The sequence below is a fragment of the Argopecten irradians genome, chromosome 16 (assembly GCF_041381155.1).
Source record: "Argopecten irradians isolate NY chromosome 16, Ai_NY, whole genome shotgun sequence".
Lineage (NCBI taxonomy): Eukaryota > Metazoa > Mollusca > Bivalvia > Pectinida > Pectinidae > Argopecten > Argopecten irradians.
In genome coordinates, this window is record NC_091149.1 from 24350281 (window position 1) to 24422369 (window position 72089).

Sequence of the window (72089 nt, forward strand, 5' to 3'; positions counted from 1 at the left end):
CAAAACCTTTACAAGAACATGACCATTTTTGGTAGCAAACGTAGATGTAGAATTCCTGGGGAAAAATCAATCATCAACAGATACATCTAACTCAGAAATCAAATGGGCTTCCCTAGCATCAAATGGGGACAATCCTTATTACAAATCTCTTTAGGGTACACACGTTCTACTAAAGCTGTATTTTCCTAAAGTGCCAAGAGAGATGCTGTATTTTCCTAAGTGCCAAGAGAGATAATCCATTATGATGAACCTCAAGAGATACAAAATGCTCCCCAAGAACCAAGGGAGATAATCCTTATTACGAATCTCTCATGGGTACAAACGTTCTACCAAAGCTATACTGAATAGTCCCTGTATCGGTGCTGTATTTTCCCCAATTGCCAAGGGAGATAATCCTTATTACGAATCTCTCATGGGTACAAACGTTCTACCAAAGCTATATTGAATAGTCCCTGTATCAGTGCTGTATTTTCCACAATTGCCAAGGGAGATAATCCTTATTACGAATCTCTCAGGGGTACAAATGTTCTACCAAAGCTATATTGAATAGTCCCTGTATCGGTGCTGTATTTTCCCCAATTGCCAAGAGAGATAATCCTTATTACGAATCTCTCAGGGGTACAAATGTTCTACCAAAGCTATATTGAATAGTCCCTGTATCGGTGCTGTATTTTCCCCAAGAACCAAGGGAGATAATCCTTATTACGAATCTCTCAGGGGTACAAATGTTCTACCAAAGCTATATCGTATAGTCCCTGTATCGGTGCTGTATTTTCCCCAAGCGCCAAGGGGGATAATCACACATGTGGTATTGTCCTCTGACCCGAACTGTAGAGCCTGGTCAGTAACACGATTGGCCGCCTCCTGGGGGTCAGTACAGCTACAGGTGATGTCCACCACTTCCTGGTCACTGAGGACAAAACTGACCCCGTCACTGACCAGGGCTAAAAAGGCATCTCGGCCGTGGTCAAGCTGGAAAGAAGTAAAAAACTCTTTTAAAAATGTCTTGCAAAATATCTGATTTCAAAGTGTTCTGATAAGAAAGATAATGACGACAATAAATGCAATAAAAGTAATATCCAGGCTTAAAATTTAACACAAATATACAATAGCAAGTAAAAGGCCTTAAATTAAAAACCTGCGATTGTTTATTTTTTTATGTCAATGAAAAAAATCAAATCAAATCAAAACATTGTCTTAGCATTTACAGTGTAGTTGCTAAAAGACAATCAATTCTTATTCATATTCAACAACAACTACAATGTGAAAAGTGATATTCCTACACATTTCTTTATCTTTAAATTAAACAAAAACACTATTTTAGAGTAAGAAATTCCTCAAACCTTTTTCCTGTGTATTTCTGGATGTTCTGTTACACCATATTTCTTCAAGGGGAGATTACCAATACAACGGGTCATACTTAGGTTTCCGTTGACTTTGGGAGTTCCCAGACTGTTTGGAGTTATCACCCCTCCACAGGACTCGATTCTACGTTTTTCCTCCACGTCGTCAGGGTGGTGGTCCTGTGTGAGGGCGATGGCTTTACCTCCACGACACAGGAGAGCTCGTGTGTCCCCGACATGGCCTATCGTCAGCTCCGTACTGTGTTGTAACAAACAAACTGTAGCTGTGCTTCCCGTACTGAACTGTTCATCATCTGAAATATTTTTTTAACTTTATCAATTTATTACACAGCTGGTGTATTCACGAGTGGATGACATTTTAATGTTAACAGATGTGGGATATGTGAGGATCGTAAAAATTTGTGTTCTTTTATTCTTGCTTCACCAGTAATAGAAATACAAGTAATAATCACATCATTTTGTAATTTCCTTCTAATTATTAAGTACTTTTAAAATGATGGATGCCCACCAATTGAATAAATACTCAATATTGACAATGTGTATACTAAATATAATTTACAGGGCTTCAACTGAACAAATAAAGAAATTGCTGAACATGGACTTAAATACTGGTAATGTTTGACATCTAGAGCAATATTCATAAAAATAGATTTTATTCTTTAAATATGAAAGCAAATGATGCAAACCTGCAAAAATTGCAAATTGTTACGATAACATAAATTATGTTAATCTATTATGATAATTATGTATTGACAAAATGCATTACATATATTACATGTGTATAGAGTGCATGTCATAATGTATATGTCAATTAATGATACGAAGGTTGAATACTTGAGTTTCCTTTCATGATTCATTAACTGTCGTCCATTGATGTTTACTTCATCTTTATAACATATCATAGAGTAATGCAAAGATGAAATAGTATACATAGAATCAATGTAAACACAATAAATGAATTATAAAAATGATATAAAAAGCCGCAACATAATCAAAATAAACAAAGTATCAAAGAGATATAATACCTAGCCAGTAGGACGTTAGGTGCCGAGCTAGACTGTTGTTGAGATCTATAAACGACTGTTGTAACACCACACTCTGGTCGGGTTCCCGTGACAACCAGAATGACAGGCTATCACACATCCGACTTTGTAGGTACTCTGCTGCAACGTCACCATTGTGTCCATCAAATATCCCAAAATATAAATATTCTGAGGATAACTGTTGTATGGCATATCTGTCTTCGTTCCTGTTCCGACGACCAAGGAGGGATGCTTTTCCGATCTTTTCCAGTGGGATCTTGGGAATGAGTCTACCTGTAAAATGTTTGTCAAAACTTTGGTCGAATATATAATGTAACTTATGTTAATTGTTTTGACTTCAGTCAATCTTTTACTTATGCCTGTTTTGCCATGTCAAAATTATCATGAAGTGTTAGACATATAGAGTAAGATCATACATTTTGACATCACATGCACTTTATGATACCATAATATGTGTAAATATGCCTGAGGGTATATACAGATGAGTAGTGAATGGAAATTAAAAAGGATGATACGTGTTAAACAGAGCGAGGTTTCTTTACTTCAATGTACCAATCTGTTGATTTTACTAAGATACATATGTAGTATAACTTGTGTAAACCGGACATGATTGGGACCAGCATATTTGGCTTGTATTGAGCTGTGATAATAAATCAATCTTACCTGTTTGAATACTTTCCTTTATAAGAATGGGCATACTGATACGATTATTCCAGCTTCCGATGGTATCAAAGTTGATCCCAACTTGTTTTTTTCCTTTGTTTTCTGGGTCAGAAAGAACACCTACTTGTCTTGTCTTGGCACAAATAGAAGGATGTGTATTCTGTATGAGAATTTTGCGTTGATTGACGCCATTCTGGCTAAGATTTATTGGTACTATGCAAGAGTATTGTCTCAAAGAACACCTGGGCAGTTTATTTTCTAAACGCAATAACCCTTTCCTGTTTCGATGTAGTATAGAAAGCTCTTTTGTAGCAGTCAGTGAGCAGTAACATTGTTTCTGGTGAGTTGTCTCCCCTGTATCTTTCTGGAGGTAAAGTCCTGAGAGACGGAATTGCCTGCCAAAAGTTGAGCCAAGTCTATGGCACTTGTCCAAGGTTGTACACATTTTCTTCAATGTTTTGCTATTTCATAACCTGTGGTCCAGGGTTTTACATTCTGTTGTTCACCCTTCATGCCTATATTCCACTGATCAAATGTCCAGTGTGTGATTTACTTCTCATGCAGATCTGAAATTACAATAAAATCTTATTTCATGAAGATAATTAATCTAACATTATTCATCATTTAATACAAACCAGTATTTGCTGAAACATCAGGCCGACAGAATACAGCATACTATCTAACATTTGATACTTATGCATATCACATATTTGTGATAATATTAACACGACTTGCAATTTCCAACATCAACTGAATGTCAAGAGGACATCAGGACCTATAACTTCTGTTAGGCTACCACACATATGACTGTCCCACGTTTGCTTTCAGGAGTCCGTGAAATTAAAGAATTAAGCGATGGACAAATTTATTAACTTTAAATTACTATGATTGACATTTGTTACCTGAACTGGCGCGTCGTCTGCAAATTTGATCTCCAGTCATAAACCGGATGTTGAAACGAAATATAAGGTGCGTTCGACATGAAACTATTATCCCCTTTAATGACCGTGTTCGATACGATATAGGCCAGATGCAGGTGCCCGTTCAGTTCTAATAGAGACATGTAGATAATTTGATACTATCTTAATCTTTTTTTTCTAACATGCACGTGGTTCAAGTTTAGTCTGGAAATATAATAAATACACGACTTTAAGTAAATTTTATTGATTCCACCAATTTTTGCATTCAATTTATTCTTATTTGTGTGCGTTTTATTTTTTGCAGGATTACGTACACATATTTTTTAGTGAATGCCTAAGGGAGAAATAGTCTTTATAGACGACCCACGTTATTTAAATTAACATTTGGTATATCTTAATTAAATTGTATAGAAGGTGATGATAAGTGTAGTATCAACGGTGAGCTAATATTTTTGCGACTCTGCAAAATTATCAGTGTCATTTCACATTTCAATCTTAAAATGTTAAAGCTGTTTCAGAAACACTTGCCTTTAAAGATAATCATTTCAGGTTTTAAAACACGAATTGACTATAGCACTACATCACATGATGTGCGAACGATGTCTGCACGATGTTCAATTGAAATTGCAGGGTACATGTACACTGTACGTAATATACGGAAGTTAATGAATGCACTTGATCCAAACGGTTTCTGTCGACAGTCAATATGGTTGATTAAAAAGGAATCCATGCAATCAAAAGAAGAAAAAAAGAAATATTTGGTGCATTTGCACGTTTGTGTGCACTATGTCTTATATGGGATGAAGCACGGATTGCGCATGCACCAAAAGCAAAAGATTTTGTTTGTTTGTGTTAATTACACATATTTGTACATAATTAAACATTAATTATTGTTAAAATGGTGAGTATCGTTTATGCTCTGACGGCGGCGGATCATCTTTAATGAATGAATATATTGACCGTTATTAATTTGCAAAAATGTAATATTTACTTCTTTTCAGAATGTTTCACATCAACTCAAATGTGTATTTCTCTGATGACCAGACATTTTTTAAATTTTAATCCATGCGTTATTAAACATTTCAACATTACGCCATTAATCTTAGTGGTCATATCGATGTAAAGTGTCCGTTAATATGGCAGAGCGCGTGACATTGGTCATGTAAAAAAAGTGACCATCAAAATTTCTCTTACCCATAATTGTTTGAATGGCGGATGTGAAAATATGTTTCTTGAAATATCATCGGTTTAATTGCGGCAGAAGTGTTGTCCAGTTCTCCGGCCAATTCTTTGATGTCCAGTGGTCGGCTATGTAAGGGGAAATACATCAAATGTACTTCACAGAGACGCCCACACTGTATACATGTGTGTAAGACAAAACACTACACGTAATTAATCATAATATCCACTGCTTAGACAATAATTTACATTAATAGGTACACAGGGGTTTTGTAAGGAATTATAGGCGACAGACAGTGCGTGTAGCATGTTTATACACTATAATAAATAAACGGACATGTGCTATATACACCAACTATTCGTACCAAGCCCCTGTGATTCTACGCCAAAATACGTCAGTGATAAATTTGAATCTTATCCCTATGTTGTAAGCCCACATAAACCCTTATATGCACCAGTAAATGACCAGTATGTCCAGTTGTGTTCGAATGACCAGTAGCACAGGTCTACGTGTTTGGTATTTCTTAATTGACCACTACGTTGCAATTGGGTTATCCCCAGCTTCTGATTGAAGGTATGTTATTTTAAAATCGTGTATATTCATACCATAAGATTAAGATATTATTCAGTTTAATAGATATGCCTGAAATGAATACTTGGGGTGTTTCAAGATATAAAATACAGTCACAGACCCAGATATATCAAAACCCGCAGAAGATGCATATTAACATATAAATACTAGTTTGTTGTGCTTTTTTTCTAGAGTGCGTTTATAATCATATAATCATGTTATTAAAACATCAATGTAAGTCCTTCTGACTTCTGGAGGCGTATCCATGTATGTGATCAAATAATCGATCAGGTAGCACTATAACAAGTAGGAGAGAATTTGGAGGGCTCATTGTACCAGTGATGGTTAAGGCGTAATTTAAAGGAGTTCACAGACTTTGCAGACACTACGTTTTCTGGCAAATTGTTCCAAATATCTACAATTCTGCTGTTAAACCGATGTTTGGTTACTTCTAGTCTGGATACTGGCTTCAAGATCTTTTTAGAGTGACCTCTTGTGAAGGTGATGGGAGACATTGTAAACAATTTATCTTTGTCGACTTTATCAATGTTGTTGATAATCTTGAAAATTTGTATGAGATCGGAACGTTTTCTCCTATACTCAAGGCTTGGTAGTCCTAAGGATCTTAGTCGCTGTTCGTAGGATAAGTTGGTTAATCCATTGAATCTTTTGGTCGCTCTCCTCTGGACATTCTCGATCACAATTTTATCCTTAAGTAACATAGGGTTCCAAATGCAGGATGCACATTCCATAATTGGCCGAATCAGGGACTTGTACAAGTTAAAGAACATCGTTGTATCGGTGTAGGTAAAGGTTTGAAGATCAGGCCAGTTAATCTGTTAGCTTTTGAAACACAGTTGGAGGCATGCTCACTAAAATTCATTTTGCTATCAAAAGTTTCGCCAAGATCTTTTTCGGATTTATTTTTGGTAATTTCACTCTTTTGACCTTCATTTTCGATGTTATATTTGTTAATGTTGTCCTTGGAGTTACCGATACACAGAAGTTTACACTTTTTGGCATTAAGTTGCATTTTCCAGATCTCGGTCCACTTGCAAATGTTCTCAACATCTCTCTGTAGATCCTCTTTGTCATCCTTGTTGCTTACTCCTTTCAATAATTTTGCGTCGTCGGCGAATATTTTAATTGCAGTTTGCACTACTTCCGGCATGTCGTTCACGAAAATTAAAAATAATATTGGCCCTAAAATGCTCCCCTAGGGGACACCGCTTGTGACGTCACTTACGTAGGAGAATTCACCGTCAATACAGACCCGCTGCTTCATTCCAATGAGAAAGTTTTTGATCCAATGTAAAATATTTCTTCTGATACTATATTTTTCCAATTTTAAAAGTAACCTTTTGTGAGGGACCCTGTCGAAAGCTTTACTGAAATCGAGGTATATGATGTCAACGTTTTTCCCCTCATCCATTTCATTGGAAATGTAATCTGTGACCTCGATGAGTTGTGTCACACAGGATTCCCCTTTTTATAAAACCATGCTGGTAATTTGAAAATAAGCCGTTTGATTCCATATGAGTGGTGATTTCATCTTTCAGAATTCGTTGAAGAATTTTGCATGGTATCGATATTTATATTAATAAATTCATCAATATTCAGTGCTTCATTAATTATCAATTTGTTCTTCCATGCAGGTATACTGAAGCAGAGTGTAACCATGTCCACCGGAACCGGAAGTATCCGTTTGTTGATGGCGGTGTTAGCTGTGATGATAGGGACATTTGTGACAGGTTCTGTAAGGACCAGACGTGATGGCATTTCACCGCTTCACATCAATCAATGGCAAGACAAATCCTCGGCTTGGAACAACAAAAATAGGGGCGTTTTCGGGTCTGGGTTTGGAACTTCTCAGGTGCCTCAGTACACAGTTCCACAATACATGCTTCACCCCATCCCGAAACACAACGCAAAACAGCAACGGGGTGTTACAATGGTACCAGTAAACAAAAACAGGATATTTCATCAAGGAAGTCAGCAGTCACAAAATATGCATAATCAGAAACTGCATTCTTCCGATGTCAAGTTTGCGGACGTTGGTAGAAGTACTGGATCCACATCTCCATGGAATATGCCACCCAACAAAGCCAATACACTGTCCAATATGAACCACTGCCAACCGTGCGTATGTGAGACACCCATTCAGAGGCCCAGTCGACATCAGCGAACACAACATTTCCGTCATCAGGGATTCAACTCAGGGACCACCAAACAGCTTAATCTTCAGCCCACCAAACCAACAACCTCATTGGACGTTGGGGGATCTTTACCATTTCCGTCCCCAAGGAAACATTTCAAACAACCGACACAGACATCTTTGAAGTTTGGACTCCCATCCACCGAACATATGCCATTTTATCATGACGTAGGGCAGGACTTCTTCGGTGTAAACGCCGAAACCAGCACACACAGTTCAGGCGAAATAACCAGATAAACCGCACAAAAGTAGTGATTCGGATATCATAATGCAAACCGGAAACGCGTTGGCGTTTCAGGTTTGCGCTCCACTTGGCGCTGATTATTTCCGGAATGTACATGCAGGCTTATCAGTGTACACATTTCATCTCTTTACCATTAACATTGTTACTTAATAAACCTTGTTGCATGCTTAGTTTATCCTCTTTAATGTACATTATCGAATATAATAACTATATAGTAAATACATTTGACATTGACCTTGTCAGTAGTTTATCATACCATTGTTTTTACAAAACATTATTGTTTTGATTTATATCTAACAACAAAGTGATGATGGCGTGAAAGTGAGTTGTATTATCGCGCAATCAAATATGTATATGTGAATATTGTACGAGTGATGGATGGCGTGATAAGTTGAGTTGTATGACGATCGCAGCAATCAAAAGCACTTAGGAAGTTATATATAAACATTGTATGTAGAACATGTATGTAACCTGCAAATAAATGTAGCGGTTCATGGACACGCGCATTTTAGTCACGCTCTGTTCTGGTCTTGGGGATGTGGGCTTGGGACTTAGAGTTTCCTTTTGTCTCCATCTTGCTTCCAAGGTAAAAAACGTTTGAGGTATAGCGCGAACGAGACACTTTTTGAATGTGTTGATGCAACTTGATGGCTATAAAAACAGTGACCTTACTATTACCGGAAGTAGCTTCCTGAGTAGATGAAATAATTGTGCTTGTTCAGCGTATGTTGTCAATGCCAAGGACTTAGTCGAAACACAGGCATTTGACTCTGTAGACATTTTCTCTCTATATATATATGTAATACCGTGACACTTCTATAGAGCCAAATGCCTGTGGTCGAAATGACTCGTTTGATATTGCCATGAGCATTAGAATCTAGATACTGATAACATTGAGCCGAACCTGTTATGTTTTTTGTCCTATATCATTAATTCAGTAATATGACGATATTGTTAACAAAATCGAATTCACGTAGCCTCTTTTCAAGACATGGTCCAGGTGGTTCATTCATTCTGCAAAGAACGATGTACAACGAATACAATATCTACGTATCCGGTATATTTTTCGGCCGGCTTTCCTAAAGACGGTTGTGTCCTTTAAGGTATCAGACGTTCGTTCCACTTTAATGGACGTTCAGGTTGAAGAGAAAAGGACGTAAAATCGTATAAAAAGTGTGTGGTGCGTGTTTTGGGAGATTGCCCTCTTGCTCATTTTATAGTGATATATCACTGAAGCATGCCCCCGAATACACCAATTGCAAGCAACACACCACACCCAGTCATATTATACTGACAAGGGGCTAACCAGTCGCCCTACTCTCCGATGCGGTTTGCTGAGCGCTAAACAGAAGCTATAAGTACCAAATGATATATCCTAATAAAACAAACAAATACTAAAATGATGCACGTTTAAATCCGTTTTTATTTCATTAGTCAACACATATTGCTCAATATATAAGAAAACATTCACATATAAAATTCTTTGTTAATTCAAAGATGGGTTTCTGGTTTTTCTGTAAACTATTCTGTGACTACTAATCAATATACTTCTTGTGACGTGAAATTAATTAGTATAAAATTTATACAGCTTAAAAATAGCCCACTTTTTATTTTCGAGTGGGTACAGAAAATCTCTCGGGAATAATGGAAAGTTCACACTTTTTGTCTATACAATGCTATGTTATAAACACTGTAGCTATGTGTATGATCTGGTTGCTAAGCTGTAGAAAACGTACCTAAATATCAAGTTATTTATTAAACATATCCTTCTATAATTACTTTTGATATTCAACTTGTGATTAAAATAAACATACATGTATCTCTTTCATTCCAAAGTGATCTTTACCTCCTTTGATACAAATTTAAAGTCACTATTCAAGTGTGTGAAACCACTCTTGTAAATACATATAAATAGAACATGCAACTTATTCAGTTAGTGAAACTTAAACACTTAACAAAAACATTCTGCAAACCAACTTATTTTCGTGTGATAATTATGTTTATGGGCAATTATAATTTGAAAAAAATAAATCACTGAAAAAATATTGAAAATATTCAACTGCAAGTACAGTAGTGTGTTTTACATGTAAATTGTGAAATTTTGTTTGGTATGAAAATTTGATAGTAAGTCCCCACAAAAATAGATGGTACACAGTATTGTAAAATTAGCATACAACCCCACAAAAATAGATGGTACACAGTATTGTAAAATTAGCATACAACCAAGAGAATGAATGATACCTTAAAAGATCTAGATAATAAATTGAGTAGTAAATTGTATTATACGACATAAACTCAACATAGTCAATCCAGACAACAATTTAAATGGTTTTACCTTGTATAAACAAATAAGAGGTCCAGATGACCTGTATACTTAAAATAGTATGACAGCATTATCTCCCCTTCTATTTTTTCTGATTTTGTGCAATGCATATAGGTCATGTTATTATCAGGTCAAAACATCCTTATATATTTAAATTTTTTCTCCTCATCAGAATTCTAAACTGTTGGAAAGTAAACATAAATATTGCTTAAAATAAATACTGCACTTAAAAGCATAACATATTAGTTACATATATGTAGGCAGTTAGTTCAATATTATAATGTTCACAAAGCAGATACCGAGTTTAATCAATGTGTCAAATTCAGTGTTATCCAATACTACAGCACTTTACAGTCATGGGAAAATGAGTATTTAGAACAAAATGGAGTAATTAAAAGAAAAAAAAATTTCCAGTTACAAAATGCTTCTGTTAGAACTTACTGCCCAAGGTACATGTATATCATTATATTATATCTAATAAATGTATGTAAATCTATGTGCAGGTATAAAACATCTACGCTCATCCCAGCTGTGATTGAAATGTAACAATCCTAATTTTAATGCTCCATCGCCGACAGAGCACTAACGATACTCATCATTTGAAATATAATTGGTGTTTAATCATGAATATATGTCTTATTAACACAAAATATTATATAATATCATTTATTTTGCTTCTGTGCATGCGCAATCAGAATGCATCCTATACAGGACATTGTGACAAAGAACTTTTTGGGGAAGCAATTAACCATTTATAATATTTTTATCTTGAAGTAAAATTAGAAGCTCAAACTTTTCAATGGCGGTAATGGTGTAAAGTAAGTAACTTTTGTAACTGAAGAAACCTAATTTTTCTGCTCCTGTTTTTGATAATGAAAAAATACCATTTGTCAGCAATGGAGCATCTTTGAATACATTGATACTAATTGCCTCTCATCAAAAATCAAAATTTTCTTCGAAGAAATGAAAGAACAATCTCCATTATCACTCAAGATTGAAGTGGTTATTTTGAATACAGATAAATTTGCAACAACAAAAAAATTGGTTTTATAAGTTGGTTTATAAAGCTTAATGTCTTAATATTAACAGAAAGAATCATTTAAGGACATGCCAGAATTTTAAGATAGTGGATGAAAATCCGGAGTGCCTGGAATTTTTTTTTAAAAAACCTCAAGGCAAACAACTGCCCAAGATGGAATTTGAACTTGTGACTCAGATGTGATGACTCTTTCTAGCTACTGTAATATATTATGTATTTTGACATTTTGACAATCTTTGATTGAGTACCCAGTATATCCGTTTTGGATAATTCATCACATTAAACTAAAATCAAAACATAATTTATTCCATGACCTTCTGAATCGTGTTAATTACTTACATAACCAGTTATTTAATCTAGTAAAATGTTTTAGAACTTTACCTAGAAATAAAAAAAAACTTTTAGCATTTTAAATTTCTGATATTTGCTTGGCTTTAAGTGTATACATGATTCAACCAATCTTTAATTTTTTTAAAATCAAATTTCAGAGATCGTTGCAATATGCTGTAATGTCATAAAAATATAATTCTTGTGAAAATAACTGACCCTTATAAACAAAGATCCCCTGAAAATTGAACTCTATATATACACAGTAACATCTACCCTGGTTGTGAAGTACAAAAAAACTCTGTTGTCTACTTAATTCTCTTAAACATATATAAAACACTATTATTCTCTTCATTAAATATATTACAAGCATTCAAAACAAATACTGTACACAATATACAATTTTAAAATCTGATTTTTATATCAAATTATACTTGACATTATATTTTTATACAGTTTTTACAAAAGCATAGAATGGATTTCAGTGTAAATGTGAGAAAAAAAATGAAATGGAAAATGATTAGCACTCTATACAGTAAATTAGTAAAGCAGTTTAATCACAAACTCAAGATCAGCAGGAAATATATACATATTAACTCATTCACCCCTGAAATTCCATAATGGACTGGTCTAGTGTTTGATTTAGAAGAGCCTAAATGTGTTTTCAGGGGTGAATGTGTTAAGGGGAGATAAATCAAGCTATAAAATCACCACTTATTCATATTTCTCATGACAATTGTGTACATCCTCAATTTTAAAAATTTTTAATCTCTAAATATTTTTTTTTTTTTGAAATCTCCAGGAAAAAATCATCAGAAAAAAAAACAACATATGGTCAAACCTGCCCTAGTACCCACCTGTACTGAATGCCTGCTTTAACCACTCTCTCAGTGTCTAAAATAGTAAATTTCAACACATTTTGACCTTTGCGAAAAAACACTTGGCCATATGTATAAAGTTATTTTTTCTTCTTGTGTGACATTATGACATTATCAGCAGAAACATATATACATAGAGATTGGCAACTCCGCCATTTTTACGATAGGCAGATGTACCTCTGTATGTGCTTAGGGTTTTTTAGATAAACTTTTAATAATAATAGTTGAATACAGCAGAATAACTTTGATATGTTATAAAAGTTCCATAATTTTCAGATGGTTTGAATACAATTTTGGATAGAAAAAAATATTTTTTAACTTGTTTATTAATAAAACAAAATGCACTTCTGATTTTGAAAGTCTGATTTTCGAAAAACCTGGTAAAATTGCTGATTTTCATGCTTTCAAAAATCATATTAAATAACATCAATCGGGAAATTTGGTCACATCAAACCATGATATAATGTTTAAACTTTGTATTCATGCAAAAATATCATGTTTAAAAGAATACACTTAAAAGTAGTTAGCCAAGGGAAATGCCTATAAACCGGAGGTCCCTCTGCCTGTCAACAAAGACAAAGAAGGAGTTTCCAATCTCTATGTATATATGTTTCTGATTATCAGGTTTGACTGTATATTAGAAACAAACAACTATCATTTATCATACAAGTATTAATTGGTTGGTTGATAAATTTAACTTCCATGATTAACGGCCAGGATCATTTAAGGACGGCTTTAAGTGTATGGGGAGTGTTGTGTGTGAAGTGCGTGCATGTTTCGGGAGACTGCGGTATGTTTGTGTTGTGACTCTGTGTAATAGTAACACTTGTATAGAGTTCTGTATAGCAGGTGGAGTACGATGTGTACTATGTCATAAAAACATTTTTATTCCCTCCAATGTATACAACTAGCTAAGTATCCATCTTTTAACAACCTGAGAAAATTACCTTCTTACTAAGATAACAAATTACAATAATAATCATAAATTGTCAGTAAAATAATTTTTTTACAACCATTTTTTTCAGTATCTCTTGTGTATTACAAACCTATTTCAATGTAAAATTTTACAACTGATCATTAGAAACCTGTCAACAACAAGTTTACACATTATTGGTAAAAATAAACAAAACAATAACAAGTACACAAGTATATTTATACTGTATATACCATCAACCAACAAAGTCATTACTTAAATAAACAAAATGTTAAACTGTTTTGGAGAAAAAAGAAAGAAAAGAAAAAAAGACCCAAACAAACAGAAAATCCAGTACACATAAAAATCACTCCAAAATCCACAGATTTATATTTGTCCTTCTCTTTTCCTTTGAAACATGTTTGACAAACAAATCACAAGAAATGAGAGATGATTAATTAACACTTTCCAATATGAGCAGCAAATGACTTGATTCAATACAGAGATCCCCAAAAAAACGTCGGTAAAGTACAATTTACCGTCCATTAGTCCTACTCACATGGTTTAGGGATCTCGAAACCCCCATATTGACTGGTGTTGATGTAAGTGCTCTTGGTATAGCAATTTGATTGAAATGATTATAAAATAATATCAAATCCAAATGTCATGCAGTATACAAGTACACATAATAATTACATAATATATTCGCATATATTACAGAGTTATCTGCCCTTGCTGGTAGACACCATTTTATATATGACTGTAATATAATACTTTTGTACCATCAATAACTACCACAAGGGAGATTACTCCATAAAATGCAAAGACATGCAGTATTATTTATTTGCATATTACTGAGTTATCTACCCTTGCAGGTAGGTATTTGTGTTTGCAAGCGTAACGTAATATTTTTCGGAGTAAAGGATAAGAATTGTTCCGATGTACTCGCAAGGGAGATAACTCTGAAATATGCAAAGACAAAATTGGCAGATGTACTTGTCTACAATGCACAGATCTAGATCTATTATAGATGCTACAAAAACAATCACTACAAGTGTTCAATAAAATACTATAGCACAACAGGAAATACAACTGGAACCTGAAACTGAATTTTACAAATATAACATATTGATAAATTGTCATTGTGCCCGATCCTGAAAATATGTTTCACAGTCAGCATATCAAACGGATTATTGAGACACAAACTCTACTGGTGCTTGATAAGTTTCACAATAAAAACATACAGAAATACAAAATATTGAAACAAGTCAAAAGCTGCTTAATTACAAGCTGGATCAGCTTTTATAAAACTAAATTTCATTTATTAGATAATGTATATATACGTTGAGAGTTTTCTTGTCTTTGAAATATTTCATACGAATAGACACTGGCTCTGAGTTTTAAACAATTGTCAAGTGTTTAATTTCAAACTTTTAAATATGCCTTATAAATTATCTCCTCTTTTTTATAAAAATTTGAGGGCAAAGACGGCCCAAAAACCATACAGTCCTTTATAAACTCGTTAAATAATTTGATATGCCACTCACTTAAAAGCTTAAGGCATAACAAATTATTGAACATACATGTATTTCCAAAAATACTAGTTATGTGATAAACAGGATCAATATCTTACACTAGTGACTGTGTTATATGAAATTTATTAAACTCGTTAAATAATTTGGTATGCCACTCACATAAAAGCTCAAAGCATAACAAATTACTGAACATATTCATAAATCCTCTATTTCTATTTCATATATACATATATACAATATACACTGTATAACAACATGCATGACTTAAAATATCGCTTTCGATAGGAACTAATGTCAACTATAAGATGTGTAATGAAACATATAAAAAACAGGCTGAATATACCCAACGTTGATTACACATGGAAATGGCAATTATGTGAATTAACGTGGTTATTGTATACATATAATATGTGAAAATGTATCACAAAGATGTCGCCAGCTAACAGGTATGTACAAGAAATTATATATATTTACTGGTAGGATGGTATGAAGAAAATATTTCTGTTTTTTATTTTTTTCTTCAGAAAATTTTGATAAGAAATATTTAAAATAATTTATATAATTACATATCTAGAAATGGAATCTTAAATATGGGTTCCCACATATTTTGTGTCTGATTTTCATTTTTTACTATCTTTAAATTATATATATATATGTATTACATGTATATTTCTCCTCCTTTGTAGAAGTTATGTGCATTTTATATCTTGTAACTCGAAACATAAGATATCAAAATATTTCATTTCCAGTTTTAATTTTTTCTTCATTCCATGAAAATTATATGAAATACAAGCTAATTAAAATAAATTAATCATTAGTACCTTATGTACTACCTTATTCTGCATTTGCGTATTACAGAATTAGAGATTTGTTCTTGTGGGTAGCTTGGCATTTTTTGTCACATCATGATAATGTGTTTGTGAGCACAATGTCATATTTCTCAGACTAAAACAAAGTAAGTTTTAGATCACTAAATAATGATGTCAAAATGGCTACCTATCCACAAGGGAGGTAACTATGTAATATACAAACACGAAATACTGCTGATTACTTTACAAAGTTAGAATCAACACATTGCTTGTAACTTATTAACCCAAGAAAAAAATTCAAAAAAAAGTTTGTGAAGAAAAGAATTGAGTACAAATATGCATGAACCTATATCTTTGTAGCATATTTTGATCTTTTGTGCTTTCATGAAACAATATTTATTAAGTAGGTCATTTGTCTACTAAACAAAATAATTCAATTTTCTAACAAATTAACGATGCTACTCTCTCTAACAAACAAATCACCTGACAATAAACATTGACTCACAAGAGCAGATAACTCTATTTTACTAAGACGGAATATCACTTGGTTGCAGAGATCAGCTTTGGAGATCCAGGCGAGACCAGCCCTCCTTTATAAATTTATGATTAAATATATTCTGGTGTGTGTCTTTAAGTAACTCTTCGTACTGGCAGTACCTCCTCACCGAGTCGTAAATACTTTTCTTCGGATGTGGCTGAAATTCAATGTTTTTAAAGTGTTTGACGAGCGTGGAGGAAAGAATGACGTCCAACACGTCATATTCACATCCTCCACAGTCCATATTCAGCAAATCCACATCGAAAAATCCAACACCCATTTCAACAAAGAAATCCCTGGCGTTAACCACTTTAACGATGACGTTTCTGTCGCCGTCCGTAGACATATCTGGATGATTGTCCATGTTCGCTCTGTATACATCATTTTTCGAAGCAAGTCCAAAATTGAAAATCACAACGTTTGGGATACCTGTAAATTTTTTCACCAGTTGTTGATAAAAGTATGGCACTGGTTCCAGAATGACAGTGAGACGAGGTTTGTACCGACGAATCAGATCCTCTGCCGATTTCCCACCCAGGTCAATGATCAGACTGTTGGAGTTTAGATAGGAATGCGCGTTGAGATATTGTGCGGAGTCCATCACTTCATTTGGAGCAGATCCCTTAGAGTTGCGATAAGATGTGATGCACTCAGCGACGCGATCGCTCTGTGTCAACGTTAGGGAACGATTGAGCCTCTGAATCAGCGTGATGTTTGACAGTAAGGGGGATACCTTAGCTGGCGTGAAAGGTTTCGACGTAGTTTTCAGTCTCTCCGTGTAGTCTTTGTAGTTGAAGACGATCATTATAAAGACAAGAAAGACGAAGAATGCGTAGGCGTCGCGGTACTGCATGCTGGGGGTCTCTCTGGAACAGTCAAAACAAACAAGGAATCAGATAGGAAGAATACATATATGTATAGATATAAAACTGATACACAGGGATTACAGTATCTACATTTGGAAACCTTGGTCTAAAAGAAAGGTTTACCGTATGATTTATAGGATCTTACTCTGAATGCTAAGATATAGAGAGAAAATCTGTTTCTATTTCGAGGGTAGGATCTCTACCTTCTGAGGGGATTCACGACTGTCTAATTATATATAACCCAAGGACCAAGTTTGGGCTAGGAACCAGGCTTATTTCAAAGTCTCCAAAAGATTAGGATAAACAGAGAATATCTTTGATTGAGACATAAATCTGAGATATGTGACTAGATATGAGGGATGTGGGTGTAACTACCCGGTACATATGCCCCCTTCCCCTGTAGCCTATGGCATGACAAAGACATAAAATATCTCAGTTTGTAGGTCAAGTATTAAATAATTCATACCATTTTGTACTTGTAATTTCAGTGACAAACATAAATGTATATTATATATATTCATAGCTTGTGTTTCTGTTGCATAAATATATTCTTAAATATTTATAGCATGGTACCGGTCCTTGCATGGATGAGGTTTAATTATCTTATAGCTATACGTTACAGTTCAAGACCTGAATAATTGTATTGGAGATGTGTGAACTCATATGATACACACAGTAATTATTTATAAGATACCTGAAACATGGTTATTGTTTTTGTCATTCAAGAAAAACTTTGTTTATATTTTTGCTACAATGCTCGTACAATAGAATGCACTTGCACAATGATAGTCCGAAAAACTCACAATCCAGACAACTGCAATGTCAGGAAACCAATTTGATTATTGAGTATAAAGTATTAAAAATGGAATTCTGCTGTCCAAAAAACTCACAGTCTGGATAGTTTTGGTTGGAGACTCAAGTGTTTGGATTGTTGTGGTTTCACTGTAGATATTTATATAGGTATATGGTGAATAACGGTAAATAATTATATATTTACATTTACTTGTCACTTCTACTATGTAAACTAACCAAGGCAAAGTGAAGTATATGACGGTATAACTGACACCCAAAATATGACCATTATGACATCTATGGTCTAGCGCGCATTATGAAGATTGTCTGCAAAGCTCTGGCATCTATGTAGACCATAGATGCCATAGGAAGATAGTTTAATGCTTAAATAATCATTAAATCTATGTTTTCAAAGTAATTGTTTTAAAATATTCCATCCAAATGCCCCCCTCCCCACCAAAAATAAGAATTTCTTTCTTTCAACTATTCTCTGTAGCTTTCATACTTATATACTGTATATTAATTTTAAAGGGACAATTCACTCTAGCTAATTCTTTTACATAACCATGAAGCAAAATATGGCATAAATGTATTGTTCTATATTTCTTATGAAACATATAACATAAACTATTGACAAATTCCACATCATTGTTTAGTATTTTAATTGATACCATTGTAATAACAAATCGTTGTTTAATGCACTTAAGCAGGTACAATATGTACGCTGTACCCATACCAGAGCCAAAGTCAAGCACGTCAAACAAATGAACTACATAACCACTGAGGAGGTGATAAAATAATTTTATAGGCATGACAATTCACCTAGTAAGGTAAACACATTACTGTCAGAGCGATTTCATTCGAGCAAGGGACGGGGTTCGGCATACAAGATGTTCGACCACAATGTGTAATGACGGACAGCGAGCTAGATTGAACTTTTCATACGCATTTCACCACCATGGGCTTTTCTGGCATATCACAGTAAAACCGGCTGATCTAATTTCCATTACAACTGGGTTTTTTTTTCGATATATGTACTAATTTTAATGTTGTCTTTGACTGAATTTTCCCTTTAACACAATATATATGTATGTATGTATACAGTATTATAAGTCATTAAGAACACTGAGATAGACACGTGTACATTTAATTACATGCTGTACAATATAAAAACCAAGATCACTAATGAAATTTATGAGAGAAATAATTTTACATATAAAAAGTGGCCACACAGAACAGAAATAAAGATTGGTACCTGGTCCCATGTGACACCTCAAGCCTCACTCCTTTCTGGTAGGTCCGTAACTGACATTTGAACCATTGATAAACAAACAGACTTCGGAAAAACCTTCCAATTAAACCCATGAGAGCAAGATAGTAGATAGAATAGACTTGGTAGTACAGTAGTAAATGGTCTATGTATCTTCTCTATGGGCTAGACAATTAGTATAGTATATTAGATTGAATTATTGAACTCTCCAGTCTTACTTCATCTTCAAGTTATTGTTAGCTTATCAATGTAAAAAAACCATTTGTAAATTTAATTTTCAAATTTTTCCTCCAAAAGAAATTAATATCATTTTTCAAATTCCCTTCCAATGATAATAGAACAATAATCTATAAAATTTGTGTATACATAAAGAAAATTTAAAGTATAAATTCTGTAGTGATTGTAAATCTGATACTTGTCAAGTTGACAAGGCTATGACCTTCAGAAGGTGACTTGTCAATGACGCCCTTTGACCTTTGTGAGTATACACACTGTCTGTAGTGAAGTTGCTTCACCCCTATCTATTTACATCAGCAGCCACAATCAGATTTATCTTACATGAATTCACTACCGTATTTGACCTCAAGTTAACACTCGATCCTGAACTATATAATACATTGTCTGTCATGTCTCCACTTTCTTTATAGAGCTTTGGTTTATTAATCTTCTGTATATCAGGTTACCATTGTCTGTGTCTCTATAGCTTTTATTCGCAGGAGATTAAATTTCACTGTATTTGAGGTAAAGCAAAATTTCTGTGAACTTAAAAACATGTATCCCTGAATATAATGGCAATATTAACGAAATGATAACCTGTATAATATATTAGGCAAAAAAAAAAATGTTTGTTTAGGGTTACCCGACAGACCCTAAATTTTTACCCCCGACCCTAATTTTTTTCCCACGTTTCTTCGAAAAAAATTTTTAAAGTCTAAAAGTCGGGATTTTGATCTCAGACTCCGGTTCCGGCCATCATTTTAGAGTGAAAGACATTAAAAAGAAAAATAAAAAATCCTCCCAACCGACCGACAGACCCTATTTTTTTTTTGCAAATGTAACCCTAAACAAAGATATTTTTAATTTTCGCCTTACTATTAAAATTGACAATGCACAAAAAATTCTACCAAACAATAAAAGTATAAATAAAAAATCAGGAAATTTTCTCCACATGAAACACAACAACTACCAAGTATAATTGATTTGCTTAAGGTATTATGAAAAGGATATGATCATCTTTCTGTGTAACCCGGGCGATATATAGTATACAGAATATTTCTGACACTGAGTAAACGAGGATGGGTGATCAGATAACTTAGCGTTGGTCGTATTACAACTAGTCTATAGACTGAAGGACATTAACACTGTATCATCGACAAAATTAGGGTTTATGCGGGTCAAGGCCATCCCCATATCCTTTTCATGAACAGAAAACGAAAAGGACCCTATTTTTTTCTGAAATTCCATTTTCCAATTAAACAGAGCTAGAGCTCGAGACTCCATTTTATCTGAGAATGACCCAATTTCAGGACACAAAGAAACATGATCATGACTTATCGTAACAGGCAAAATCTCCATAAAGAAATGTGAGGCTGTAGGACATGATTAATAAGGACAGCAAGTATTTATAGGTAACAGGGATTTGTGTAAATTGAATCATTTGCTTTAAAATAATTTTTTTGCCAAAAAAGTTTCTATGAGGGTAGTCACTAAATGTTAATTATTGCACCTAACATTCCGCTCGCCGAGACACACCAAAGTCTATAAAAGTGGTAGTTTCTGCTCCTGCTTAGCGCTCAGCAAACGGGGAGTGGGACGACTGGTTCGCCCGTTGTCAGTATAATGTGACCGGGTGGGGTGTGTTGCTTGGTGTCTTCGGCGGCATGCTTCAGTGATATAGCACTATAAAAAGGGCAATAGTTCCACTATACAAGAAGACATAACATGAATTTACCGCAGTCTCCCAAAACACGCACCTCGCACAACATACACGCAACACACCGCATACATGGGAGGCCGTCCTTACATGACCATAGCTGTTAATAGGACGTTAATTAATCAAACAAACAAACAAACCGCTCCCTAACGTTACTTATAATTGTGGTTGCATGCTTAGAAACAGCACATTGATCCAGAATTAAATGAAATATGAGTAGATAGTAATCAAAAGCTAAGAGACATTTACAATGTACATATGTTGTATATTTTGTATATAATATATAGCTAGTAAGCATATTGTTCAAGTTGATTTTCTATCAGAGTTACTTCCCTTAGATCATTAGTGTTAAGGATGATGAACCAGTGTATGAAGTATTCTTTGAGATCTTTAAAATACTAACATGTTCAGAGGTTTTATTTTATAGAACCATAAAAATGTTTTATCCTAGCTAAGAAAAAAATCATATTTTGTAAAAAGATAAGAATAATAAAATATGTATTTCTAGTTTGTTTGTTACATATATAATCAAAACAAATACCTTCTCAAAACATACAATGTTTCATCAAAATGACATTATAATTTGAATATCTGTAATTTTAAAAATTTAATTACCGATTTTACAGGTATGACTTGAATATTGATTACTACAGACAATATGGTATCAATTATATCAGGCACATTGATAACAGACCTTGCTCAACTGTCAAAGTTTAGTTAGCATGATATAATAACACGTAATAATATGAAATAAGCATGATAAGTATATATATACGTATAAGTTACAGTATAAATGGAGCATACTTCCTGATCCTAAATGGTATAAGTTACTGTTATGAAAATGAAAATTTGTTTATATATATATTTTTTTTAATATAGATATTTCTCAGTGAGTTGTAAGTTATATGCAATCTGTGGCTGATGATGAATTCATCACAGGTAAATCACAGGTAAATCATGGGGGCGGTTACAGTGTATGACAAGATAGGTCAAAGATCATTAGTTCAAGGTTTTACCTGGTCTAGTAATAATGAAAAGAGGCCTAACAGGCCTGTGTCAATGGTTTGACAAGAGGCCTAATGGGCCTGTGTCTATGGTTTGACAAGAGGCCTAATGGGCCTGCATCTATATATGCCAAATGGTTTCTCTGTGTCTCACTATGTCCAAATAATGACAAGAGGCCTAATGGGCCTGTGTCTATTTATGACAAATGGTTTGTCTGTGTTTCACTATCTCCAAATAATGACAAGAGGCCTAATGGGCCTGTGTTTATGGTTTTTCTGGTCACTGTCAATAATGACAAGAGGCCTAATGGGCCTGTGTCTATGGTTTTTCTGATCACTGTCAATAATGACAAGAGGCCTAATGGGCCTGTGTCTATGGTTTTTCTGGTCACGGTCAATTATGACAAGAGGCCTAATGGCCCTGTGTCTATGGTTTTCCTGATCACTGTCAATAATGACAAGAGGTCTAATGGGCCTGTGTCAATGTTTATAACTACATTTAATGCCAATATTACCAATAGGTATTGTACTCTATCAGTAAATATAGCCTTATTAACTGTCATTTACTTCTGACAAGTTCTAAACTTTCATTCCTGCATGTCACAGCTCAAATATCAGGTCACAAGGCCTTTTAGTTATCGACAGAAGTCATTTAGCTTAATATCAATTGTCCCTGTGTCCTTTAATGATGGTCAGGATCTTTCATGTAAACAAACTTGGTAGAACTTCATCAATGCATGCCCCAGCCCAAATATCAGTTAGGTCTCTAGGCTCCTTTATAGCTATTGACAAACATATTGGTCAAATATTTTTTTTCTAGATAGACCTCACTCTGTGACCTTGAACAAATAGAGTAGCCCTCATTTATTCAAGCATATTTTAAACTGCCAATGACTGAATATCAGATTTCAAAACCTCTTACAGTCATTAACAAAAACAAATGGTCAAAATTTGTCGGTCTTCTTGTAAATCGCTAGTTGTGACCTTAAATGGAGGTCAGGGTAATTCATTTGAACAATCTTACATCTTCTTCAAACCATGCAATAGCCCTATTTCTGATTAAGTATCTAATCTCTTTGTTATTGAAAATAGGTCTTTTAATAGTTTTAGCCTTTCTGAACCCTGTGACCTTGACTCTTAAAGTAATTCATTCAAAAGAAAACTTGAAAGTCCTTATTGCAACAATGCTGCAGGTGCAATACATATTATGTCCCCGAGCTTCTTGGTTTTTTCAGAAGTCAATGTCTTTAAAGACCCACTACCTTTCCGGAGCAAAATTTAAAGGTTTCTTAAAAACATAAATAACAAAAGAAAATATATATCGATGGCTTAAGATGAGGTTACAACACCAAACATATGCAAGATTTCCTGTCTAATGTACGATAACAGAGGAGATTCATTTCGCTGTTTTGCCGTCTGGCGCAGTGATAGTCAACTACCGCGCGGCATTTAGGACGACGGCGGGAAACATAAAACGACCTACGTTATGAAAATTAACATTTTATTTATTCTAATTAAACAGTTCTGAAGGTGATGATAAGTGTGCTAGTAAACGTATAGTTAATAACTTCTGCGACTCTACAAAATTATCTATCTCGTTTTACATTCCTATTTTAAAAATTAAAAGCCGTTTCGGAAAGGTAGTGGCCCTTTAAGGGAAAAGTTGATGGCTAATTATATGACCATGGACACAGAACCATATGCTATATAATTAGCTCTTTTGCCCTTTGGGGAGGTGAGACAAAAAGGATCTTGATCAGAATGATGCATACAAATTGCAACTGATCATGAAAAGAATAGAAACTTTACAAAGAAAATTCCAAACAAGTATAAAATCAATTGTTCAAATATATATATTCTTTAAGGAATTCTACTAGTTGAGGTACTGTTGCCTAAACTGATCTGATGTGCATGCATTGAGCTATTCAGATAACTTTATCATAATGACGATAAAAGTGGCATTTCAAAGAGGCTTTAACTAAAACAGCTAGTTCCTTGTAAATTTGGATTACAAATTAAAGTAAACTCTATCTGTACCATAGCCTACTGACTTTGTATGCCTTCTCTTTTCCCAGGATTTTCCCCAAAGTATGACATGTAATCCCTCATTCCGTTGTTGACTACATTTTAACAGTAAACAATAGTGAAACTTTTGAGGGCTCTATGCACGTATGTACATAGTATCAATAGCCAATCATGATCAGGTAGGATGCAATGGTTCAAATAGGAACATGAGTTTGACAGATAATGGTAGACAGTGGCGGTTAGTAAAGTATATATAGCCTTGGGTTTCATACTCATGAGTTTCTTTGGCCCAAACACCAGATTTATCAGAATATGCAAGTTTTGAGATCCCCAAAATAATGTGGGTAAAGTATGATTTGCCATTGATTAGTCCCACCTTCTAGTGATTATGACATCACAAAACTCAGGTCAAATGATGACATCATAATCATCAGATGATGGGACTAATCAACATTAAAATATAATTTCAATTTCAATACCCACATCATTTTGGGATTTTCTGTATTGGACTGGGTCAGCCATCGGTAACCAGTAGAGCAAAGTTTGGTGTTTGGAGGTCTAAGGTTTGAACCCTGGTGTTTCATGCTTTAGTTCACGCATGAAATTCACTTGTTAGTCAAGATTCTTACAAGTAGAAATCATCGCTGGATAACAGTGTTTAAACTGAACAACATGCATGGCTGACTTTATTCAAGTGATGTGTAAACAACGTATGTGCATTTATACAATTTCCGGTTTACAATTTAGAAACTAATACCGGGATATTATCCGATAACACACTATTGGACATGTTACACCTGGTATGGACGCTGTATACTAGGTGTGTCTTTCGAGCTCTCTTGCTACAAATTTGACAACAACTTGCCATTCTCTAACTAGTTTTAAGCATTGAGAACATGTGTAGCAGGATATGTAAACTTGCAAATTAATTAATTTGGTGACAAAACTAGGAGAAGGAAATGTAGTGAAATTGGATAAGGTGGATCATCTCTGACCATACAGGTAGCTCAATCAGTAGAGCATCTGCTAGTATTTGGTGGTCGCGAGTTCGAACCCTGGTATTGGTAAACTTGCCAACCCGTGTTTTAAGCATTAGGCGTATGTTTAGCAGGGGGATATGCAAAGTTATGAATTGATAAATTAATGTGTCGTCGGTGGCAAAGACTTAGAGGAAGCAAGGAAGAATGTAGTGGAATGGGGCTAAATTCTTTTTACACGCGATACCTGATAAAGTTTGTGCAGGACTGGTATCTCCAATGGTGATCTTCCCGCTGAAATGACATTAGCGCAGAATATCATTTTTTAACATCAATCCATCCATGGATCAATAGAAACAATAGTCCCTCTCAAACATTCTCAGGTATCACATGGTTTGTGAATTAGTCGACGTCACATTGGAATGGGTTGATCGATAATGTAAATGAGCGGGTTGGTGTGACTTGTACATAGTGTTAAATACGGTCTCTGTCACTCAGCTGACGGAGCATGCTTCTTTGGCTCAGTAGGAAGAGCCGTAGATTTCCACATCTGAGACCCGGGTTCGATTCCTGGTCGGGGCACTCGACAGGAATGTGTATTTTCCCTGTTCTTCTACATTGGCGCCCAACTAAATAACCCATGAAAGGTGGTTAAAGAGTCTCAGGTTGAGATTTAGGAAATCTCAAGAAAAACAGGGGGAGTAATGTAAAAGGAGCGGGTCGGTGTGACTTGTACATAGTGTTAAATACAGTCTCTGTCACTCAGCTGACGGAGCATGCTTCTTTGGCTCAGTCGGTAGAGCCGTAGATTTCCACGCCGGAGACCCGGGTTTGATTCCTGGTCGGGGCACTCGACAGGAATGTGTATTTTCCCTGTTCTTCTACATTGGCACCCAACTAAATAACCCATGGTAGCAGTGGTTAAAGAGTCAAGGGTTGAGATTTAAGAAATCTCAAGAAAAACAGGGGGAGTAGTGTAAAAGGAGCGGGTCGGTGTGACTTGTACATAGTGTTAAATACGGTCTCTGTCACTCAGCTGACGGAGCATGCTTCTTTGGCTCAGTCGGTAGAGCCGTAGATTTCCACGCCGGAGACCCGGGTTCGATTCCTGGTCGGGGCACTCGACAGGAATGTGTATTTTCCCTGTTCTTCTACAATATCAGTGGTTCATGCAGACTTGCAAGTACATATGGCTCAATCAGTACAGAATGCATATATGGCATGTGTTCTAGTTGGTGCCCAATCATTTTGTTATTTAGGGCTCAGTATACAATCAAATTGATTGAAATGCAAGAAACATGATCATCAGTAGTCCAATATCAGAGAAACTTGACCCAGGTTTTGACACCTAAATCAATTCAGTACTGAGAAGACATACGCTTCGGAATCTGTAATTTTTCAGCAATTTTCCTAGCTAAGATATATCGTAAACAAATCTTTGTATTGTAATGTTCTAGTGTGACAACTTGGTCAGTTGGTTTTTGACAATGTTGTTCGAGTCTGACGACGAAGATGTGAGCAGTTTGCATTTCTTACAATTGCAAACTGGATCGATCTCGCGATACTGTCTCTGATTCTATTTGGATATATGTGATCTTATATAATACTTACAACTAACTGATAAAATCCAATGTCGTACGATATCCTTTTCTGTAAATAAATGATCAAGATTCGACTCGTAACATGGAGTCTCAGTCATTCAGACACTTGTTTTCAGTGCATCCTATGCGACGCGTCTTCGTCTTCCAGACGCTTGAAGGTTGAGCCGGATTCTTTCATTTACGTGGTTGAAACGGTCAAATCGCATGTTGGCCATCACGGCTATGTCCAGTACGATTTCGCCCTTTGCGCTTTATGTCCTTGGACTGCATTATACATGTTATCTATATAATGATTCACTTACATTTTACAAAATTTTTACTTCAAGTTTGTCAGTATGGTAAATAGTCTTTTTTTTTAAAATTTATTTTGACAAACATTTAGATTTAGATAACTTATATAAATTATTAATCCGTGGTTATTTGGACCATACAGTATTTCTATATAAATATATCTTGCAGGGAAAGTATGAAAGTATAACATTGCTATCTAAATCTCTGATCTTGTCAAATCTTTGCCAAACCCCCAAATTTCGGCAAAACATGTATACGTTTCTTGTACATCCATGGAATATCTATCAATTTAGATTAAATAACACGGGCATTTTTATCTCTGATCATAGAAAAATGTGTTCAAAAATTTGATATGCCATAACGAAAATTGAATATTTAACGATCTACATGATAAGATAACTTTATTGTCCCATATATAACTATTGTAAGAGATTTAGAATTAGATTGGATATACGCTTAGTATCTAAACCTCGGCTACTACATTAATTGGATTGATTAGAAAAGATGCCTCACTGGTAAGCCTAAAATTGGTATTTTAAGAAAAAAATTGGTAATATAACTGGTAAAATTGGTAATATGAGAAAAATTTGGTTAATATTACGGCTTTCCGGTTATTTTACGAATAGTTAAATTATTTTACGAATTGTAAAGTTAAATTACCAATTTTCCAGTTAAATTACCAATTCTTCTTCACCGGGAGTGTGAAGACTCCCGCTGTGAGACCATGCCTCGCTGGCACAGCAAATTTACATGTGTCCGGCCGGCTAACTTGTCGGTCAACGTCCCAATATACTTACTATGGGCATTTCTGGGCTACTATTTAGAAGCAATTTCTTGTATTTTATTACGTTTGTCATGTGTGTTACTGTTACAACAGTTCTAATAACATAACCTGCAGTTCTCGTTTCAGATATCATAGAACCAGAAGATCGAAGAAACTACCGTGATGCATAACTGTTGAAGAGATGAACAGGATTAATTTTGAAACTATCAAATTATTCAACATACACTGTATGTCTCTTGTTTATTTTTTACGAACTGCTGGTTGATCGTATAAATACTTGCTAAAGTTTTTAGTTCTATTTCAGAGAAACGAAACATCGTGATGCATGACTGTTGAAGAGATGAACAGGATTGATTTTGAAATAAATCAAATTATTATCTCCCGCAGAAGTGTTGTATTTAGAGGAAATGAAAATAAAATCGCATGGTTTTGTTTTCTTTAAATTAGTCTCCGTAACATAAAACTGATTGTCCAAAAAATCGGCGGTCCGCCGTATCTGCTACAACATCAGATATGGCTGCACACCATAGTAATTTATTATTTTGTCCATAACCGTGTCCCTGAAAATGAATGTGGTAGTACATTCAGTGACGAAATGCCGAATGACGTCATAGGAAGGTTTTCCGCACTTCACACATATTGTACTGTGTTCTATAGGAGGTATAATATTTTTTTCTTATTTGTGTTCTATAATTTCAATAGCTTGTATGGTTCACATATGTCATGTGTACATTTTTAAAACGATTAAAAAATCATAGTCATTGTTCATTCTTTCTTTAAGTTGTCCGTTTTCACGGATGTGTATCGAACTCTTACTATATATTTCCACTCGCGTCGATTTGGGAAGTTCCCATCAATTACGTATTAAGATATATATTTTATTAGATTACACTTGCGAAGAATGTTGACTATATCAGGAACGAATCCGCCTTGTATCTTTGATGTTCCGTCATAACTCAGGAATTTTAAAAGTCTACTTTATGTTCTAGTTTTATTTCACTAAGATCTGTCTTATTTTAGACCGAAAATGATATCCTTGATCATATATATTCAACCAGAAAGTGTTCATTTTGGTACACGATAGCGCAGCTTCAAAAACAACAGACTTCCGGCAAACATGGATCGAGGTATAACCAGTACGGCATTCAAAAGAAAAAATGTTTAGAACTTCGCTTTATAATTCAAGCTACATATCAGGGCCACGTTCCACTTGTCAACAGTCCTTAACCTTAAATTCTCTACTGGAAAAATCACAGAAGCTAAAATTTCCTTCTCCAAGAGAGTCTTTAAAGTAAGGCGGCGTATTAGGGCCAGTATGTAATTTTATTTATCTTTTACGTACAAGTTAGTATCTTGTACGTACAAGTTAGTATCTTGTGAGTACAATTTATTATCTTGTACGTACAAGTTAGTATCGTGTACGTACAAGTTAGTATCTTGTACGTACAAGTTAGTATCTTGTACGTACAAGTTATTATCTTGTAAGTACATTGTTACTGTACGTTCATTGTACCATGTACATCGATCAGACCTTATTCTTGTTATCGGTACCTCTGTATACAAGTACATTATAATTATACAGAAATACAGTCTGTAGCTTTAAATGTAAAACTACCATGTTGTTTTCCATTTTAAATATTCTACTGATATTTTTTCACCTGTCTATTTCAAAATAAAAGCACTCTTTATAGAAATCTTCCATTTTAGAGTTAATTGTTGAGATCAGTATGCTGAAATCTGGTGGAACGCATTACAGACATCCTACAACCAATAATCATCTTATACCCCGCCTTCACACCATCTACCTGATATACTTGTCAATCCGTCCATCGTCCAGAGGGCCGTCGGTCCACAGCTGGTCATCGCAGTTATATTACCAGTGTACATATATACAAAACCCCCACCCTGCTGTGAACACCCCCCCCCCCTCTCCCCCACCCGAAGTACAGGTCTAGAAATGAAGGTAAATCGCCGCCGAGGGCTATGTACAAATAACATCCCCCGCGGTGATGTGTGGGGGTCAAGGATTTTAAGTGAGATCCGACCTTGGTGGAAGTACAGGTAAATGACGACGATTTTTTTAATTGGATCACACGATATGTATACAGATGTCGAAAATAATCTTACAACCATACATCAGAGATTTAGAAAGTAAATATATTTTCTATATCTCTTCATAAACATATATATAGGGTCCAAATGTATCGGTTCTATCATAAGAGTCCTTGGTTTTATCATAAGAGCTCTCCATAATTTCTTCATTTTGCTGAAGTTTTACAATTTATAACAAAGTTTTTCAGGTGAGCCCACTGATTTTTCCTTGTGTGTAAATTCCTCGGTTCGATAATAGCACTAGTATTTACTGAAGTGAATTAATTGTACACTATTTATGTATAATATTTTGCTAATTAGATAGATATTTCATTTCGTGAATGGGATTGCCTAAAAGAACCTCTTTATTTGTTAAGTGTAAAGTTTTTGAAAGTTATTTTATTTTATTTCATAGTGATTGATTTCGCATTTCTATCTAAAAAAACACCAAAACAACCATAGTGATTGATTTCGCATTTCTATCTAAAAAAACACCAAAACAACCAGTTAGGTGAATCAAGGTTTTATAAGTCTTTGAGTGAATCAAGTACTGCATATTGGTTCCTAGCGCATATCTGTATTGAAGCCATCTAATTTCAGTAGATCTATATTCAGTTTGAACAATTCTTTTTGAATCCTTCTGTACCAAAAACCAAGGACTCTCACTTATAAATCCTTGATCAAAATGAAAGTACATTGTTCTTTTATTATTCATTTTTATTTAATGTCAATAATTTAAAAGTGACTTACAATTATAAATCCTTGTTAATGTTTATTGTTTTACAATCAATAGTGTGGACAAAATATTATCGAATTTTCGAGGCGATCTGCCCCTTTGTCAAGACAAATAAAGAACAAACAAATTTACATTTAAAGGACGGTCATGGGCGTACACAAAAACATACAGATAAACTATAATTACTTTATCTAATGGAAAACATATCAAAATGATGTGCATTTCTTTTCTTATTCTTCTTTAGTTTGTCACCATCCGTCAATCGTGACGATTATAGGTGAGGTGATACGGCTCAGTGGCGTGGGTACAGTGCAATTAGAATTAATTTATATTAAAATATTAAATCATTTACATTTGTAAACACGCAGATAAATGGGTGCAACGCTAGGCGTATCAAAAAGAAAATGTGTCGGTCTGTTTGTTTATAAATAAAAAATGGATTATCTTTTACATAAATATATTGATTCTATATCGTAAATAAGGGATTTCTGTGTCTATGCAACTTGTGCCTAATCTTATTGTTAAACTTGAACATTAAAATTGTTTAAAACAAGCCAAGGATTTCATATACGTCCCTGCTAAAAGGCACTTAAAAAACTTTTTATCATCGACGGGCATCGCTGCCCTGTATCCGATCGATAGGCCTATCGTTCTGACCGAATAAAAGAAAGCGTGCCGTGTCTCGTTCAATCAGGCGCTTGCAAGCTACGGCATTAGTGAAAATGGCATCGAATTCGAGTTATCAAACGATACACAACTTCATAGGATCAAAAGAAGAAGCCATTGTTATACGATATTTGAGATTGATCACCACCGAGGCGTATTTACCTCCGCATGGAATGTGTGGATTTTATAATTTAATTATAAAAACTTGCAATGCTGATCAAGGAACATGTTTCACAGATGCCATGGTCAACTTGCAACTGATCGACGAATGTCGTAAAGCAGTTCGAGAACAATATGAATGCGGATTTCCAAAGTGTGGATTTGTTTTCCTAAAAGACATAGTGGACGAGTCCATTCTTAAACTTTTTGTCACGGGTGGCGTCAAGTCTATTGAGAAATATACCGACTATCAACAAGCCTTTTTAGTCCTTTTACAATTTTTACATGGTAATTACAAATTAATATCTATTATTGGACTAGATGATTATTATAACTTTATTTATGGTTGCATGAACGAAGATGATCAATGCTCTGCGTGTAAAAACATTGCACTTGCATGATGTACCCATTGCATACTATGTGTAAGAGCTAAGAGGAAATGTAGCGGCCAGACCAGGATTCGAACCTGGGACCTCTGAATGCTCTACCGACTGAGCTACCTGGTCATCGATGATCGACTAAATCCAATTCCACTACACATTATAGTAAAAGCAACTAAATTGGGGATACTTTTATATAAATGTCAGCCATGCATTATCTCTGTCTGTACTCAAATACGACACATTATCTGTTACAGTAAACATGCATATATAACCTTTGAACCTTTGAGATGTATTATTATGTCGTAATTCACATATTAGAGACTCACAAATTCATGTAATATGGGATACAATGCTGATGTAAGAGGCATCTAATGTTGTAAAACATCGTTAATACCATGGGATAGAGTGTATATACAACTTCAACTCCTTCTCCAGGGGAGGGGTAGGGCACTTATAGGGGGAGAGTATATGCCCGGTATACAACTTCAACTCCTAGCTTCTCCAGGGAACGGACACTTATATGGGAATTACTACGGTGAATACACTACATGTATTACAGTACATGTTTTCGGCCTATCATTTTTGTTCTTCCTAATGTCTCCCTTTCGCCTCACCTTTGGTCTCGAGTAAACCCATGTGAGGAATGCTCTGGGTTATGACCCCTGGCCATTACGCACTATATGGTCTATAAAAGTGATAGTTTCTGCTCCAGTTCAGTACATTAACATTTAGGTATCTTGTACATGTGTATGTTAAATGTCCCAATTAACATCACGCAGAACAACATCCAGAAAAGAATTTTTTTCTCAAGAACAATCAAAGAATGGAACCACCTCCCTACACAAATGATATCTTCTGAAACTGTACCATCATTCAAATCCGAAATCTCAAAACACAAATATTAGGCCTAATTTCCAATTCCTATATTTCATGCTCCACAACGTACCACTTGACATAATCTTCACCATGTTGAAGTAGGTCGATAACCGATAGAAGTAGAAGATGTTGGATGATCAAGTGGTTTGTCTGTTGTCAGTATATAATAATGCATTCTCGATGCCCCAGGGGTGAATATAATGTCAGTGATAGTAACCCCTGGAGTAAGGAGGAAGATAATGTGACAGGGTGGGGTGTGTTATTCAGTATCTCCAGCACCATGCTTCAGTGAGATAGCACTTTAAAAAGGTTAGCATCTTAAAAAAATAAAAATTCTTCAGGGATATCAATTGGATTCTCACATATAGTATTCCATCTTTGCATAATACAGAGTTAGGTCCCTTGCAAGTAGTATCAATTGTTAAGTCATTTTTTTGTGAGTGCAATTGTTTATTCCTAAAAGTATGACATTATGCTCACAAACATCTGACGTGTCAATCTATACCTGTCAGCAAGGGCAGATTACTCTGTAATATGCAGAATACTGTACATCATGTTGAGTTGTTTGATTTCCATGTTACAATTATTACTAAGTGTACATGTTGTTGGTATTGGTTTTACAAGTGATGTATTTTATTTTTCAGATAAGGACAGGCATGAACAATCCATTAAGAGCCTCATCACAATTAATTCAGCATCAGGAAGTAAAGTGACAGACATTACAGTAGCGATGGCACATCACTTGTATTCTCAGTTGGTACCAGGCAACAAATACAAAGTGAATGGTCACGTAAAGGACATTCCCAGAGTGTGTGGCTGTGGGTGTCGGGGCAGGATCAGTCAAGGGGATACGTCACTTGGTAAGATATATACTAGTACAACGTAAACATTCCCAGAGTGTGTGGCTGTGGGTGTCGGGGCAGGATCAGTCAAGGGGATACGTCACTTGGTAAGATATATACTAGTACAACGTAAACATTCCCAGAGTGTGTGGCTGTGGGTGTCGGGGCAGGATCAGTCAAGGGGATACATCACTAGGTAAGATATATACTACAACGTAAACATTCCCAGAGTGTGTGGCTGTGGGTGTCAGGGCAGGATCAGTCAAGGGGATACATCATCACTAGGTAAGATATATACTACAACGTAAACATTCCCAGAGTGTGTGGCTGTGGGTGTCGGGGCAGGATCAGTCAAGGGGATACATCACTAGGTAAGATATATACTACAACGTAAACATTCCCAGAGTGTGTGGCTGTGGGTGTCAGGGCAGGATCAGTCAAGGGGATACATCACTAGGTAAGATATATACTACAACGTAAACATTCCCAGAGTGTGTGGCTGTGGGTGTCAGGGCAGGATCAGTCAAGGGGATACATCACTAGGTAAGATATATACTACAATGTAAACATTCCCAGAGTGTGTGGCTGTGGGTGTCAGGGCAGGATCAGTCAAGGGGATACGTCACTAGGTAAGATATATACTACAACGTAAACATTCCCAGAGTGTGTGGCTGTGGGTGTCAGGGCAGGATCAGTCAAGGGGATACATCACTAGGTAAGATATATACTAGAACAACGTAAACATTCCCAGAGTGTGTGGCTGTGGGTGTCGGGGCAGGATCAGTCAAGGGGATACATCACTAGGTAAGATATATACTACTACAACGTAAACATTCCCAGAGTGTGTGGCTGTGGGTGTCAGGGCAGGATCAGTCAAGGGGATACATCACTAGGTAAGATAAATACTACAACGTAAACATTCCCAGAGTGTGTGGCTGTGGGTGTCAGGGCAGGATCGGTCAAGGGGATACATCACTAGGTAAGATATATACTACAACGTAAACATTCCCAGAGTGTGTGGCTGTGGGTGTCAGGGCAGGATCAGTCAAGGGGATACACCACTAGGTAAGATATATACTACAACGTAAACATTCCCAGAGTGTGTGGCTGTGGGTGTCAGGGTAGGATCAGTCAAGGGGATACATCACTAGGTAAGATATATACTACAACGTAAACATTCCCAGAGTGTGTGGCTGTGGGTGTCGGGGCAGGATCAGTCAAGGGGATACGTCACTAGGTAAGATATATACTACAACGTAAACATTCCCAGAATAAGTGGCTGTGGGTGTCGGGGCAGGATCAGTCAAGGGGATACATCAATAGGTAAGATATGTATACTACAGACTGAAGGATGAGAAAGTGAACTTGTAGAATATGAGCAAGGACAACAAACCCAACAGACATGGCTCTGAGTTGGAGTTGAACCTCTAACTGAAGTCTGCAGCTCACACTTGAATGTGTCTGGCGATTCCTGCCAGCGCATTAGTGATCACTGCTTCCAAGGCTTATACATTTCATATGACAAAAATACTCCGCAAAGAAATGCAATTCCTGTACTAACTGCCGTCATGACCAATAGTATAAAGTATATAAAATATTATATGCTTTCAGAAGCGCAATTTTGTAATGAAATTAAGACTGTAATGAAAAACAGTGTTGATTTCGGAAACTGGCCATGGGTTGTCACTAAAATGCTTATATTAGGTGTCACTTGGCTTCTATGCAAACGTTCCAGTGAGTGTGATGTGGGCAAGTGCCATGTGCAAAAGAAACCATGTGCAGGAAAGAGGCATATTTTGACATTGTAAGTGCTCACACCGATTTCATTTCTCTGTTATGATTTTATTAAAAACAAAAAATAAATCTTATTCAAAGCAATGATTCTTTGTGTCAAATGATTGTTTCCTCAAAGATGTAGCGATTGTTATATGGAATCCTGTTTCCTGAAAGATGTGAGCGATTGTTATGGAATCCTGTTTCCTTAAAGATGTGAACAATTGTTATGGAATCCAACAAAGTATGACAAATTTATGGCCATGATATATGACTGTAATGTGACTTATGGTACGGTATATCAGATAATGATCTATTTTAAGCAACACATTTGAAACTTATTACAAAGATTGACTTTGCTAGAGTGTTTCTAAATCATTTAAGCTGAAACAATTTGATGAATAGATCTTGTGCATGATTTGTTTTGTTTTTCCTCACAGGGTCACAAGATACATGGCATGGTAGAGTAGATGTCCTCCTTGATGATACCATTGCTGTGTGTGTAAAGGAAGATGATAGCAGCGATGAGATGACTGAAGACAATACTTCATCAGAAGATGAAGACGACGAAACAGATGAAGATTCTGAGGAACCTGTTAGCAAACAAAGGAAGCTTAGCTATAGCGACAGTCATGTTGAAGTTAAACCGACCAAGACAGATGTTCTACTGGAACAGAATACTTTGAACCAAATATTTGCTGAAGCTGTCACAAATACCTTTGCTCAAGTTAATGTGAACAAGGACAAATTTTCTGACTTCTTGATTCCAACGTTTGGGAGTACCTGTTATAACGTGTCTAACGTGTCTATTAAATGCAAGAAGGCTGTCTATCAGTTATAAACTTTAATTGACAAAATGCAAGATGGCTGTCTTTCAGTTATAAACTTTAATTGACAAAATGCAAGATGGCTGTTTTTCAGTTATAAACTTCAATTGACAAAATGCAAGATGGCTGTCTTTCAGTTATAAACTTTAATTGACAAAATGCAAGATGGCTGTCTTTCAGTTATAAACTTTAATTGACAAAATGCAAGATGGCTGTCTTTCAGTTATAAACTTTAATTGACAAAATGCAAGATGGCTGTCTTTCAGTTATAAACTTTAATTGACAAAATGCAAGATGGCTGTCTTTCAGTTATAAACTTTAATTGACAAAATGCAAGATGGCTGTTTTCAGTTATAAACTTCAATTGACAAAATGCAAGATGGCTGTTTTTCAGTTATAAACTTTATTTGACAAAATGCAAGATGGCTGTTTTTCAGTTATAAACTTCAATTGACAAAATGCAAGATGGCTGTTTTTCAGTCATAAACATCAATTGACAAAACGCAAGATGGCTGTTTTTCAGTCATAAACATCAATTGACAAAATGCAAGATGGCTGTCTTTCAGTTATAAACTCTAACTGACAAAATGCAAGATGGCTGTTTTTCAGTCATAAACATCAATTGACAAAATGCAAGATGGCTGTTTTTCAGTTATAAACTTTAATTGACAAAATGCAAGATGGCTGTTTTTCAGTTATAAACTTTAATTGACAAAATGCAAGATGGCTGTCTTTCAGTTATAAACTTTAATTGACAAAATGCAAGATGGCTGTTTTTCAGTTATAAACTTCAATTGACAAAATGCAAGATGGCTGTTTTTCAGTTATAAACTTTAATTGACAAAATGCAAGATGGCTGTTTTTCAGTTATAAACTTTAATTGACAAAATGCAAGATGGCTGTTTTTCAGTTATAAACTTTAATTGACAAAAATGCAAGATGGCTGTTTTTCAGTTATAAACTTTAATTGACAAAATGCAAGATGGCTGTTTTTCAGTTATAAACTTTAATTGACAAAATGCAAGATGGCTGTTTTTCAGTTATAAACTTTAATTGACAAAATGCAAGATGGCTGTTTTTCAGTTATAAACTTTAATTGACAAAATGCAAGATGGCTGTTTTTCAGTTATAAACTTTAATTGACAAAATGCAAGATGGCTGTTTTTCAGTTATAAACTTCAATTGACAAAATGCAAGATGGCTGTTTTTCAGTTATAAACTTCAATTGACAAAATGCAAGATGGCTGTTTTTCAGTTATAAACTTTAATTGACAAAATGCAAGATGGCTGTTTTTCAGTTATAAACTTCAATTGACAAAATGCAAGATGGCTGTTTTTCAGTTATAAACTTCAATTGACAAAATGCAAGATGGCTGTCTTTCAGTTATAAACTTCAATTGACAAAATGCAAGATGGCTGTTTTTCAGTTATAAACTTCAATTGACAAAATGCAAGATGGCTGTTTTTCAGTTATAAACTTTAATTGACAAAATACAAGATAGCAAAATGCAAGATGGCTGTCTTTCAGTTATAAACTTTAATTGACAAAATGCAAGATGGCTGTTTTTCAGTTATAAACTTCAATTGACAAAATGCAAGATGGCTGTCTTTCAGTTATAAACTCTAATTGACAAAATGCAAGATGGCTGTTTTTCAGTTATAAACTTCAATTGACAAAATGCAAGATGGCTGTCTTTCAGTTATAAACTTTAATTGACAAAATGCAAGATGGCTGTTTTTCAGTTATAAACTTTATTTGACAAAATGCAAGATGGCTGTTTTTCAGTTATAAACTTTAATTGACAAAATGCAAGATGGCTGTTTTTCAGTTATAAACTTTAATTGACAAAATGCAAGATGGCTGTTTTTCAGTTATAAACTTCAATTGACAAAATGCAAGATGGCTGTTTTTCAGTTATAAACTTTAATTGACAAAATGCAAGATGGCTGTTTTTCAGTTATAAACTTTATTTGACAAAATGCAAGATGGCTGTTTTTCAGTTATAAACTTTAATTGACAAAATGCAAGATGGCTGTCTTTCAGTTATAAACTTCAATTGACAAAATGCAAGATGGCTGTTTTTCAGTTATAAACATCAATTGACAAAATGCAAGATGGCTTTTTTTCAGTTATAAACTTCAATTGACAAAACGCAAGATGGCTGTTTTTCAGTTATAAACATCAATTGACAAAATGCAAGATGGCTGTTTTTCAGTCATAAACATCAATTGACAAAACGCAAGATGGCTGTTTTTCAGTTATAAACATCAATTGACAAAATGCAAGATGGCTGTTTTTCAGTTATAAACATCAATTGACAAAATGCAAGATGGCTGTTTTTCAGTTATAAACTTTAATTGACAAAATGCAAGATGGCTGTTTTTCAGTTATAAACTTTAATTGACAAAATGCAAGATGGCTGTTTTCAGTTATAAACTTTAATTGACAAAATGCAAGATGGCTGTTTTTCAGTTATAAACTTTAATTGACAAAATGCAAGATGGCTGTTTTTCAGTTATAAACTCAATTGACAAAATGCAAGATGGCTGTCTTTCAGTTATAAACTCTAATTGACAAAATGCAAGATGCTGCTGTTTTTCAGTTATAAACTTAATTGACAAAATGCAAGATGGCTGTCTTTCAGTTATAAACTTTAATTGACAAAATGCAAGATGGCTGTCTTTCAGTTATATAAACTTTATTGACAAAATGCAAGATGGCTGTCTTTCAGTTATAAACTTTAATTGACAAAATGCAAGAAGGCTGTCTTTCAGTTATAAACTTCAATTGACAAAATGCAAGATGGCTGTTTTTCAGTTATAAACTTCAATTGACAAAATGCAAGATGGCTGTCTTTCAGTTATAAACTTTAATTGACAAAATGCAAGATGGCTGTTTTTCAGTTATAAACTTTATTTGACAAAATGCAAGATTGGCTGTCTTTCAGTTATAAACTTTAATTGACAAAATGCAAGATGGCTGTCTTTCAGTTATAAACTTTAATTGACAAAATGCAAGATGCTGTTTTCAGTATAAACTTTAATTGACAAAATGCAAGAAGGCTGTTTTTCAGTTATAAACTTTATTTGACAAAATGCAAGATGGCTGTTTTTCAGTTATAAACTTTATTTGACAAAATGCAAGAAGGCTGTCTTTCATTTATAAACTTTAATTGACAAAATGCAAGATGGCTGTTTTTCAGTTATAAACTTCAATTGACAAAATGCAAGATGGCTGTCTTTCAGTTATAAACTTTAATTGACAAAATGCAAGATGGCTGTTTTTCAGTTATAAACTTCAATTGACAAAATGCAAGATGGCTGTTTTTCAGTTATAAACTTTATTTGACAAAATGCAAGATGGCTGTTTTTCAGTTATAAACTTCAATTGACAAAATGCAAGATGGCTGTTTTTCAGTTATAAACTTTATTTGACAAAATGCAAGATGGCTGTTTTTCAGTTATAAACTTTATTTGACAAAATGCAAGATGGCTGTTTTTCAGTTATAAACTTCAATTGACAAAATGCAAGATGGCTGTCTTTCAGTTATAAACTCTAATTGACAAAATGCAAGATGGCTGTTTTTCAGTTATAAACATCAATTGACAAAATGCAAGATGGCTGTTTTTCAGTTATAAACTTCAATTGACAAAATGCAAGATGGCTGTTTTTCAGTTATAAACATCAATTGACAAAATGCAAGATGGCTGTTTTTCAGTTATAAACTTCAATTGACAAAATGCAAGATGGCTGTTTTTCAGTTATAAACTTTAATTGACAAAAATGCAAGATGGCTGTCTTTCAGTTATAAACTTTAATTGACAAAATGCAAGATGGCTGTTTTTCAGTTATAAACTTCAATTGACAAAACGCAAGATGGCTGTTTTTCAGTTATAAACATCAATTGACAAAATGCAAGATGGCTGTCTTTCAGTTATAAACTCTAATTGACAAAATGCAAGATGGCTGTTTTTCAGTCATAAACATCAATTGACAAAATGCAAGAAGATGGCTGTCTTTCAGTTATAAACTTCAATTGACAAAATGCAAGATGGCTGTTTTTCAGTTATAAACATCAATTGACAAAATGCAAGATGGCTGTTTTTCAGTCATAAACATCAATTGACAAAATGCAAGATGGCTGTTTTTCAGTCATAAACATCAATTGACAAAATGCAAGATGGCTGTTTTTCAGTTATAAACATCAATTGACAAAATGCAAGATGGCTGTTTTTCAGTTATAAACATCAATTGACAAAATGCAAGATGGCTGTTTTTCAGTTATAAACTTCAATTGACAAAATGCAAGATGGCTGTTTTTCAGTTATAAACTTTAATTGACAAAATGCAAGATGGCTGTTTTTCAGTTATAAACTCAAGATAGCTGTATGCAAGATGGCTGTCTTTCAGTTATAAACTCTAATTGACAAAATGCAAGATGGCTGTTTTTCAGTTATAAACTTCAATTGACAAAATGCAAGATGGCTGTTTTTCAGTTATAAACTCTAATTGACAAAATGCAAGATGGCTGTTTTTCAGTCATAAACATCAATTGACAAAATGCAAGATGGCTGTTTTTCAGTTATAAACTTCAATTGACAAAATGCAAGATGGCTGTTTTTCAGTTATAAACTTTAATTGACAAAATGCAAGATGGCTGTCTTTCAGTTATAAACTTTAATTGACAAAATGCAAGATGGCTGTTTTCAGTTATAAACTTTAATTGACAAAATGCAAGATGGCTGTTTTTCAGTTATAAACTTTAATTGACAAAATGCAAGATGGCTGTTTTTCAGTTATAAACTTCAATTGACAAAATGCAAGATGGCTGTTTTTCAGTTATAAACTTCAATTGACAAAATGCAAGATGGCTGTTTTTCAGTTATAAACTTTAATTGACAAAATGCAAGATGGCTGTTTTTCAGTTATAAACTTTAATTGACAAAATGCAAGATGGCTGTTTTTCAGTTATAAACTTTAATTGACAAAATGCAAGATGGCTGTCTTTCAGTTATAAACTTTAATTGACAAAATGCAAGATGGCTGTCTTTCAGTTATAAACTTTAATTGACAAAATGCAAGAGGCTGTTTTTCAGTTATAAACTTTAATTGACAAAATGCAAGATGGCTGTCTTTCAGTTATAAACTTTAATTGACAAAATGCAAGATGGCTGTTTTTCAGTTATAAACTTCAATTGACAAAATGCAAGATGGCTGTCTTTCAGTTATAAACTTTAATTGACAAAATGCAAGATCGCTGTTTTTCAGTTATAAACTTTAATTGACAAAATGCAAGATGGCTGTTTTTCAGTTATAAACTTTATTTGACAAAATGCAAGATCTGCTGTTTTTCAGTTATAAACTTTAATTGACAAAATGCAAGATGGCTGTTTTTCAGTTATAAACTTTAATTGACAAAATGCAAGATGGCTGTTTTCAGTTATAAACTTTAATTGACAAAATGCAAGATGGCTGTTTTTCAGTTATAAACTTTAATTGACAAAATGCAAGATGGCTGTTTTTCAGTTATAAACTTTAATTGACAAAATGCAAGATGGCTGTTTTTCAGTTATAAACTTCAATTGACAAAATGCAAGATGGCTGTCTTTCAGTTATAAACTCTAATTGACAAAATGCAAGATGGCTGTCTTTCAGTTCATAAACTTTAATTGACAAAATGCAAGATGGCTGTCTTTCAGTTATAAACTTTAATTGACAAAATGCAAGATGGCTGTTTTTCAGTTATAAACTTCAATTGACAAAATGCAAGATGGCTGTTTTTCAGTTATAAACTTCAATTGACAAAATGCAAGATGGCTGTTTTTCAGTTATAAACATCAATTGACAAAATGCAAGATGGCTGTTTTTCAGTTATAAACATCAATTGACAAAATGCAAGATCGCTGTTTTTCAGTTATAAACTTTAATTGACAAAATGCAAGATGGCTGTTTTTCAGTTATAAACTTTAATTGACAAAATGCAAGATGGCTGTCTTTCAGTTATAAACATCAATTGACAAAATGCAAGATGGCTGTCTTTCAGTTATAAACTCTAATTGACAAAATGCAAGATGGCTGTCTTTCAGTTACCGTAATAACTTTATTTGACAAAATGCAAGATGGCTGTTTTTCAGTCATAAACATCAATTGACAAAATGCAAGATGGCTGTTTTTCAGTTATAAACTTCAATTGACAAAATGCAAGATGGCTGTTTTTCAGTCATAAACATCAATTGACAAAACGCAAGATGGCTGTTTTTCAGTCATAAACATCAATTGACAAAATGCAAGATGGCTGTCTTTCAGTTATAAACTCTAATTGACAAAATGCAAGATGGCTGTTTTTCAGTCATAAACATCAATTGACAAAAAACAGGATAACTGTCTTACAGTTATAAACATCAATTGACAAAATGCAAGATGGCTGTCTTTCAGTTATAAACTCTAATTGACAAAATGCAAGATGGCTGTTTTTCAGTCATAAACATCAATTGACAAAATGCAAGATGGCTGTCTTTCAGTTATAAACTTTAATTGACAAAATGCAAGATGGCTGTTTTTCAGTTATAAACTTCAATTGACAAAATGCAAGATGGCTGTTTTTCAGTTATAAACTTTAATTGACAAAATGCAAGATGGCTGTCTTTCAGTTATAAACTTCAATTGACAAAATGCAAGATGGCTGTCTTTCAGTTATAAACTTCAATTGACAAAATGCAAGATGGCTGTTTTTCAGTTATAAACTTTAATTGACAAAATGCAAGATGGCTGTTTTCAGTTATAAACTTTAATTGACAAAATGCAAGATGGCTGTTTTCAGTTATAAACTTTAATTGACAAAATGCAAGATGGCTGTCTTTCAGTTATAAACTTAATTTGACAAAATGCAAGATGGCTGTCTTTCAGTTATAAACTCTAACTGACAAAATGCAAGATGGCTATTTTTCAGTCATAAACATCAATTGACAAAATGCAAGATGGCTGTCTTTCAGTTATAAACTCTAATTGACAAAATGCAAGATGGCTGTTTTTCAGTCATAAACATCAATTGACAAAATGCAAGATGGCTGTTTTTCAGTTATAAACTTTAATTGACAAAATGCAAGATGGCTGTCTTTCAGTTATAAACTTTAATTGACAAAATGCAAGATGGCTGTTTTCAGTTATAAACTTTAATTGACAAAATGCAAGATGGCTGTTTTTCAGTTATAAACTTTAATTGACAAAATGCAAGATGGCTGTCTTTCAGTTATAAACTTTATTTGACAAAATGCAAGATGGCTGTTTTTCAGTTATAAACTTTATTTGACAAAATGCAAGATGGCTGTCTTTCAGTTATAAACTCTAATTGACAAAATGCAAGATGGCTGTTTTTCAGTTATAAACATCAATTGACAAAATGCAAGATGGCTGTTTTTCAGTTATAAACTTTAATTGACAAAATGCAAGATGGCTGTTTTCAGTTATAAACTTTAATTGACAAAATGCAAGATGGCTGTTTTTCAGTTTAAACTATTAAAATGCAAATTGTTTTCAGTTATAAACTATTGACAAAATGCAAGATGGCTGTTTTTCAGTTATAAACTTCAATTGACAAAATGCAAGATGGCTGTTTTTCAGTTATAAACTTTAATTGACAAAATGCAAGATGGCTGTCTTTCAGTTATAAACTCTAATTGACAAAATGCAAGATGGCTGTCTTTCAGTTATAAACTTTAATTGACAAAATGCAAGATGGCTGTTTTTCAGTTATAAACTTCAATTGACAAAATGCAAGATGGCTGTCTTTCAGTTATAAACTCTAATTGACAAAATGCAAGATGGCTGTTTTTCAGTTATAAACTTCAATTGACAAAATGCAAGATGGCTGTCTTTCAGTTATAAACTTTATTTGACAAAATGCAAGATGGCTGTTTTTCAGTTATAAACTTTATTTGACAAAATGCAAGATGGCTGTTTTTCAGTTATAAACTTTATTTGACAAAATGCAAGATGGCTGTTTTTCAGTTATAAACTTTATTTGACAAAATGCAAGATGGCTGTTTTTCAGTTATAAACTTTATTTGACAAAATGCAAGATGGCTGTTTTTTCAGTTATAAACTTCAATTGACAAAACGCAAGATGGCCGTTTTTCAGTTATAAACATCAATTGACAAAATGCAAGATGGCTGTTTTTCAGTTATAAACTTCAATTGACAAAATGCAAGATGGCTGTTTTTCAGTTATAAACTTTAATTGACAAAATGCAAGATGGCTGTCTTTCAGTTATAAACTTTAATTGACAAAATGCAAGATGCTGTTTCAGTTATAAACTTATTGACAAAATGCAAATGCTGTTTTCAGTTATAAACTTAATTGACAAAATGCAAGATGCTGTCTTTCAGTTATAAAACTTTAATTGACAAAATGCAAGATGGCTGTTTTTCAGTTATAAACATCAATTGACAAAATGCAAGATGGCTGTTTTTCAGTCATAAACATCAATTGACAAAACGCAAGATGGCTGTTTTTCAGTCATAAACATCAATTGACAAAATGCAAGATGGCTGTCTTTCAGTTATAAACTTTAATTGACAAAATGCAAGATGGCTGTCTTTCAGTTATAAACTTTAATTGACAAAATGCAAGATGGCTGTTTTTCAGTTATAAACTTTAATTGACAAAATGCAAGATGCTGCTGTTTTTCAGTTATAAACTTAATTGACAAAATGCAAGATGCTGTCTTTCAGTTATAAACTTCAATTGACAAAATGCAAGATGGCTGTCTTTCAGTTATAAACTTTAATTGAAAATGCAAGATGGCTGTTTTTCAGTTATAAACATCAATTGACAAAATGCAAGATGGCTGTTTTTCAGTCATAAACATCAATTGACAAAATGCAAGATGGCTGTTTTTCAGTCATAAACATCAATTGACAAAATGCAAGATGGCTGTCTTTCAGTTATAAACTCTAATTGACAAAATGCAAGAGTTATGCTTAATTGAAAATCAAGATGCTGTTTTCAGTTATAAACTTTAATTGACAAAATGCAAGATGGCTGTCTTTCAGTTATAAACTTCAATTGACAAAATGCAAGATGCTGTCTTTCAGTTATAAACTTCAATTGACAAAATGCAAGATGGCTGTCTTTCAGTTATAAACTTTAATTGACAAAATGCAAGATGGCTGTTTTTCAGTTATAAACTTCAATTGACAAAATGCAAGATGGCTGTTTTTCAGTTATAAACTTTAATTGACAAAATGCAAGATGGCTGTCTTTCAGTTATAAACTTTAATTGACAAAATGCAAGATGGCTGTTTTTCAGTTATAAACTTTAATTGACAAAATGCAAGATGGCTGTCTTTCAGTTATAAACTTTAGTAATTGACAAAATGCAAGAGATGGCTGTCTTTTCAGTTATAAACTTTAATTTCAAAACTTTAATTGACAAAATGCAAGATGGCTGTTTTTCAGTTATAAACTTTAATTGACAAAATGCAAGATCGACTGTTTTTCAGTTATAAACTTTAATTGACAAAATGCATTTTCTAAACATCCTTAAAAATAACTTTTCAGCTGAAACAGAGATGTTGAAAATGAGATAATTTCGTAGAACTCGTTTAGCGCCGCATCTACTGGTAAACATCGATGTTGTGTGAATGAGATATTTCCTGAAAACCCCTAAGTTATATTATCTTCTGGGCTCCTCTAAAAACTGTATTTACCAACAGAAACAGAAATACTGAAAGGTGAAATGATTTCGTTAAACTCATTGAGTCCACATCGCCTGTTGAAAAAACCGCTACATGAAGGAAATAATGTTGTTGAGAAAGGGGAGATGCCGTGGAATTTGTTTTGTGTGCTTCCCCGGGAAACATAAATTTGATAATAAGATGATTTCATTGAACTCGTTCTCTGGAGTCAACGCACATCGCCACAACACAATATAGATGTTAAGAATAAGCAAAATAAGAGGGAAGGTGAAACTCAACATGGCACTATTGGCAGGAGAAACAGAGATATTGAGAAAGAGATAATATGAGATGAGGGATCGGCTCGTTTTGCTAAGCTCTGCTTGGGCGGCACAGACACATAGGCTCTTTTACTCGACACGGACTTGGCTCGGCTCGGTTGAACTTGGCCCACATCGCCAGGAGAAACAGAGAGGCTGGGAAAGAGATGATTTAGAGGAACAAACTCGTTCATCTTCATCGTTAGGAAAAACAGACGTTGAGAATAAGATGATTTCATAGGTTTCGTTAAAAGAGAATATCCAGGAGAATCAGAGAGATTGAGAAAGAGAAAAATTCTTGGATCTCCTGAAACTAATAATATTTTTGGAACTTCATTAAAACCGCATCGCCAACAGAAACAGAATTGGTGAGAGTAAGATATTTCTTGAAACTCCATACGCCGATATTTTCTAAACACCTTAAAATCCGTATTGCCAGCTGAAATAGAGATGCTGAAAATGAGATGATTTTATTGAACCTGCTTGCAATTAGAGCTCATCTCCAGAAAGAAAGGATGCCGTGAGTGAAATATTCACTGGAAATCCTTAAGCCGACATTTTCTAAATCTCCTTAAATCCGCATTGCAAGCTGAAATAGAGATGCTGAAAATTAGATGATTTCGTTGAAACTGTTTGAAGGACATCGAAAGAATAATTGGCGATTTTGTGAATGGTATATTATATTTCCTCAAACTCCTTAAACCAATATTTTCTGGAACTTTATTAAAACCGCATCGCCAACAGAAACAGAATTGGTGAGAGTAAGATATTTCTTGAAACTCCATACGCCGATATTTTCTAAACACCTTTAAATCCGTATTGCCAGCTGAAATAGAGATGCTGTGAAAATGAGATGATTTTGTTGAACCTTCTTGAAGCTCATCGACAGAAAAAATGGATGTTGTGAATGAGATATTTACTGGAACTGCTTAAGCCAATATTTTCGAGGACTTCATTATGACCACATCGGGAACGGAAACATAGCTGACTGTTGAGAGTGAGACATTTCTTGAAACCCCATAAGCCGAAATTTTCTAAACCTCCTTATATCTAAATTTCCAGCTGAAAGATAGATGATGAAAATGAGATGATTTCGTTGCAACTGTTTGAAAGGCATCGAAACAACAATTGGCGATGTTGTGAATTATATGTTTCCTCAAACTCCTTTAACCAATATTTTATGGAACTTCATCAAGGCTTCATTGCCAACAGAAACAGAGTTGTTTGGAGTCAGATAATTTAGTTTAAAACGTTAGATCCTTATATTTGAAGCTGAAATTGAATATTTTTTTCGTTTCAGATCAATTTGGCAAGAAAACATTGATCTGAATGTCAGGTTAGTTTCAGACCAAGTTTACTGTCAAAATCATTTCCCGGTAAAATTTTCCACTTGCATCATGATGTTGCTTGAATTGAAGCCATTTCTGAAAATATAAGGAGTTGCAATCGCATTGCTGAGGAATGTTTAGTGAATATTATAATTTTATATACATAATCAGGAAACAAATATTGTTTCACAGAAACAGAGTTGAGGAATATTCATCAAAATGTGACCATTGAATTGGTTTTCGTTTTCTAAAGATTTTCAACTTTACTGACCATGAAGAATGAATGTGACCACCCAAAAGTAGCAGAGGCGGCGTAACTACTTCTAAACCATGAACTTCGTGGATATAAAAGACCGCATCCAGTTCATAGCAAGGAGCTTATGGCCTTAAACATTCGAAATGATCAGATCAAGAGGCTAATAATGAGACGATTTCCTGAAACTCGTTCACCATTATCACCATACATAAAAATACTGGTATAGATGTTCAGAATGAGATGATTTCATAGATATCGTTTTTAAAACGGAATCTCCAGGACAGATGCAGAGAAAAAGATTAATTAGTTCATGGGACGCGCTTAGAGCACATCCCCATGAGATGAAAAAATTGAATAATAAAAAGCGAAAGATTTCGTAGTTCTTGTTAACATGGAAAATTCCAGGAGCAAAATGCAACTTGAGAAAGAGATAATTTCGTGGAACTAGTTCAGTCAATTGCATCTACTGGGCAAAATCGATTTGTAAAATGAGATATTTCCTGAAATCCCTAAGTTAATATCTTCTGGGCTCCTCTTAAACTGCATTTACCAACAGAAACAGAGATTACTGATAGTGAAATGATTTCGGTGATATCGTTGAGTCCACAACCTGTTGAAAAAACGCTACCCGAGGAAACAAAATGTTGTTGAGAATGAAGGGGAAGATGCTGTGGAATTTTGTTTTGTGTGCTTCCCCCGGAAACAAACATTTGAAATTTGATAATAAGATGATTTCGTTGAACTCATTTCTCTGAGTCAACGCACATCACATCGCCACAATACAAATGATGTAAGAATAAGCAAATAAGACATGTGTAAACACAGACATAAAACAAAATGCCAAGATATTTGCCTAAACAGAGATATTGAGAAAAGAAAATGAGAAAATGAATGAGATGCTCGGTTGTTTTTGGCTCGGTTGGAAACTTTGCTCGGGCGGCACAGACAAAATAATATGAACGCTCTTTTACTCGACACGGACTTGGCTCGGCTCGGTTGAACTTGGCCCACATCGCCAGAAGAAACAGAGAGGCTGGAAAGAGATGATTTAGACTTGTTTGAACTCGTTGCTTATAAGATAGGAAACACAAACGTTGAGAATAAGATGATTTCATCTGTTTCGTTAAAAGAGATATCCATTGAGAATCAGAGAATTGAGAGAAGATGAAAATTCTTGAATTTATTGAAGAAATGTATTTTTTATGGAAACTTCATTAAAACCGCATCGCCAACAGAAACAGAATTGGTGAGAAGAAATTTTTTAAAACATACCTTAAATTATTCTTGGACAGAACTGCAAAATGAGATTTTTTTACAGAAAACAAACATTCCAGAATTGAAAATGACAGTAAAATATTCTTGAAATTGCCGATATTTTTAAACACCTTAAAATCCGTCAATTGCCAGCTGAAATAGAGATGCTGAAAATGAGATGATTTCAGTTAAAACCTTTGCAATTGACATCTCAGAAAAAAGATGGCGATGTTGAGTGAAAGGAAATATTTCACTTGGAAATCCTTAAGCCAATACTTTTTCAAGAAACTTCTATTAAATCCGCTGCATTGCCACTGAAATAGCAAGATGCTGAAAATTTTTGAGAGATGATTTTTGAAATTTTTTGAAGGACATCGAAAGAATAAAAGATTTCTGTGAATGGTATTTTATCCATTTCCTCAAACTCCTGAAAAACCAATATTTTTGAAACAGAACTTAAAAACCGCATCGCCAAGAAAAAAAACTGAACTTTTTGTAAAGAGAGTAAGATATTTCTTGAAGTTAATTGAAACTCCATAAGCCGATATATTCTAAACACCTTAATCCGTATTGCCAGCTGAAATAGAGATGCTGAAAAAAAGATGATGATTTTTGTTGAAATTTATTGAAGCTCATCGACAAAAAAATGGGATGTTGTGAATGAAATAACTGGAACTGCTTAAGCCAATATTTTTCTGCAGAAGCTTCAAGCAAGAATTGACTTCATTGGGAGTCATCGGGAACGGAAAACAAACAGAAAATGAATTGTTTGAGTGAGACATTTCTTGAAACTCCTTAAGCCGATATTGAAATAAATTTTATATCCAAATTGCAATTTTCCAGCTAAAAGATAGACTTGATTGAAAATGAGATGATTTCGTTGCTTTGTTTTGAAAGGCATCGAAAATAAGAATTGGCGATGTTGTTGAGAATTATAATATTTTCAAATCTTTAAACCAATATTTAATGGAACTTCATCAAACATGCCAAAAATTCATGCAAATGATTTTTATATTTGATTTCAACAGTTTTTAAAACAGAGTTAATACTTTTTAAAACGTTAAAATCTTATTTTTGAAGCTGAAATTGAATATTTTTTTTTTAAATCAATTTGGCGAGAAAACATTGATCTTAATGTCAGGTTAGTTTCAGAGCAAGTTTACTGTCAAAATCATTTCCCGGTAAAAAATTTTCCATTGCATCATGATGTTGCTTGAAAAAATTGTAAAATTTGTGATATTATATAATGAGTTGCAATCTTCACTGACAAATTGCAAATTGAGGAATGTTTAAACTTATTAATTTTTTAAAGACATAATCAGGAAACATGATGAAATTGATTTTGAAAGAATCAGAGTTGAGGAAATTTTCATCAAAATTTGACCATTGCAAATTGGTGAATTGAATTTTTAAAATAAAAATTTTCAATTTTACTGACCATGAAGAATTTTGACCACTAAAAAACAGATTTTAGTTCTAAACCATTAAAGAAGGAAATGAAATATAAAATGCATGGAAAAAAAGAAAGATGCGTAGCCTTTATTTCCTTCTGTCGTTTCATAAAAAAATGACCGCATTAAATAGCCTTGAAATTTTATAAATTTTAAACAACAATTGACAAAAATGATTGAAAAGAGGCTATTTTAACAAGTATTTATGAAAAATTACAATTCCATTCGTTTAGATGAGAAAATGTCAATTTTAACAAAGTTTGCATTTCCATTCAAACTGTTTTATAAAAAATCTTTCGATGAATGAGAAATGCTGATTTTTTGAAAGAAAACTTTTTGTTTTCCCCGATACACATGAATATTTTTTTCGATAATGAATTGATTTCTGAAATCGTTCACCACGTATTTTAGGACAGATTGACTGAAATATGATAAATGTTCAGAATGAGCAGATATTTCACATTTCAATAATTAAAAACGGAAAAAAAAGATTGATCGAAGATTAATTGTTCATGGGACTTGTTAGAGCACATCCCCAAATGACAGAGAAAAAAATTTTTTTAGTTCATTGAAACATGAGAAATTTTTTTCAAACACAATGATGGGATGAGAGAATGTCGATGAATGGTTCATCGATCTATTGGCAAAAATCGATGTTGTAAATGAGATATTTCCTGAAATCTTAAGTTAATATTTTCTGGGCTAATCTTAAACTGCATTGAAACTGAAACAGAAAACAGAGATACTGATAGTGAAATGATTTCGGTGATATCGTTGATTCCAAAACGCCTTGAAAAAACGATTAAAGAAACTTCAAAATGTTGATGAAAAAGAAATGTTGATGAATTTGTTTTGTTGCTTTTCCCGGGAAACATAAATTTTTTAAAATGCATTTCTGATTGTTAATATATTTTTTACCCAATGAAATCTGAATTTTTTAAGAATTTCAAAAAATAACAGCTTAAATTGAAAATTATTTGAAACTTAATCAGTATGACAAGTTAGAATGAATTGGAATTGAGAGATTCTTTTTCTTGAAACTCATTTTCAAATTGCAAATCTGCTCGGATGAAAAAACATTATTGAAATTTTGCAAAATGAGAAATGGATTGGCTGGGCTTTTCGGTTGCTTGCTCAACCAATGGCTGTTGAAACAGACTTAATATACTGCTCTTTTTAAGACACAGAATTTTGGTTGAATTGGCCCACATCGCCATTTGCATGTTGAAATGAGAGATTTGAGGAACAAACTTTATAATTTGAATAGGAAAAAAATTGACGTTGAGAATCAATGATTCAGTTGAAACATAGTTGTTTCTGAATTAAAAAGAGCATATTTTGAAATTCAAAAGAATTGACGAAAAAAAATGACTTTGTTGATTTTTTAAAACACTTTAATACTAACTACATGATATTAGTTGAACTTCATAAAAACTGCATTACAGTTAAAAATTTCAAAAATTTTTAAAAAATGCTGATAATTTATTTTTGCCAAAAAACAACGGGCACGTATTGATGGCTGAAATAGAATGCTGAAATTGAAGATGATTTATTTTAACCTCTTGAATTTTTCTCAGAAAAAGAAGAAATGATGATTTTCAGTGATGAAGCAAATTTTCAGTTGAAAAATGCAAATGAAATAGAAAAGCAATATTAAATATTTTTGAATTTCCTTAAAGCATTTTAAAAAGAATGCAAAAATGAAAAAATTTTGTTTTTGGTGAAATATTTGAAACTTGGAAATTTCAATACAAGATGGTTGATTTTGAAAATGGTATTTTATATTTTTTGCAAACATGCTGAAAAACAATAAAAACTTTATTAATGAAATGAATGCCAAGAAAAAACTGTTTTTGGTTAAGAAAGATATGATTGGAAAGTTTCAATAAGCCAATATTTTCTGAAAACAATTTTTAAATATTGACCAGGAAATGAAAAAACTGAAAAAAAAGATGTTTGAAATGCTTAATGAATTTTGAAAAATGATTTTTGAAACTTTTAGATGAATTTCGTTTTTCCTTGATTTTTGAATCAGATAATATTTAAAAACTGCTTAAGCCAACATTGAATGAAACATTTCAAACGAAAATTGAACTGAAAAAAACTGATTGACATGATTGAGAATTTCTTGAAAACTTAAGCCGATATTTTCGAAAACCTTAATCCAAATTTCAGCAAAAAATAATGAAAAAATGAGATATTTTTCATTAAACATCTGTTTGAAAATTCGAAAAAAGAATTGATACGAATGTTTTGTGAAAAATATTTCACTCCAAACATGCTAATCCCAGATTTTCATGAACTTGAAATAAAGGCTGAACATTGAAACTGAATGAAAAGATTTCTTGAGTCAAATGAATTTTTGGAAGATGAAGATTCATATAAATCAATTGAAAAAATGATTGAATGAAGCTGAAAATTTGAATATTATAAGTTCTTATTTGTTTCAAATTGATATTTCATGAAATTTTAAAAAAACAGAAATTGCATTTGAATTTCAGGTTAAATTCAATTTACTGTCAAAATCACGTATGGTAAAATTTTCCACAAGGAAATCAGAATTTGCTTGAATTGAAGATGAATGAAAAAATTAAGTTTTAAAATCTTTTTGAATTGCTGAGGAATATGTTTATGAAAAATTATAAATTTTATGACATAATTCAGGAAACAATATGTTTGAGAACAAATTTTCAAGTTGAGCAACTTGATAATTTCATGAAAATGTGACCGATTAAATTGAATTGAAAATTTTTCATTTTTAAAATTGCATTCACACATGAACTGACCATGAAGAATGATGTGACCACCCAAAAAAGCAAGCTGGCGTCAAGATACAGAGAAAACCATGAATTTTCGTTGATATACCAAAATGAAAGTTCATGCAAGGAAGATTTCAAATGGCCTTGAAAGATCGAAAAATCAAAGATTCAGAAAACTACGTGAATTAGGAAAAGAGAAAAACAAAGACAACAAGTTGTTCTGATTTGACAAATGAGTTCATTTTGAAACAAAATGATCTCCATCATAGCATTAAAAAAAAAAAATCGCATTCCTGAAGAAAAAATATGAGAATGTGAATGCTTAGTTTGCAGATCGACATTACTTACATATTTGCCGATAATGAGACGAATTTGTTGAGAAAATCGTTCAGACATTCATCAAGATAGAAATACTGGAATAGAAAATGTTCAGAATGAGATGAAATCGCACTTGAAGAAAATGCATGAAACGGAATCTCCAGGAAGATTGAAAAAGATTAATTTTCATGGGAACGCGCTTAGAGCACAGAAAGACATGAGAAAAAACGAGATGTTAAAAAATTTGAATGACATTTCGATAACGTTAAACATGGAAATCCAGAGAGAAGGGGAAAGTTAAAGATCTGTTTGAAAATGAGATAATTTCGTGGAACTAGTTTCTTTCGCATTACTCTGAAATTCAAAACATCGATTTGAAAATGAGAATATTTGTAAAATCAATTGACTTGTAAATTGATCTTTTCTGGCTCCTCTTAAACTGCATTTACCAACAGAAAGAGATTACTGATTTTGAAAAATTTCGTGTGATATCGTTGAGTCCAAACGCCTGTTGAAAATAAGCGCTACCCGAGGGAAACAAAATGTTGTTGAGAAGAAAGAAAATGCTGTGGAATTTGTTTTGTGTGCTTCCCCGGGAAACATAAATTTGAAATAAGATGATTTCGTTGAACTTTTCTTGGAGTCAAACGCACATCGCCCACAAACAATATAGATGTTAAGAATAAGCAAATAAAAGGGAACGTGAAACTCAGTCATGCCAGAATTCCGGGAGAAAAGAGATATTGAGAATGAAAAAATAAATGAGATGAGATCTCCGGTTCGGTTGGAAATCGAAAAATCGGGGCTCGGGCAGAGACCCATAATATGTACGCTCTTTTACTGACACGATCGGACTTGGCTCGGCTCGGTTGAACTTGGCCCAACATCGAAAGGAGAAACAGAGAGGCTGGGAAAGATGATTTAGAGGAAAAAACTCGTTCATTTTCATCGATAGGAAACACAGACGTTGAGAATAAGATTTTTATAGGTTTCGTTAAAAGATCCTTTGAAGAATGCATGAAGAGATGATTTCATTTGATTGAGAAAGAGAGGAAAGAAAAATTCTTGGAAAATCCTGAAATGAATGATTTTTTTTGGAACTTGAAAAATTTCAACGCATAAAACGCATCGCCAACAGTGAAAACAGAATTGGTGAGAGTGAGATATTTCTTGAAACTCCATACGTTGATATTTTAAAACATCTTAAAATCCTTAAAATTGCCAGCTGAAAAGAGATGCTGAAAATGAGATGATTTCAGTTGAACCTTTTGCAATTTGCTCAGCTCATTCAGAAAGAAAGGATGCCGTTGAGTGAGTGAAATATTTCACTTGAAATCCTTAAGCTGATATTTTATAAACCTCCTTAAATTTCCGCATTGCCAGCTGAAATAGAGATGCTGAAAAAGAAATGATTTCGTTGAAACTGTTTGAAGGACTCAATCGAAAAAAATTAATTGCGATTCTGTGAATGGTATTAATATTTCCTCAAGAAACTTAAACCAATATTTTCTGGAACTTTTATTAAAACCGCATATCGCCAGCAGAAAAAGAATTGGTGAGATTAGAATATTTGAGATATTTCTTTTTGAAACTCCATACGCCAATAATTTTCTAAACACATTTAGACCGTATTGCCAGCTGAAATAGAGATGCTGAAAATGAGATGATTTTGTTGAACCTTGAATTGAAAAACTTCATCGACAGAAAAAAAAATTGTTGATTGAATGAGATATTTACTGAAACTGCTTAAGCCAATATTTTTAAAAGGACTTCACATTACGACCACATGATTTGAAATTGAAATTTAGTTGAAACTGTTGAGAGGCATTGAAAAAACATTTGAATTTGAAACTCTGAAACTCTTAAGCCCAATATTTTTATTTTCATTAAACCTCCTTAATCCATTGACTTTGAGAGTTTGACATTTCTTTCCAGCGAAAACCTCCTTATAACCATATTTCCAGCTGAAATATAAGGGATGAAAATGAGATGATTCGTATGCATACTGTGTCTTGAAAGACATCCGAAAATAAGAAAATTTGGCACAGCTCTTCGTTTTGAATTACTATGTTTCCTCAAACTCCTTCCTTAAACCAATAATCCTTTCATGGAAACTTCATCATCGGTCTTACATTCACCAACCCAGCCCCAACAAACCGAGTGTGCGCTCCCTGATACCAGCTGGTTTCCATTTTAAACGATTTATATACCTTAATACTTGAAGCTGAATTAATCTTGTACCAAATCCAGGACGCGCTCGTTTCAGATCAATAGCGCGAGAAAACTTAGATATTCTTAATGTCAGGTTTGTCGCAGAACATAAATTTACTGTCAAAAATCAGTTCCCGGTTAATATTTTCCAATCTAGCATCTTGATGTTTGCTTGGAATTATAACCATTTTGTGAAAATAATAGGTAGTTGCAAATAGCTCATTTGTGGTGAATTTCTTTATGAATATAGTTAAATAAACTTTTTTTAGAACATTAATCAGGAAACAAAGTAATGTGGATTAACACGAATATCAGAGTTTGAGGAATATTCCATCTATTATGTTTTTTGACCATTTAATTGGTTTTGATGGTATCATATACCACATTTTTCAACTTTACTGACCCATGATGAATGAGTGTGTCCACCCAAAAGAACAGCAGAGGACGGGAATCACTACTGTCTTATACCTTCGAACTGTAGTGAATATAAACAAGACCGCATCCAGTTCATAGCAAGGAGCTTATGGCCTTAAACATTCGAAATGATCAGATCAAGAGGCTACTAGGTATTATGAGAAATTACAGACAACAAGTTGTTCGTCTGACAAAATGTCACATTTTAACAAGTATTTCTCCATCATAGCATAAAGAAACAAAATCGCACCGAGAGAAGAAAAGCTGCTGAGAATGTGAAGTTGCTTAGTTTGCATCCCCGACACACATACATATTTGCCGATAATTGAGAGACGATTTCCTGAAACTCGTTTCACCACGTATCACCATACGAAATACTGGTATAGATGTTCAGAATGAGATGATTTCATAGATATCGAACGGAATCTCCAGGAAAGATTGGGAAAAAGATTAATTAGTTCATGGGACGCGTTTAGAGCACATCCCCATGAGTAACAAAGAGAATAAAAAGCGAAGATTTCGTAGTTCTTGTTAACATGGAAAAGAGGAGCAATAGAGCTTGAGAAAGAGATAATTTCGTGGACAAGTTCAGTCGCATTTACTGGGCAAACATCGATGTTGTGAATGAGATATTTCCTGAAATCCCTAAGTTATTATCTTCTGGGCTCCTCTTAAACTGCATTTACCAACAGAAAACAGAAATACTGAATAGTGAAATGATTTCGTTGATATCGTTGAGTCCACATCGCCTGTTGAAAAAAACGCTACCGAGGGAAATTAATGTTGTTGAGAAGGGGAAGATGCCGTGGAATTTGTTTTGTGTGCTTCCCCGGGAAACATAAATTTGATAATAAGATGATTTCATTGAACTCGTTCTCTGGAGTCAACGCACATCGCCACAACACAATATAGATGTTAAGAATAAGCAAATAAGAGGGAACGTGAAACTCATCATGGCCAGGATTGCCAGGAGAAACAGAGATATTGAGAATGAGATAATATGAGATGAGATGAGGGCTCGGTTCGGTTTTGGCTCGGCTCTGCTCGGGCGGCACAGACCCATACATATGTACGCTCTTTTACTCGACACGGCTTGGCTCGGCTCGGTTGAACTTGGCCCACATCGCCAGGAGAAACAGAGAGGCTGGGAAAGAGATGATTTAGAGGAACAAACTCGTTCATCTTCATCGATAGGAAAAACAGACGTTGAGAATAAGATGATTTCATAGCTTTCGTTAAAAGGTAATATCCAGGAGAATCAGAGAGATTGAGAAAGAGAAAAAATCTTGGATCTCCTGAAACTAATATTATTTTTGGAACTTCATTAAAACCGCATCGCCAACAGAAACAGAATTGGTGAGAGTAAGATATTTCTTGAAACTCCATACGCCGATATTTTCTAAACACCTTTAAATCCGTATTGCCAGCTGAAATAGAGATGCTGAAAATGAGATGATTTCAGTTAACCTGCTTGTAATTGGAGCTCATCTCCAGAAAGAAAGGATGCCGTGAGTGAAATATTCACTGGAAATCCTTAAGCCGATATTTTCTAAACCTCCTTATTTCCGCATTGCCAGCTGAAATATAGTTGCTGAAAATGAAATGATTTCATTGAACCTGATTGGAGCTTATCTCCAGAAAAAAAGGCTGCTGTGAGTGAGATATATCCTGTAAATCCTTAAACCCGCATTGCCAGCTGAAATAGAGATGCTGAAAATTAGATGATTTCGTTGAAACTGTTTGAAGGACATCGAAAGAACAATCGGCGATTTTGTGAATGGTATATTATATTTCCTCAAACTCCTTAAACCAATATTTTCCGGAACTTTATTAAAATCGCATCGCCAACAGAAACAGAATTGGTGAGAGTAAGATATTTCTTGAAACTCCATACGCCGATATTTTCTAAACACCTTAAAATCCGTATTGCCAGCTGAAATAGAGATGCTGAAAATGAGATGATTTTGTTGAACCTTTTTGAAGCTCATCGATAGAAAAAAGGGATGTTGCGAATGAGATATTTACTGGAACTGCTTAAGCCAATATTTTCGAGGACTTCATTATGACCGCATCGGAAACAGAAACATAGCTGACTGTTGAGAGTGAGACATTTCTTGAAACTCCATAAGCCGATATTCTCTAAAACATCATGAAATCCACATTACCAGCTGAACCAGAGATGCTGAAAATAAGATGATTTCGTTGAATTTGTTTTGAGCGCATCGAAAGAATAAACGGGGAGGCTATGGATGAGTTATTTCCTGGAACTCCTTAAACCAATATTTTCTTGAAGTTCATTAAAACCGCATTCTCAACAGAAACTGACTTGTCCTGATTGAAACATTTCTTGAAACTCCAAAAGCCGATATTTTCTAAACCTCCTTATATCCAAATTTCCAGCTGAAATATAGATGATGAAAATGAGATGATTTCGTTGCAACTGTTTGAAAGACATCGAAATAAGAATTGGCGATGTTTTGAATTATATGTTTCCTCAAACTCCTTAAACCAATATTTTATGGAACTTCATCATGGCTTCATCACCAACAGAAACAGAGTTGTGTGGAGTCAGATGATTTAGCTGAAAACATTAGATCCTTATTTTGGAAGGTGAAATTGAATATTTTTTCGTTTCAGATCAACTTAGCGAAAAAAGTTTGATCTGAATGTCAGGTTAGTTTCAGACCAAGTTTACTGTCAAAATCATTTCCCGGTAAAATTTTCCACTTGCATCATGATGTTGCTTGAATTGAAGCCATTTCTGAAAATATTAGGAGTTGCAATCGCATTGCTGAGGAATGTTTAGTGAATATTATAATTTTTATAGACATAATCAGGAAACAAATATTGTTTCACGGAAACAGAGTTGAGGAATATTCATCAAAATGTGACCATTGAATTGGTTTTTGTTTTCTAAACATTTTCAACTTTACTGACCATGAAGAATGAGTGTGACCACCCAAAAGTAGCAGAGGCGGCGTAACTACTTCTAAACCATGAACTTCGTGGATATAAAAGACCGCATCCAGTTCATAGCAAGGAGCTTATGGCCTTAAACATTCGAAATGATCAGATCAAGAGGCTACTAGGTATTATGAGAAATTACAGACAACAAGTTGTTCGTCTGACAAAATGTCACATTTTAACAAGTATTCTCCATCATAGCATAAAGAAACAAAATCGCATCTCCGAGAGAAGAAAAGCTGCTGAGAATGTGAAGATGCTTAGTTTGCATCCCCGACACACATACATATTTGCCGATAATGAGACGATTTCCTGAAACTCGTTCACCACGTATCACCATACGAAATACTGGTATAGATGTTCAGAATGAGATGATTTCATAGATATCGTTAAAACGGAATCTCCAGGAAAGATTGGGAAAAAGATTAATTAGTTCATGGGACGCGTTTAGAGCACATCCCCATGAGTAACAAAGAGAATAAAAAGCGAAGATTTCGTAGTTCTTGTTAACATGGAAAATCCAGGAGCAATAGAGCTTGAGAAAGAGATAATTTCGTGGACAAGTTCAGTCGCATTTACTGGGCAAACATCGATGTTGTGAATGAGATATTACCTGAAATCCCTAAGTTAACATCTTCTGGGCTCCTCTTAAACTGCATTTACCAACAGAAACAGTGATACTGATAGTGAAATGATTTCGTTGATATCGTTGAGTCCACATCGCCTGTTGAAAATAACGCTACCCGAGGGAATTAATGTTGTTGAGAAGCGGAAGATGCCGTGGAATTTGTTTTGTGTGCTTCCCCGGGAAACATAAATTTGATAATAAGATGATTTCATTGAACTCGTTCTCTGGAGTCAACGCACATCGCCACAACACAATATAGATGTTAAGAATAAGCAAATAAGAGGGAACGCGAAACTCATCATGCCAGGATTGCCGGGAGAAACAGAGATATTGAGAATGAGATAATATGAGATGAGATGAGGGCTCGGTTCGGTTGGCTCGGCTCTGCTCGGGCGGCACAGACCCATACATATGTACGCTCTTTTACTCGACACGGGCTTGGCTCGGCGCGGTTGAACTTGGCCCACATCGCCAGGAGAAACAGAGAGGCTGGGAAAGAGATGATTTAGAGGAACAAACTCGTTCATCTTCATCGATAGGAAAAACAGACGTTGAGAATAAGATGATTTCATAGGTTTCGTTAAAAGGTAATATCCAGGAGAATCAGAGAGATTGAGAAAGAGAAAAATTCTTGGATCTCCTGAAACTAATATTATTTTTGGAACTTCATTAAAACCGCATCGCCAACAGAAACAGAATTGGTGAGAGTAAGATATTTCTTGAAACTCCATACGCCGATATTTTCTAAACACCTTTAAATCCGTATTGCCAGCTGAAATAGAGATGCTGAAAATGAGATGATTTCAGTTAACCTGCTTGTAATTGGAGCTCATCTCCAGAAAGAAAGGATGCCGTGAGTGAAATATTCACTGGAAATCCTGAAGCCGATATTTTCTAAACCTCCTTATTTCCGCATTGCCAGCTGAAATATAGTTGCTGAAAATGCTGTGAGTGAGATATATCCTGTAAATCCTTAAGCCGATATTTTCTAAACTCTTTTAAATCCGCATTGCCAGCTGAAATAGAGATGCTGAAATTAGATGATTTCGTTGAAACTCTTTGAAGGACATCGAAAGAACAATCGGCGATTTTGTGAATGGTATATTATATTTCCTCAAACTCCTTAAACCAATATTTTCCGGAACTTTATTAAAATCGCATCGCCAACAGAAACAGAATTGGTGAGAGTAAGATATTTCTTGAAACTCCATACGCCGATATTTTCTAAACACCTTTAAATCCGCATTGCCAGCTGAAATAGAGATGCTAAAAATTAGATGATTTCGTTGAAACTCTTTGAAGGACATCGAAAGAACAATCGGCGATTTTGTGAATGGTATATTATATTTCCTCAAACTCCTTAAACCAATATTTTCCGGAACTTTATTAAAATCGCATCGCCAACAGAAACAGAATTGGTGAGAGTAAGATATTTCTTGAAACTCCATACGCCGATATTTTCTAAACACCTTAAAATCCGTATTGCCAGCTGAAATAGAGATGCTGAAAATGAGATGATTTTGTTGAACCTTTTTGAAGCTCATCGATAGAAAAAAGGGATGTTGCGAATGAGATATTTACTGGAACTGCTTAAGCCAATATTTTCGAGGACTTCATTATGACCGCATCGGAAACAGAAACATAGCTGACTGTTGAGAGTGAGACATTTCTTGAAACTCCATAAGCCGATATTCTCTAAAACATCATGAAATCCACATTACCAGCTGAACCAGAGATGCTGAAAATAAGATGATTTCCTTGAATTTGTTTTGAGCGCATCGAAAGAATAAACGGGGAGGCTATGAATGAGTTATTTCCTGGAACTCCTTAAACCAATATTTTCTTGAAGTTCATTAAAACCGCATTCTCAACAGAAACTGACTTGTCCTGATTGAAACATTTCTTGAAACTCCATAGGCCGATGTTTTCTAAACCTCCTTATATCCAAATTTCCAGCTGAAATATAGATGATGAAAATGAGATGATTTCGTTGCAACTGTTTGAAAGACATCGAAATAAGAATTGGCGATGTTTTGAATTATATGTTTCCTCAAACTCCTTAAACCAATATTTTATGGAACTTCATCATGGCTTCATCACCAACAGAAACAGAGTTGTTTGGAGTCAGATGATTTAGCTGAAAACATTAGATCCTTATTTTGGAAGGTGAAATTGAATATTTTTTCGTTTCAGATCAACTTAGCGAAAAAAGTTTGATCTGAATGTCAGGTTAGTTTCAGACCAAGTTTACTGTCAAAATCATTTCCCGGTAAAATTTTCCACTTGCATCATGATGTTGCTTGAATTGAAGCCATTTCTGAAAATATTAGGAGTTGCAATCGCATTGCTGAGGAATTTTTAGTGAATATTATAATTTTTATAGACATAATCAGGAAACAAATATTGTTTCACGGAAACAGAGTTGAGGAATATTCATCAAAATGTGACCATTGAATTGGTTTTTGTTTTCTAAACATTTTCAACTTTACTGACCATGAAGAATGAGTGTGACCACCCAAAAGTAGCAGAGGCGGCGTAACTACTTCTAAACCATGAACTTCGTGGATATAAAAGACCGCATCCAGTTCATAGCAAGGAGCTTATGGCCTTAAACATTCGAAATGATCAGATCAAGAGGCTACTAGGTATTATGAGAAATTACAGACAACAAGTTGTTCGTCTGACAAAATGTCACATTTCAACAAGTATTCTCCATCATAGCATAAAGAAACAAAATCGCATCACCGAGAGAAGTAAAGCTGCTGAGAATGTGAAGATGCTTAGTTTGCATCCCCGACACACATACATATTTGCCGATAATGAGACGATTTCCTGAAACTCGTTCACCACGTATCACCATACGAAATACTGGTATAGATGTTCAGAATGAGATGATTTCATAGATATCGTTAAAACGGAATCTCCAGGAAAGATTGGGAAAAAGATTAATTAGTTCATGGGACGCGTTTAGAGCACATCCCCATGAGTAACAAAGAGAATAAAAAGCGAAGATTTCGTAGTTCTTGTTAACATGGAAAATCCAGGAGCAATAGAGCTTGAGAAAGAGATAATTTCGTGGACAAGTTCAGTCGCATTTACTGGGCAAACATCGATGTTGTAAATGAGATATTACCTGAAATCCCTAAGTTAACATCTTCTGGGCTCCTCTTAAACTGCATTTACCAACAGAAACAGTGATACTGATAGTGAAATGATTTCGTTGATATCGTTGAGTCCACATCGCCTGTTGAAAATAACGCTACCCGAGGGAATTAATGTTGTTGAGAAGCGGAAGATGCCGTGGAATTTGTTTTGTGTGCTTCCCCGGGAAACATAAATTTGATAATAAGATGATTTCATTGAACTCGTTCTCTGGAGTCAACGCACATCGCCACAACACAATATAGATGTTAAGAATAAGCAAATAAGAGGGAACGCGAAACTCATCATGCCAGGATTGCCGGGAGAAACAGAGATATTGAGAATGAGATAATATGAGATGAGATGAGGGCTCGGTTCGGTTGGCTCGGCTCTGCTCGGGCGGCACAGACCCATACATATGTACGCTCTTTTACTCGACACGGGCTTGGCTCGGCGCGGTTGAACTTGGCCCACATCGCCAGGAGAAACAGAGAGGCTGGGAAAGAGATGATTTAGAGGAACAAACTCGTTCATCTTCATCGATAGGAAAAACAGACGTTGAGAATAAGATGATTTCATAGGTTTCGTTAAAAGGTAATATCCAGGAGAATCAGAGAGATTGAGAAAGAGAAAAATTCTTGGATCTCCTGAAACTAATATTATTATTTTTGGAACTTCATTAAAACCGCATCGCCAACAGAAACAGAATTGGTGAGAGTAAGATATTTCTTGAAACTCCATACGCCGATATTTTCTAAACACCTTTAAATCCGTATTGCCAGCTGAAATAGAGATGCTGAAAATGAGATGATTTCAGTTAACCTGCTTGTAATTGGAGCTCATCTCCAGAAAGAAAGGATGCCGTGAGTGAAATATTCACTGGAAATCCTAAGCCGATATTTTCTAAACCTCCTTATTTCCGCATTGCCAGCTGAAATATAGATGCTGAAAATGAAATGATTGAATCGTTTGAGAACTCTGTTTGAAAGGACTCATCTGTAAAAAGCTATTTTCAAATCCGCAATCCAGCAGAAAATAGAGATGCTGAAAATTGGATGATTTCGTTTGACATGAACAATCGACGATTTTGTTGAATTATTTATATTTCCTCAAACTCCTTAAACCAATCTTTTTTCCGGAACTTTTTCATTAAAATCGCATCGCCAACAGAAAACAGAATTGGTGAGAGTAAGATATTTCTTGAAACTCCATACGCCAATATTTTCTAAACACCTTAAAAACCGTATTGCCAGCTGAAAATAGAGATGCTGAAAATGAGATGATTTTGTTGAACCTTGTTTGAAGCTCATCGAAAAAAGAAAAAAATGGATGTTGTGAATGAGATATTTTACTGGAACTGCTTAAGCCAATATTTTCTAGGACTTCATTACGACCACATCGGGAACGGAAACATAGCTGACTGTTGAGAGTGAGACATTTCTTGAAACTCCATAAGCCGATATTTTCTAAACCTCCTTATATCCAAAATTTACCAGCTAAAAGATAGAAAATGATTGATGAAACTGTTTGAAAATGAGATGATTTCGTTGCTTCATCTGTTTGATTTAGTTGGATCCTTTTTATCGAAATAAGAATTGGCGATTGGTGTGAATTATATATTCCTCAAAACTCTTTAAACTTGCATCAATGTTGTTTATTTTGCCAGCCATATGTGAAAATATCAAGGAGCAATGCAATCACATTGCTGAGGAATGTTTATGAATGAATATAACCATTTTTGTATAGATATAATAAGGAAACAAATATTGTTCACACAGAAACAGAGTTTGAGGAATATTTCATCAAAATGTGACCATTGAATTGTTTTTTTTTTTTCTAAACATTTTCATTTTTTACTGACCATGAAGAATGAGTGTGACCACCCAAAAGTAGCAGAGGCGGCGTAACTACTTCTAAACCATGAACTTTGTGGATATAAAAAGACCGCATCCAGTTCATAGCAAGGAGCTTATGGTCTTTAAACATTCCAAATGATCAGATTACGAGGATATTAGGTTGCAGCATCGGATAGATACTTCAAGAGGACTAACTAATGTCGGTATTATGAGAAATTACAGACAACAAGTTTTTCATCTGACAAAATGTCACATTTTAACAAGTATTCTCCAACATAGCATAAAGAAACAAAAGTGCATCTTCGAGAGAAAGAAAATGCTGCTGAGAATGGAAGATGCTTAGTTTGCATCCCCCACACACATACATATTTGCCGAAAATGAGACGATTTCCTGAAACTCGTTCACCACGTATCACCATACGAAATACTGGTATAGATGTTCAGAATGAGATGATTTTTCATAGATATACAACGCGCTATCTCCAGGACAGATTGAGAGAAAAGATTAAATTAGTTCATGGCAACGAGCTTGTGAATCCCCATGAGTAACAAAGAGAATAAAAAGCGAAGATTTGTAGTTTTGTTAACATGGAAAATCAGGAAGCAACACCAATATTGAGAAAGGAGATTAAACTTTCGTGGAAACTAGTGTTCAGTCGCATTCTATGCGGCAAACATCGTGGTTGTTACAATGAGATTATTTCCTAAACATCTCCTAAGTTAATATCTTCGGCTCTGCTTAAACACTTGCCATTTACCAACAGGAAACAGATGATACTCAGATAGTTGAAATGAAACCGGTGCATATTAGTTTGTAGGTGCTCCACAACACCTATTGGAGAAAACATAACTCAACAGCAATCGAATAAGAAACTCACAAGCTTACATACCATAAAAAAGCCAAAAACGCTAATACAACCCGCACGGTGCCCTGAAGAACCCCCGCCCGACCCCTGCTCACCCGAGGTACCCCTCCCCACTGTAGAAGAGAGACCGTTGCCGCATGCCTGAGACTTAGTTTAGTTTGCTTCCCCCCCCACGGGGGAAACAAATATTTGATGTAAAGATGGATATCTCGGTTGAAACTCGCTACGTCTGTCTTGGACCGTGACTCTAAGCAATCGCCAAACAACTCAAACAATTTGAAGCTTAAATGAATAAGCAAATAAGATGCGGAAAACGTTGAGCTAACAAAATCTATCCATGGCTTGACCAGCTATTTGCGCGGAGAAACAGAGATCTGTGCAAATGGAGATATAAAATGAGGAATGAGGATAGAGGGTCTATTTGTCGGTTTCGCAGGTTCGTGGCTCGGACGCGGCTCAGCTAACTCGGGGCGGGCACAGACGCATAATATGTACGCTCTTTTACTCGACCAGGATTGGTCGGCTGGTTGAATGGACATGCCAGGAGAAACAGAGAGGTGGGAAAAGAGATGATTTAGTCGAACAAATGTTATCTTCCATCGATAGGCACATAAGACGTTGGAGCAATAAGATGAATTTCATAGGTTTTTCGTTAAAAGACACAGATATATCAAGGAGAATCAGAGAGATTGAGAAAAGAGAAAACTCTTGGAACCTGAAACTAATATTTTTTTTGGAACTTCATTAAAACCGCATCGCCAACACAAAAAAATTCAGTGAGAGATTTCTTGAAATTTTCTTGAACTCCATAAACTGAAATATTTTCTACACAGTTAAAATCCGTAATTGCCAGCTGAAATAGAGATGCTGAAAATGAGATGATTTCAGTTAAAAAATTGGGCTCATCTCCAAAAGAATAAAAGGATGCTGTGAATGAAAATATTTAACTGGAAATCATTTAAGAAATATTTACGGAATGAAAACTCTAGAAGCCAATATTTTCTAAACCGCCTTAAATTCGCATTGTCAGCTGAAAAAACAGAGATCAGCTGAAAATGATCCTGAAAATGAGATGATTTCTTTGAACTTGTTTGAAGGCGCTTCGAAAGAATAATTGGCGGGATTTTGAATGAATGAATATTTCCTGGATTTCCTTTAAAGATGAATTTACGGAAACTTAATGAAAGGCTGATGATTGAGACATTTCTTGGAACTCTAAAGCCGATATTTTACAGCATCCTTAAATTCAAATTTTCAGAAAAGACATGCTGAAAATATGATGATTCCGTTGAAAAACTTTTAGCGGTCATCGAAAAAAGAAATGGCGATGTTGTGAAAAGATATTTCCTGGAAACCTTACCTTTAGCCAATAAATTCGCATTGTCAGCTGAAAAACAGAGATCCTGAAAAATGAAATGATTTTTTGAACTTGTTTGGGAAGCTCAATCGAAGAAAAAACGGGATGAATTTGAATGAATATATTTACTGGAACTCTTAAGATAATATTTTACGGAAACTTTAATTTACGACCACATCGGGAACGGAACACATCGCCAACAGAAACTGAGTTGCTGAGATTGAGACATTTCTTGAAACTCCATAAGCCGATTTTTTAAACCATCCTTATATCCAAATTTTCAGCTGAAAAGAGATGATGAAAATGAGATGATTTCGTTGAAACTGTTTAGCGGTCATCGAAAAAAGAAAATGGCGATGTTGTGAATGAAATATATATTTCCTGGAAACCCTTTAAACCCAATATTTTCTGGAACTTCATCATAAGGCTTCATCGCCAAAAGAAACGGAGTAGAGAGTTGTTTGGAGAGAGATGATTGGTTGAAAACATTTAATCCTTATTTTTTGAAGCTAAAATTGAATATTTTTCGTTTCAGATCAATTTGGTCAGAAAAAAGTAATTGATCTGAATTTCAGGTTATTTTCAGTTCGAATTTACTGTTGTCAAAATCATTTCCTGGTAAAATTTTCAAACTTGCATCATGATGTTGCTTGAATTGCAGCCATTTTTGTGAAAAAATATCAAGAGATGCGATCACGCATGTTAAGGAATCTTATGATATGAATATAATAATTTTTATAGATATAATAAGGAAACAAATATTGTTTCACAGAAATACAGAGTTGAGGAATATTATCAAAATGTGACCATTGAATTGGTTTTCTTTTTCTAAACATTTTCAATTTTACTGACCATAAAAAGAATGAGCGTGACCACCCAAAAGTAGCAGAGGCGGCTTAACTACTTCTAAACCATGAACTTTGTGGATATAAAAGACCGCATCAGTTCAGAGCAAGGAGCTTATGGTCTTTAACATTCCAAATGATCAGATTACGAGGATATTAGGTTGCAGCATGAGAAATTCGACAGACAACACTTCTACCATAATGAGACAACCTAGCGAAGAAGTATTATGAAAATCACAGACAACAAGTTTTGCATCTAACAAAATGTCACATTTTAACAAGTATTCTTGAACATAGCTTAAAGAAACAAAAGTGCATCTTCGAGAAAAGAAATGTTTGCTGAGAGATGATGGAAGATGCTTTAGTCTGCATCCCCAGACACACATACATATTTGCCGAAAATGAGACGATTTCCTCAAACTCGTTCAGCATGCATCGCCAAACGAAATACTGGCATAGATGTTACAGAATGAGATGATTTTTCGCAGATCTCGTTAAAACGGGATTTCCAGGATAGATTGAGAGAAAAAAAGATTATTAGTTCATGGAACGCGTTAAAAGCACATCTCTGTGAATAACAAAAGAATAAAAAGAGAAGATTTCATAGTTTTTTGTTAACATGGAAAATCAAGGAGCAACACAACTTGAGAAAGAGATAATATCCTAAAACTCGTTCAGTTCGCATATCCACCGGGCATGCATCGATGTTTGTGAATGAGATATTACCTGAAACTCCCTAAGTTAATATCTTCTGGGCTCCTCTTAAACTGCATACATTTACCAACAGAAACATGACCATACTGTTAATGGACGTGATTATGATTTCCCTGATATCGTTGAGCCACAGAAACAAAGCCTGTTGAAAAATAACGCTACCCGAGGAAAAAAAATGTTGTTGAGAACAAAGAAGGATGCTGAAAAACACCAGTTGAAACAAGTGTGCTTTCCCCGGGAAATAAATTTTGATGCCAAGGAATTGTTGATGATTTCGTTGAAACTCGATAATAAAATGAGAAAGCTCTCTTCACAACACACACACAAAATAAGATGTTAAGAATAAGCAAATAAGAGGGAACGTGAAAAATCATGCCAGTATTGCCGGGAGAAACAGAATATTGAGAATGAGAATATGATGAGATGAGGAGCTCGGCTCGGTTCGGTTGGCTCGGCTTGCTCGGGGGCACAGACCCATACATATGTGTTACGCTCTTTTACTCGACACGATTTTGGCTCGGCTCGGTTGAACTTGCCCACATCGCCAGGAAAAACAGAGAGGCTGGGAAAGAGAGATGATTTAGAGGAACAAACTCGTTCATCTCTTCATCGATAGGAAAAACAGACGTTGAGAGAATGAGATGATTTCATAGATTTCGTTAAAAGAGAATATCCAGGAGAATCAGAGAGATTGAGAAAGAGAAAAAACTCGGAACAGCTTAAGAAATATTATTTTTGGAACTTCATTAAAACCGCATCGCCAACGAAACAGAAAATTGGTGAGAGTAAGATATTTCTTGAAACTCCATACGCCGATATTTTTTCTAAACACCTTTAAATCCGCATTGCCAGCTGAAATAGAGATGCTGAAAATGAGATGATTTCAGTTAACCTGCTTGCAATTGCTCATCTCCAGAAAAAGAAAGGATGCCGTGAGTGAAAAAGATATTTCCTGGAAATCTTTGATATTTTTACGGAAATCCTTGGAACTCAGAAGCAATATTTTCTAAAATGAACTTAAATTCGAGTCAGCTGAAAACAGAGCTGAAAATGAGATGATTTCATAGAACTTGTTTGAAACTTGTTTGAAAAATCGAAATTGAATGAAAATATTTTTGGCTTAAAGATGAGATTTTGAAAGAAATTGAATGAAAGGATGATAAATTTCTCCGGAACAACTTAAAAAATATTTTTCTGGAACCTTTATTAAACATCGCCGCAGCAGAAAAAAAATGCTGAGAGTGAGATATTTTCTTGAAAAACATCCATAACGCCGGATATTTTCTGAAAAACACTTGGAACCGCATTGCCAGCTGAAACAGAGATGCTGAAAATGAGATGATTTCTTTGAACTTGTTTGGGGCGCTCAATCGAAGAAAAAAAAAAATGGATGTTGGAATGAGAATGAATATTTGGGAACTCCTTAAGATAATATTTAAATTTTGGAAACTTCATTTACCACATCGGGAAGAAACAGAGCTGACTGTTGATTGAGACATTTTTGAAACTCCATAAGCCGATATTTTCTAAACCTCCTTAAATCCAAATTTTCAGCTGAAACAGAGATGATGAAAATGAGATGATTTCGTTGCAACTGTTTAAAGGTCATCGAAAAAAAAGAAATGGCGATGATGTTGTGAATGATATATTTCCTCAAAAACCCCTTAAACCAATATTTTATGGAACTTCATCAAGGCTTCATCGCCAAACAGAAACAGAGAGTTAATGAGAGAGAGATGATTTAGTTGAAAACATTTAGATCCTTATTTTTGAAGCTGAAAAAATTGAAATTTTTTTTTTTCAGTTTCAAATTTGGTCGAAAAAAAGTAATTGATCTGAATTCAGGTTATTTTCAGAGCGAATTTTTACTTCAAAATCATTTCCTGGTAAAATTTTTCACTTGCATCATGATGTTGCTTGAAGAAGCCATTTGTGAAAAATCAAGGAGTTGATGCGATGCAATCGCTGTGAGGAATTTTTGAATGAAATATTATAATATTTTATAGAATAATCAGGAAACAAATATTGTTTCACAGAAACAGAGTTGAGGAATATTCATCAAAATGTGACCATTGAATTGGTTTTTTTTTTCTAAACATTTTCAATTTTACTGACCAAAGAATGAGTGTGACCACCCAAAAAAGTAGCAGAGGCGGCGTAACTACTTCTAAACCATGAACTTCTGGATGGATATAAAAGACCGCATCCAGTTCATAGCAAGGAGCTTATGGTCTTTAACATTCCAAATGATCAGATTACGAGGATTAGGTTGCAGCATCAGCAAACATAATGAGAACAACCTATGAAGTATTGAGAAATCACAGACAACAAGTTTTTGTCTGACAAAATGTCACATTTTAACAAGTATTTCTTCATCATAGCATAAAAAGAAACAAAATGCATCTTCGAGAGAAGAAAAATGTTGCTGAGAATGAATGGGATGCTTAGTTTGCATCCCCAGACACAGACATACATATTTGCCGAAAATGAGACGATTTCCTGAAAAACTCGTTCAGCATGTATCATCGCCAAACGAAATACTGGCATAGATGTTCAGAATGAGATGATTTCGCAGATATCGATATAAAACGGGAATTCCAGGATAGATTGAGAAAAAGATAATTAGTTCATGGAACGCGTTTAAAAGCACATCCCCTGTGAGTAAAAAACAAAAGAAAAAAAGAAGATTTCATAGTTTTTGTTTAACATGGAAAATCAAGGAGCAACAGAACTTGAGAAAAGAGATATTTATCCTAAAAACGTTAGTTCACATATTACCGGGCATGCATCGATGTTGTGAATGAGATATTTCCTGAAATCCCTAATTTAATATCTTATGAACTGGACTCGCATACATGGGGAGGCGTTCTTACAACAGAAATGACCATAGCTGTTAATAGGACGTTAATTGATTTCAAACAAACAAAAACAAACCCCTTAAAGCTGCAAAGCCAACAAAAACAAAGATATTGAGAGAGAAATGATTTCGTTGAACTCGTTGAGCCCACATCGCCAGTGAAACAAAAAAACAAGGTACGCGTGTCGAGCTGTGTGACACCAGTTGAAACAAGCGCTTTCCCAGGGGAAATATGTTGTTGAGAATGGGACGATGCCAAGGAAATTCGTTCTGTCTGCTTCCCCGGGAAAATAAATTTGATAATAAGATGATTTCCAAGAACTAGCTCTCTTCACCCAAAGTAGCAGATCGCACAACTACAAATAAACCAGAACTTTGAGCAAATAAGAGGGAACGTGAAACTCAGTATGCCAGTAT

General features: G+C 34.5%; 3 protein-coding genes across 3 annotated transcripts; 1 reads left to right on the top strand and 2 right to left on the bottom strand.

Annotated features, from left to right (window-relative positions):
* Positions 1-269: 269 nt before the first annotated feature.
* LOC138310599 (protein phosphatase Mn(2+)-dependent 1K-like) lies at positions 270-4053 on the bottom strand. Its single transcript, XM_069251866.1, has 5 exons — positions 3973-4053; positions 3071-3636; positions 2390-2680; positions 1344-1657; positions 270-972 (listed from the first exon to the last, which is right to left on the bottom strand). Exons 2-5 carry the CDS (start codon positions 3513-3515, stop codon positions 703-705), a joined length of 1320 nt encoding a protein of 439 aa, XP_069107967.1. The 5' UTR covers positions 3516-3636; positions 3973-4053; the 3' UTR covers positions 270-702.
* Positions 4054-10381: 6328 nt separating this feature from the next.
* LOC138311221 (uncharacterized) lies at positions 10382-27146 on the bottom strand. The gene is made up of 2 exons (XM_069252714.1): positions 27040-27146; positions 10382-17427 (listed from the first exon to the last, which is right to left on the bottom strand). The coding sequence occupies exon 2, from the start codon at positions 17412-17414 to the stop codon at positions 16581-16583; it is 834 nt and encodes a 277-aa protein (XP_069108815.1). The 5' UTR covers positions 17415-17427; positions 27040-27146; the 3' UTR covers positions 10382-16580.
* Positions 27147-31625: 4479 nt separating this feature from the next.
* LOC138310113 (uncharacterized) lies at positions 31626-36471 on the top strand. Its single transcript, XM_069251247.1, has 3 exons — positions 31626-32044; positions 33660-33875; positions 36071-36471. Exons 1-3 carry the CDS (start codon positions 31654-31656, stop codon positions 36469-36471), a joined length of 1008 nt encoding a protein of 335 aa, XP_069107348.1. The 5' UTR covers positions 31626-31653.
* Positions 36472-72089: the final 35618 nt, after the last annotated feature.

Bases quoted from the DNA above. Each gene is read 5' to 3' on its own strand.
- LOC138310113 (XM_069251247.1), top strand. From the start codon at position 31,654: ATGGCATCGAATTCGAGTTATCAAACGATACACAACTTCATAGGATCA. The intron at 32,045-33,659 runs GTAATTACAAAT...TTTATTTTTCAG, and splicing joins CCTTTTACAATTTTTACATG to ATAAGGACAGGCATGAACAA. The intron at 33,876-36,070 runs GTAAGATATATA...TTTTCCTCACAG, and splicing joins TCAAGGGGATACGTCACTTG to GGTCACAAGATACATGGCAT.
- LOC138311221 (XM_069252714.1), bottom strand. From the start codon at position 17,414: ATGCAGTACCGCGACGCCTACGCATTCTTCGTCTTTCTTGTCTTTATA.
- LOC138310599 (XM_069251866.1), bottom strand. From the start codon at position 3,515: ATGTGTACAACCTTGGACAAGTGCCATAGACTTGGCTCAACTTTTGGC. The intron at 2,681-3,070 runs GTAAGATTGATT...AACATTTTACAG, and splicing joins AAAGGAAAGTATTCAAACAG to GTAGACTCATTCCCAAGATC. The intron at 973-1,343 runs GTTTGAGGAATT...ACTTCTTTCCAG, and splicing joins CAGAAATACACAGGAAAAAG to CTTGACCACGGCCGAGATGC.